Below are 54,519 nucleotides of genomic sequence, written 5' to 3' on the forward strand. Positions count from 1 at the left end.
CGCTCATCTCTCGTTGAAAACAGTCTACATTAAAAAATAGAGGTGGCCTATAATCTTGGTGCTATCTCGACACTATCTTGCTCACATAATGCGATTACCACTCTTGTGCTTTGTAGATGAGAGGGAGCGGCATAAAAAAAAGTTTTGAAAAACGGCTTCTGTCTCGTGTTTACACTGTTTACACGATTATATTTTTAGCTGAATTCCCTTTAGGAATGAGTATCTCTTTTTTACTTTCCCCTTATCCTATAGCGGGTCGGTAACTAAACCCGTGCGGGTCCGGATGGAATACCCTTGAAAAAAAAAAAATCTTCGTAGTCAGGAGTTTGGCTTGATCTCAAAGCCAGCCTATAGTTAGCTTTGGGGGGTTTTTTTTTTTTTTTTTTTAAAGATGAGTGTTCCACCGCCGTTTTTATTTCGTAGCAATGGAACAACTGCTACATTAGACGCTTGTGGGTGGCGCAACAGCGCAACTTCATCCTAAACAGATAAAATTTGATCTCGGAACGGCTAGCTTTCCCCTATCCTGCCCTCCATTCTTCGCTTCCGGGACGATAAGACCTCCGCTGTTACATTTCCCTTCTTCGAAGACTATAGAATATAGGTACTGCGTGTCATACACAAAAAGCCCACTCAGAGGCTTAGATGTAGGGGCAAACAACCCTAAAGGATGAGTTAAACTTCTACGAGAATAAAGGAAGTAAAGAAAACGAACCAGCGCAGCACAGCGTAGCACCAGAGCGTAGCGCAGCGGAGAAAAAAGTAGTACCTAGATGGAGCACAGTAGAGGAGGAGAACTATCGATAGTCGGCGCCATCGATAGTTATCGAAATTTTTCAAAAAAACTATCGATAGTTTTCGATAGTTTTTTTTATTACATATTTCCCTTGTTGCTAAAGGTCTTATCCCCAAAAAGACCTAACCTAACCTAATTTAAAGAAAATTATTAACTGTACACGTATTAATTTAGGTCACAGGGTTTTATTTCAACATTTTTATTATTATTATTATTAGATATTATTATTATTTTATTTTTTTTCATAGATTTGTATATATCTATGTTTTTTTTACAATTTTTTTTGACACTTTTCACTCCTAAAACGACCAAAACAAACGAAAAATGTGCAGAAAAAAAACTATCGAAAACTATCGATAGTCAAGCCTCAACTATCGTATTATTATTATTTTTTTTTTTTTTACAAAATATATTTTTTTTCATTGATTTGTATACATCTATGTTTTTTTTACATTTTTTTTTTTTTTTTACACTTTTCACTTCTAAAACGACCAAAACAAACGAAAAATGTGCAGAAAAAACTATCGAAAACCTCTAGAGCACAGAGGGTTGACGTCACGGACTCTGAATAGCACCAAACACATGTACTGCAGGTAACTAATTTAAAAAAGACAGCGAAAGCAATAAAGATAACGGGGACATCGACTGAGGGGTATATTAAAATATGGGTAAAGTTTTCAGACCATTTCTTTTGTTCCTTTGGAGGAAAAACGGGGTGTGTTTTAAGTATTCCGATGGTGTTTTTTGATAGAAGTTTAGTTAAACCAGATACCGTTACTTTACATGAGGAACTGGTGAAAAAAAAAAAAAAAAAAAGTTGGGAAAATCGCATCCCTCCCCTCTACGTTTACTCGCCGATTTTGAACTTTGTTTGCCTGGGGCTATCCGTCTGTTAATCTGTCTGTTCTACGAAAACTCTCCAACGGTTTATTTGTTCTTGGTGAAATTTGGGGATCAACAAAACAAAGACATTTTTTCGAACATCAGTTTTTGAGATTTCTCGAGGGCCGACTGGGTCCCTTTTCAGAGGTCTAGAGTTCACTGGACCCAGTCCCAGTACTAGTTCTTCAGTAAGTATTTTTACATTCCCTATTTCCCTTGGTATTCTCTTTCCTTGTCAGTAATTTATTCTTTCTCTTGTGCTGTTTAATTGTCTGTGAAGAGATTGCTTAGCGAGCTCCGGATTTGGGAAACCAAATTTGCCGAAATAAGATAACTACCTTCGTACATATACCTATTTACCTACCTAGCTATTAGAATATTCTATATAGATTTATAGAAGAATGTGTTTCATAAAAACAATAGAAGCAGGTATCTAACCTAGAATACCGCCTTAATGCTCCATTAAAAAATAATATACATTACTGCAGTAATAGGATACAACCAACTACACCTGGGTACTACCAGGTAGGTAATAGGTAATTAGGTACCTATATAGGTGTCTAAGTGCCTATATTTTCTTCCTTAATTGATCGAAAGAAGTAAGGTCCGACCCCTCTACGTTTACTCGCCGATTTTGAACTTTGTTTGCCTGGGGCTATCCGTCTGTCTGTCTGTTCTACGAAAACTCTCCAACGGTTTATTTGTTTTTGATGAAATTTGGGGATCAACAAAACAAAGACATTTTTTCGAACATGAGTTTTTGAGATTTCTCGAGGGCCGACTGGGTCCCTTTTCAGAGGTCTTCTAGAGTTCACTGGACCCAGTACTCAGTACTAGTTCTTCAGTAAGTATTTTTACATTCCCTATTTCCCTTGGTATTCTCTTTCCTTGTCAGTAATTTATTCTTTCTCTTGTGGATAACTAGGTAAGTACCCACATTTGCATTTTCATATTTTCTGTTTCCGTTTTCATTTTTTTCGTTCTTTAGAATATTTTCTCTTCTTTCCTTTCTTGTTGCTACCCACATTTGCATTTTCATATTTTCTGTTTCCGTTTTCATTTTTTTCGTTCTTTAGAATATTTTCTCTTCTTTCCTTTCTTGTTGCTCCATTTCCTCGTCTACCTTTTCTTATTGTAGATAATGAAGTTGTTCATCATCTCTATCTAATTCCTCATTTACATTGTCAAGTGGATAACAGAAGCCGGATTATACAATTAGACGGTAAGGATCTAGTGCTCCTTCCTCGTTTTCATATTTCTTTCTCTTATTTCATCTCTTATTATTCTTTCCCTACTTCATCTGTAATAACAGGATATGAAGTTTGAAAACAAATGGACATGTCGTAACAGAAGAATTCCCAAATATGCCAAAATTGCCGAATGATATCGATCGACGAAAATGCCCAATAAATGGAGACGTGGCTTAAGAGTATTTATGTTTCAGGTACTCGTACTACTGTACTTAAGACATTGAGAATATGAAGAAAACTCGCAGAGAAGATATGAAAGGAATGGCTAAAAGAAATGAGAGAAAGAACTAGGGAAGAAGAGAAGGAAATAGGAAGATAGGAGAGAGGGATAGGAAGAGAGAGTCTAGATTCTTGATACTTCATCTTTTTCGTTATCGTCTTTCTCATCCTCTTGTTCGCTGGTTTTTCCAGGCCCCACTCTGTCTAGGTGAAGTTGAATGGCTAAGAGGCAGAGCGGACTATGTCCAAAAACAGCGTTTTGAGATAAATGGAGTCAAAGTTTAGGACTAGCCAAGGTTTAAATAGAGATAGTCGCCAGCCTAGTTAGCTTAGTTGGTAGTGCGTCTGCCTTGTAAGCGCTAGGCCGCGGGTTCGATTCCCGCCCGGGGTGGATTCCTAAGAGGCAGAGCGGACTATGTAGAAAAACAGAGGGTTTGAGATAAATGGAGTCAAAGTTTAGGACTAGCCAAGGTTTAAATACTTTAAATAGAGATTTAGCCTAGTTAGCTTAGTAGGTAGTGCGTATGCCTTGTAAGCGCTAGGCCGCGGGTTCGATTCCCGCCCGGGGCGTACTCAGAAATATTTTTACGAGGTATTTTTCATTTTTTATACACACAATTTTTTTATTGCATTTTTGAGTTGAGTGGATGAGCGACAGGGCCTCGAACTAAGGAGTATTATTGGAGGTATAACGGAAAGGTAGTCCCACATTTATTCCAATTAGCTACCAAAAATACTCAAGAGACTTCACTCTTGGGACATAAATGGGACTCTGGCGTTACCGAAAAATATTCCGCAATTTGTGTGAAAATTCGTAGGTATGAGAAACGGGAAATTTCCTTTGTAAGTAATAGAATTAATTAATGATCTGCATAGTTTTGAGTTTGAATTATGAAGATTTCGGTATGCCTCATACTCAAGTAATCCTATTTTGTGGTTTGATTCTTGAGCCCTCGAGTCTCAAGCATACACTCAAATGACTTGAGTATTTTCCACACATGTGCCTATCCTGTCTTCCTTTTCTCTTCGATTTCGGGACGATAAGACCATAGCAGTTACAGTTCCCTCTGTCAAACCTAAAAAAAAAAGAAAAAAAAAACATATAGGTACATCAATAACAAGAGATTACTCTCTGTTTTTCTTCGAAATTTCCTGTCTTCGGATATCAAATTACGTTACCTTTATCTAACCTTACCCTAACCCCTAACCTTTCCTTACGTTATCCAACTGAACCTCATTTTGTGTTGTCGATGTCGGTTACAAATATTGAAATATTGTATTGCATTTTTCTCCCCCCTCGCTCTTTTTGTCCGGCGCGGGGGTGGGATGATGTTTTTCTTCTTGAAGTCAAAATGTGGCTTGTGTCGATTTTTTATGGGGCTTTCTTAAGTTGTGTCCACACATGGCCGTCGACCGATGTCGACTGAAACCGTACACTGCCTCGACATCTCGACAACAACATATGTAGATTCACCTCGTTGATCGATGGTCGACGAGGTGTGGACGGTTTCAGTCATCGATCGATGTATATCTTCATTGTCTTCTTATGAGCTGTTGTCTGTTGTCTTCAGAACATGTTCCTTTTTTCTCTTTGAGCCGTCCATATTCTCCTTGAGCCGTTTATATTCTCTTTGAGCCGTCCATAAAATTGCTTGTATCATTTTTTCGCCTCATTCTTCCTTCTGCTTATTCTGCATCTCCTCCTTCGTCTTCCACTTCTTCTTCTTCTCGTTCTTCTCCTTCCCTTCCTCCTCCTCCTTTGCCTGATTCTTCTTCTTCTCCTTTTCTTCTTCCTTCTGTTTCTTCTTCTCCTCCTCCTTCCCTTAATCCTCCTCCTTCTTGTTCTTCATCTCTTATATTTTCCATTTTTTCTCTCCAAGACTCCTACTTATATGTCACTCCGATTTTTCCTCTCTGATGGCGGAAAATTTATATGGAAAATGATTTTATATTTTTTTCTCCCCCGACGGGATGGTTATTTGACCTTTGAAATTCGACACCCTTTCACCCAGCCCCTACGTTTTTATCTTTCACATACGTAATTTTATTACGAAATAGTAATAAAGGTTTTATAACACCTCACACGATAAAAAATAATAATCATAATAAATAATTAATTTTTCCCTTTGTCCTTGTGAGATGGTGTAGGTAATGACAGGAAGGGATGAAGGAATTCAGGATACAAGACCTAATATTAAATTTCATCATTATCATTATTTAATCACTTTTTTTTTCATGTTAAGGTACGTAAGGATTATGGGGTTTTTTGATTGGATTTTTTTTTTATTATTATTTTTTTTTTAATTATTATTTTTTTATGTCGTATAGGTAGGTACTTATACATTTTAGAAAAAGTTGAGAAAGACCATAAAATTGGGACTCAAAACTCAAATGTGTAAAATAAAATTGCAAACCCTAAAAGAAGAAGAAGAAGACGACGACGACGACGACGAAAAAAAAAAGAAAAAAAGAAAAAGAAGGGGGAGGAAGAGGAGGAGGAAGTTGTCGAGTAAAGAATTTACCAGGACATGACATAAAAATCCTCCCCATCAAACTGTCATCTAAAAATATGCAATCAATTTCAAAAAAAGTTGAGAAAGACCATAAATTGGGACTCAAAACTCAAATATGTAAAATAAAATTGCAAACCCTAAAAGAAGAAGAAGAAGGGGGAGGAGGAGGAAAAAGAAGAAGATGGGGGGAGGAAGAGGAGGAGGAAGTTGTAGAGTAAAGAATTTACCAGGACATGACATAAAAATCCTCCCCATCAAACTGTCATATAAAATGGTGTCTTTCCGTACGTGAAATGTCCTTTATAGGTAGAATATTGTATTGAATGGGGACATCCTTTTTCCCCTCCTAGTCTGTTCTTTTTCCCTTCCCTTTTCTAGTCTCCCTTTCTCCTTCAATTTTCTAATCCTCCTTCCCTTTTTCTAGTTCCCCTTCCTCCTTCCCTTATCTAAGTTCCCCTTCCTTTTTCCCTTATCTAGTCTTCCTTCCTCCTTCCCTTTTCTAGTTCCCTTTCCTCCTTCCCTTTCCCCCTTCCCTTTTCTAGTCCCCCTTCCTCCTTCCCTTATCTAGTCCCTCTTCCTCCTTCCCTATTTCCCTTACCAGAGGAGACTGGTAAGGAGAAAAGGAAAGCGTCTTATTGTAAAAGGGAAAAAAGTTAGGAAAATTTGCGCTCGCATTTTCATGACATGAGGAATTTATTACTTTTTACATTCCCATTATTACTTTCTATTTCTCCCCAAGATATTAGGTATTCTTTACGTCCTGGAAATTCTGGAATCATATAGTTAGAATAGAATAGAATATACCTACCTTGTTTATCCTGCCAGAATGAGACTGAAAAGTCCCTTTACTCCCGCAGTCTAAACAAGGTCTTATACAATTTTCTAATCCTCCTTCCTCCTTCCCTTTTTCTAGTTCCCCTTCCTCCTTTCCTTCTCTAGTTCCCCTTCCTTCTTCCCTTATCTAAGTTCCCCTTCCTTTTTCCCTTATCTAGTCTTCCTTTCTCCTTCCCTTTTCTAGTCTTCCTTCCTCCTTCCCTTTTCTAGTTCCCCTTCCTTCTTCCCTTTTCTAGTCCCCCTTCCTCCTTCCCTTGTCTAGTCCCTCTTCCTCCTTCCCTTCTGCCCTTACCAGAGGAAACTGGTAAGGAGAAAAGGAAAGCGTCTTATTGTAAAAGGGAAAAAAGTAGGAAAATTTGCGCTCGAATTTTCATGACATGAGGAATTTATTACTTTTTACATTCCCATTATTACTTTCTATTTTTTTCCCAAGATATTAGGTATTCTTCACGTCCTGGAAATTCTGAAATCATATAGGTCATTTTTGACCGTGCCTTTAAAACAGAATGCAAAATCCCTCAATTTTCCGTCCAACTGGAATTTCTTCAATTTTCCGTCCAACTGGTTTGTGTCTGTGAGACAGCCTGGTTAGTTTGGAGGATAGTTCCCCTTCTTCCTTTACGCTCGTCACATTTCAGTTGTTGCTCTCTGTATTCATTATGTTTGTAATTCTGTATGTAATTTCCATGTAAAATAAGCAAACGTACATTTGTACAAAATAAATGCTTTATATTGAATTGAAAAATTGAATTGAATAGCGCGTCAGCCCTCTAAACGCTAGGCCGCAGCGTTAGGCCGGGCCGGATTTTATCCGGAAAAGATAAGGTTGGAACGGCGGCTCCTATCCTGTCTCCTTCTCTCTTCGATTTCGGGAATGGCACGGCATTTTCACACATTAATTTAAACTCTGAAGAAAAAAAAAATCGATCATTTGCATAATCTCGATGCCAAAGTGAAACCCGTTCAACCGTTTCATTGAACTCACCGGTTAATCGAATAGGATGTGTTGGTGGATGAGGGAGAGTTTCGGATGAGAAAAGTGTACCTAATTTGAATACATTTATTTTGTAATATTTTGATACATTTGTAATATTTTCGTAATACATTTGTAATATAGATCTGAATACATTTTGTGTATATAATCTGAACCGCACAGTCTGGGCACTCGGAATTAAACTGGTGTGCCTAATGTAGTGTTAATATAACGCGCATAAGACGAATAAGAAACGTAATACATTTGTAATATAGATCTGAATACATTTTTTGTATGTAATCTGAACCGCACAGTCTGGGCACTCGGAATTAAACTGGTGTGCCTAATGTAGTGTTAATATAACGCGAATAAGAAACGATACTCGTAAGGAAAACAAAGCTAGATATAAATTGATGTAGGTACCTACCATAAGGACGAATAATATGAGAAAACAAGGATTCATATAATGTATATGTATTGTATTCATAATATTGCTACTCGTATTTGTTTGTCTTTGGAGAAATCCTTTAGTGTTTAGTGGATTAGAACACATCACATGCCTCCAGACACACTCCATTTGTCAAGGGTCTAGATTTACCTTGCCCTTGGGATCATTTTAATGTGAAGAAACCATTTACCTACCAACTGATGAAAATTTCTGAATATCTGCTAAGTGGAAGGTAATAGGGGAGAAGATTACTCTACAAAAGTCTTGATTTCGGTATGTCTTCAGGATTTTCGTTCATTTTAATTAATAAAAAAAAATAATAATAATACCTAATAAAAAAAACAATAGAGAAAGTTATTTGAAAAATAGCAAGACCATTCTATGCCCAGTTGGTATTCGAACCCCGAACTCTCGATTAGAACTCCGCCAAGTTTATGAACTGAACTTTCATTTCCACATTAATTAAATTTCATTTTCATCACCACCAAAGTCAATATTTTTCCATTTTTTCTTCTCTCCTCTGATAAAAACCCAATGTGTAACCCTGTCATCTATGGGGTATGATTGATTGCTAAATTACGAGCAGTAATTACTTTTCGTGATTTCTCCCTCCCACCCCATTCATTATTTCTTTCTATTTCTCTCTCTCTCTCTCTCTCTCTCTCTCTCTCTCTCTCTCTCTCTCTCAGTCATGCAATGGAAAGTGTAATATTCACGCTGATTGTATTGTGGTTTTGCTATATCCCATTATAGAATATACGACTGTAGAATCATAGAGAGTGGCAAAGGCGCTAAAGGCTTGCTAGACCGAAAGCTCGATAAAATTCTACCCACGGTTTTTTTTTTCTCTGGAATATCTATACCAGTGATTCCCAAACAGAGTGCCACGAGTGTACCCCAAGGGGACGCTTAACTCCACACGCAAAAAGCTCACTTTGAGGCTTGGTATTGGCTTAGGTGCAAGGCTTGGTATTGGTATTGGCTTAGGTGTAGGGGCAAATGTCCCAAAGAATGGGTTGAGCTTGTACAAATCTACCCCAAGGGGACCGCAAAAAAGGAACCATTCTAGTTATCTTGGGTGATAGCGCGCCTGTTTTGCAAGCGCTGGGTCGCGGGTTCGATTCCAGCCCAGGGTGAACTTCAGAACTAAATTTCCCAGGGTGAACTTTAGAACTAACTTTATTCTAAATTGGTAAACAGATAAGGTTCGTTCTCGGAATCTCTTATCCTGTCTTCCTTCTTGAAAATTTCGCTTTTAATCAATAGTTTTGGCCACCCCTGATGTAGAGGGTCTTTAGAACAGTTTGGCCAAGGTGCCACCTGAAAATTTAGAAAAAGGGGACCACGAGACAAAAAAAGGTTTAGGAACCACTGGCTAGGATATATTCCGATCACATACTTTTCACTTAGCACCCGTAACATATTTCCCATTCCAGCGTTAGTGCTTTTGGCAAACTCTATTTTATCATTATCAGGTTGACCTTCAGGCGTTGGGAACTTTCAGACAAACACGCCTTAAGGACAAGCAGCCACTATAAATAATAAAGCCTAAAAAAAAGATCGAAAGAACCTAGGGGGCGCTTAACTCCACGCACAAAAAGCCCAATTTGAGGCTTGGTATTGGTATTGGCTTAGGTGTAAGGGCAAATGCCCCAAAGAATGGGTTAAGCTTGTACAAATCTACCCCAAGGGGACCGCAAAAAAGGAACCATTCTAGTTATCTTGGGTGATAGGGCACCTGTTTTGCAAGCGCTGGGTCGCGGGTTCGATTCCAGCCTAGGGTGAACTTCAGAACTAAATTTCCCAGGGTGAACTTTAGAACTAACTTTATTCTAAATTGGTAAATAGATAAGGCCCGTTCTCGAAATCTCTTATCCTGTCTTCCTTCTTGAAAATTTCGCTTTTAATCAAAAGTTTAATGTAGAGGGTCTTTAGAACAGTTTGGCCAAGGTGCCATCTGAAAATTTAGAAAAAGGGGACCACGAGACAAAAAAAGGTTTAGAAACCACTGGCTAGGATATATTCCGATCACATACTTTTCACTTAGCACCCGTAACATATTTCCCATTCCAGCGTTAGTGCTTTTGGCAAACTCTATTTTATCATTATCAGGTTGACCTTCAGGCGTTGGGAACTTTCAGACAAACACGCCTTAAGGACAAGCAGCCACTATAAATAATAAAGCCTAAAAAAAAAAGATCGAAAGATCAAAACGCAGAAGAAACAGAGCCCCTCTCCGACAGAGAGAAAGGGGGAAGAAGAGGAAGAGATGAAGGGGATCGAAAGATCAAAACGCAGAAGAAACAGAGCCCCTCTCCGACAGAGAGAAAGGGGGAAGAAGAGGAAGAGATGAAGGGGAAAAGAGAGAGAGTGAGAGAGAGAGAGGGAGGGCGGGAGAGAGAGAGGGAGAGAGAGAGAGTGAGGGAGAGTGAGAGAGAGAGAAAGAAAGGAGAAGAAGAGGAAAGAAGAGAGATAGAGAGGGAAAATAAACTTAGCGCCAAGGGGGGAGTGGAGGGGGGGAGAGAGAGAGTGAGAGAGAGAGGGAGAGTGAGAGAGTGAGAGAGAGAGAGAAGGGGAGAGAGAGAGAAAGAAAGGAGAAGAAGAGGAAAGAAGAGAGATAGAGAGGGAAAATAAACTTAGCGCCAAGGGGGGAGTGGAGGGGGTTTGTTTTCTTCGCCATTTTTTGCATTAAAAAAGAAAGCAGACACTCGGCAGAATGTACGTGCCGGGAAAATTTGATTTTCAAATTTCTATTAGATTTTCGTCTTATTTCTGCCCTTGCTGTTGGAAACAAGATTACGAAAGAAAAGCTGGGAGTATTATTTGCTGATGGAAAAACGAAATCAAATCGGTGTCGATGTTGCATTAAAAGAAGAAGAAGAAGAAGAAGAAGAAGAAGAAGAAGAAGAAGAAGAAGAAGAAGAAGAAGAACCTCTGTCACTGCTCTTTAAAAAATCCTTGGCATCACACATCGCATACTAGATCCCTTTTTCGTGCTCCCCAGTGTAGTTTTCCATAGATACCAAACCAAAGAAGTTTTTTCCCATGTAGTTTTACATGAAATATAAAACCATGGGTTTAAGTTACAGCAACGAGTATTATGATGCATGACGTATGGTTTTTATCTTTTCTCTTCTTTTCTTAATACTTTGTTTTGAATGTTTGCGAGTTTTCCGTTCGCTCTGGTTACAGGGTAATCTCGCCAGAGGACTTTGAACAGATATTCAGTCGTGTCGGAGTATGCCACAACAAGTCCGTTAGTCTTAGTGTAACTTGCATCTTCCCCTGAAATCCCAAGTTCCCATGGGTGTAATCCCATAGCACGCCATGAGAAAGGAAATTGACAATAAATCTTCGAGTGTATACAGGGTGGTCACATAAACGTGCCCATTTTACAGGGTGACTCGTCAGGACTATTTGAGAATTTTACCAGATGGAGATTTGGTGGTAGAGGATGCCTCCGGCGCGGCTCGGCGTCCGGGCTTAACCTAGCCTAGTGGCTAGCTTCCTAGAGGACTTTGAACAGATATTCAGTCGTGTCGGAGTATACCACAATAAGTCCGTTAGTCTTAGTGTAACTTGCATCTTCCCCTGAAATCCCAAGTTCCCATGGGTGTGATACCCCATAGCACGCCATAGCATGACCAAGAGAAAGGAAAGCCCCGGTAATGTCCTCTCATAGTATACCCACGGGGGTCGTTACCGTACAAAATCCCATAGCACGCCAAGAGAAAGGAAAGCCCCGGTAATGTCCTCTCATAGTATACCCACGGGGGTCGTTACCGTACAACCACAGTGGTGTAGAGATTTCTGTAAATAGTGCCACCCTAGGGTTGATTGAGGGCTGGCGAAAAACGCTGACGCACAGGAAAATGCGAAGAAAAAGTAAGAAGAGTACCAGCCTAGTTAGCTTAGGGGGTAGCGCGTCTGCCTTGTAAGCGCTAGGCCGCGGGTTCGATTCCCTCCCGAGGTGAACTTTATCCTAAACAGATAAGGTTCGTTCTGAGAACGGCTGGTTTTCTCCTACCCTCTCCTCCTTTCTTCGATTTCGGGACGATAAGACCTCAGTTGTTACAGTTCCCTCTATCAAACCTAGCTCTTGGAAAAAATGGCTTTAATAGGTACCTTACACAAGCATTAGTAATGTCATTATTTCCAAGTAATGATGATGAAAAATCAGAAAATCCGGAATTCCATCATTAGTAATGACATTACTAATGATCATGTAAGGTACCTATAAGGTGTGTCCACTAGTCGACCGACCGTCTGTCGATGTCGCCTGAACCATCCACACTGCCTCGACAACGAAGATTCACCTCGTCGATCGACAGCCGAGCCGGTCGACTATGTTTGAACACACCTTAAGCAACAGAAAGATATATGTACCTAGGTATCTATTTTTTTAGGATCCAGCACTGATTAGGTACTTATTGACCAATAGGAAGAGTTGCATTGAGAAGAGGATAAGGGTGGTTGGGAAAAGGCTTTAGAATTCCTTCAAATTATACTTCAGGGATTTTGGGGCATTTCCGGACCCAAAGATACCTACATTACGTACATATGTAGAATTTGTAGAACCCTTCGGTACTTGTGCAGAAGTCACGTCCGTGGAATATTGCTACCAAAGGAACTGGCACAAACGAGGTACATATGTAGAATTTGTAGAACCTTTCGGTAGGTACTTGTGCAGAAGTCACGTCTGTGGAATATTGCTACCAAAGGAACTGGCACAAACAAGCAGTGACCAGTGTTTATTATAGGGTTAGGTTAAACACAAGAAGGAGTTTTCACAATTAGAGCAGTGATTAGTGTTATTATAGGGTTAGGTTAAATACAAAATTAGGGTTAGGTTAAACGCAAGGAAGAGTTTTCACAATTAGAGCAGTGATTGGTGTTATTATAGGGTTAAATTAAATACAAAAAGGAGCTTTTCTTTTCCACGGACGTGACTTCTGCATAATTACCAATCTTTCTATTGTCTAATCTTTTCTACACATTTCCTCTAGGGCCTTTGGGTAAGTAGAGAGGTACACAATTTTCCCAAATTAATTCAAACAATATACAATTATTGTACATAGGTACCTATTCCTATTTAACCTTTTATATAGGTATACTTATATATATATTAACTTTAATAAAATGTCCTGTCTATTTTTGTTGAGATGTACCCCCATTCATAGAATACATACAAAAATAATGTATTTCGTGCTAAATGGGGGCATTTTCTTGTCTATATCGGTAATATCAATTTCCATATTTCAATGATCTTTTTACACGGGTAATGTAGTGCAATAGTCCTAAACTAAGATGGGCGCGGCACACAAGGGATCAGGAAGAGACCACCCACATAATAATACAATGCCGCCACTGGTCACTGCTCGATTAAAGTAGCTTCTCAATCGTCCTCCCAAGTTTGAGTGCACCCCGAACTCCAAACACAGAAACAAAAAACTTTGAACCCGCCGGAAATCGAACCCGGAACTTCCGGCGTGCAAACCTAGTGTGATACTCACTGGACCACGGAGGTTCTACTTAGTATTATTATTTCATTTTGATTAAAATGAGCAAATGAGGGATATTATATTGCTGAATAAAATAGAGGTGTAGGGCTTTGAACTGTGGTTCAGCCTTGCGCATCATAAAATGATGTGATTTCTCAGAACCTACATATAAGTACCTGCCAATACGGTACACAGACTAGCTAGTAGATAGTCCGTGCTTCGCTATGCAAAATATTCAAAGGTTTTTTCTCCTCTCTGCACTCATGTTAGTCTAATATGTTAGTCAGCTTTCCACGCTACAGATTCCGTTTTTTTGTTTATGTTCTAAATAACATACGAAATTACGAACAGAAATAAAAAGTATACATGATACCATCAGTAGGTAGAGATAGGTACCTACTAGGTATTATTAAAATTTTGATATCTCTCGCTTTTGCTAACTTTGTATGAAAAGTTAAATAGGTTGCATATCAGGGGCGACTTTAGCATTTCACTGATACACTTTAGGACAGCCACTCACTCTCAGGTAGACCTGATCAGGTCGACCTGATAGTGGCCTTACTCTTTATGTACCTATGTAGGAATCAACCTTCATCGGCATGGTTTTTTAATTTCTCGCTTTTGCTATAAACAAATTATTTACTTTGTATGAAAAGTTGAATAGGTTGCATGTCAGGGGCGACTTTAGCATTTCACTGATACACTTTAGGCCAGCCACTCACTATCAGGTAGACCTGATCAGGTCCGCCTGTCAGGTCGACCTGATAGTGGCCTTACTCTTTATGTACCTATGTAGGAATCAACCTTTATCAGCATGGTTTTTGAATGCTAAAACCCGTCCAATGAGCCCTAATCAGCTCAGCGCAAGTTTATGTGGACCTACAGCCTTCCTTTGTAGCCCAGAAGCCAATTTCTGAAAGGGATGGTGTTGTTTACAAGCTGCAAATGAATTACCTAGGTACCTATAGGGATTTTTATTTTTCATTATTACCATTTTTTTTTTTTTTTTTTTTTTTTAAGATTCCACTCTTTCTTTCTCTCTCTCTCTCTCTTTCTGGTAGAAAAGGAATTATGTTTTTAATAAAATTTAAAACTTATTTCTTTGGTAGCGAGCTACACAAATTTGAAATTTTCCGCTTACAACGTTACTCGAGCGGTATAACGTAACATGTTGAAACTGGAGATATGACGAGACAATGAAAAATTAAAACGAATATAACGAAGGATGTCATAAAAAAATATAATTTAAATTACGAAATCATTAGGTAGGAAAAATTCCCGTGTGTAGAAAGAGTGAGTTTCTTGTTTCTCATTAACTCTTCTCTCTGTCCCTGCAGTTTTGTGCGTCCGCCTTTTTGCTTCTTTAGGGACTAATTAAAGGACTTTTAACTGTCTTAAGCATATTTATACGCTTGTCACATATATGTCACCAATTATTACTTGAAACCAATTTGTGCAGTTCAGATCCCAGTTACCTACATACCTACATGGAAAATTGAGTGAGAGAAAGAGGCCTAGAAAGTAGAATAGGGACTAATTAAAGGACTTTTAACTGTCTTAAGCATATTTATACGCTTGTCACATATATGTCACCAATTATTACAGCTAGATAAATCTTATGACTTGACTTGGACTTTTAACAACTGCACCTTGAAACCAATTTGTGCAATTCAACTTCCAGTTACCTACATACCTACATGGAAAATTGAGTGAGAGAAAGAGGCCTAGAAAGTAGAAAGAGAGGGAGAAAGAAAGGAAGAGGAGGATGAAGGATTTGAAGAAAGAGATAAAGAGAAATAAGATTCAGAAAGAGAGAGAGAAAGAAGAGAGAGAGAGAAAGAAGAGAGAGAGAGAGATGAAATTGAAGCCCATTTTATTTCTTGAGGTTTTTTCACTCCCTTTCATTATAAATTCCTCTCACTCCTCCCCCCCTCCTCTCTCTCTCTCTCTTCCTCTCTCTCTCTCTCTCTTTCTTTAATTCTTTATTTCCTCCTCTTCCTTTTGTTCTTTTTCTCCTCCTCCTCTTCCATCTTTTCCTCCTCTTCCTTTTGTTCTTTTTCTCCTCCTCCTCCTCCCTTTCTTCCTCCCCCTCTTTCTTCTTTTTCTTATTCCTCCCCACTTAATCTCTCTTCCTACACTACACTTTCTTACCTCTATTTCTTTTCCATTGTTTCACATTTTGGAACAAAGGAAACGAAACAATTGTTAGCGCTACAAGATGCTCTTCAGCCAAAGGGCATAGGAAGTAGCTACTCATGGAAAGGGTGGCTTTATGACCTTGAACCCTTGAGTGAGAGAATGAGGTGTGAGTGCCTTTATTATTAATAGTCAAACTTTAGCACAAGTACCTACATAAGAATAGGACGTATACCTACCTAGGCACTTTCATAAAAGAAAAAAAAAATCTCGCAAAAATCCGATTAATATAGTGTCAGATTACGTATGAACTCCTCTTATGGAGACCTCCGGGTGGCTTTTTGACCTTGAACCCTTGAGTGAGAGAATGAGGTGTGAGTGCCTTTATTATTAATAGTCAAACTTTAGTACAACCTACATAGGAATAGGACGTATACCTACCTAGGCACTTTCATAAAAGAAAAAAAAAAATCTCGCAAAAATCCGATTATTATAGTGTCAGATTACGTATGAACTCCTTTTATGGAGACCCCCCCTCTGATATGACCTTAGTGGGTATGTTCAAAGAAAATTAGAAAAGAAATGCATACCCGCACTCGGATTATTAGTGGAGGTCCATATCCTACCTATAAATTTGTAAAAATGACTTTTACAACTTCAAACACAGTTCAAACTCTGTAAAGCTTTAAAACATGTGAGGTTATTTTTGCAAAGTTGTTCTCTTGGAGAATTAAATGCTTTTGTTTTGAACAAGAGCCGCATTCTTCCTCAAGGAAATAAATAACAATTAAAAGTAAAACGAAAAAGCAATGTTGAAAACTAAGGGAAGAAAGAAACACAGCTTACATTTTAACTATAAAACTTCTCTGGAAATTCTGGAAAAGCATCAGTTGGCAGGTTTAATGATGTAGGTACTTTTGTGTGAAACAACAAAAGAAGATCAACAATAAGTAGTAAGGGCCAAGGGCTTAGGCCTTAATCCCTGCCTAGGGCTTAGCGGCTTAGCCCTTATTCTCTGTCTAGGGCTTAGCCCTTAGTCCCTGCCTAAGGCTTTCCCCTTATCCCTGCCCTTAGCTCCAGCCTAGGGTTTAGCCCTTATTCCCTGCCTAGGGCTTATCCCTTAGTCCCTACCAAGGGCTTAGCCCATAGTCCCAGCCTAGAGCTTAGCCCTTAGTCCCTGCCTAGGGCTTAGCTCTTAGTCCTAGGACTCCAAAAAAAATTTTATTCAAATAGGTACCTAAATTGATAATGTAGGAAAGTTCTACGATTTATTTACAAATGAAATTACATTATTCTACGAAATAACATTATTACCTAGGTTGATATATTTTCGAATGCATTTTACCTCTCTAAATTCCAGCGCACATCAATTCTCATTATTTTATTAAAAGAGAAGAAAAGAAAGCGGGAGTAAAAAGAAACTCTGGCAAGCTCAATAGTAATTCAAGAGTTGTATTGAATATCATTAGATTTATATTTATACCTATACGATAGATTTATACTATAGGTATAATTAAATTTATACCTACATTAGATTTATACATATTTTGAACTTTTAGACGTGGGTTTCTTTTTTGCTGACTCAGACGTGTGCAGAATCAAAAAATGGAAAGTAACAAGAAAAGTGCCTGGTTGCGGGTTCGGTTCCCGCCCAGAACGGACTTTATCCCAAACAGAATAGGTTTGTTCTTGGAACGACTGGCTTTCCCCTATCCTGTCCTTCTCTTTTCGCTTTCCGGACGATAAGACAATATAATACATAAGCAGTTACAGTTCCCTTTTCTCTATCAAACTAAAAAAAAAAACTTAGGTCGTGTTTCCGGCCTAGACTTACCAGCTTTGGTGGCCGTATAGTAAAACGCCTTGTACACGGGATGAACCTTAATTTCCTCCTCCGTCATATTGTGTAGGAATCAAACTTTATCGGCATGGTTTTTGAATGCTAAAACCCGTCTAATTAATGAGCCCTAATCTCAGCGCAAGTTTATGTGGACCTACAGCCCTCCCTTGTAGCCCAGAAGCCAATTTCTGAAAGGGATGGTGTTGTTTACAAGCTGCAAATGAATTACCTAGGTATAGGGATTTTTATTTTTCATTATTATTACTTTTTTTTAAGATTCCGCAAAAGCTTTTAACCAACTTTCACACACACTATAGACCTGACAGGTACGGCTGAAAAGGTCCGATTGTCAGGTCTACCTGACAGTGAGTGGCTGGCCTTATAATCAAAATCAAAAGAAACTAATCAACTTACCCTGACAGTGCAACAATCCGTGACGGTTACCTCGGTAATTCTGAGCGGCCAAATCATGGAACGCCATCTGAATAGCCGACTCAGTGATGGCCTCAGTGATGTCCTTTGGCATGGTAGTCTCGTCGGATTTCTCCTCCACTATGGTGTAGGAGGAGGGAGGTGGAGGTGTGTTGGAGAGGATGGTGGAGGAGGAAGGTGGTGTGGTGGAGGGGAACAGGTCGTGCAGGTTTCCAAGATTACGAGACTCTGGGAAGATCACTCACACTGATCATAATGATCATAATCAGGTTCAATAACAAATATTCATTAACACGAGAATGTTAAAAAATAAAAAACACTAATTACTATTATTACAGAAAGTCAGAAAACAACTACGAACGAAAAACTGTACTGCAGGGCTGTTTACTTAGACCATTGTTTACCTTTATCACGAGAATGTTAAAGAATAAAAACACGAATTACTATTATTACAGAAAGTCAGAAAACAACTACGAACAAAAAACTGTACTGCAGGGCTGTTTACTTAGACCATTGTTTACTTTTAATTTTATGCACAGAAAAAAAATAACGCGTAAACCAGTGGAATTGCAGACTACAAATAATTAATGGGATACAAACAGTTAATATGGAGCTTACACAAAGTTAGGTTGATTCTAAAGTTTATATCTAGACATTTATTATGCTTTTGATATTATCAGTTCAAACCCACGTCTATAGGTACCTACAGAAACGTGGCAACATTGTTCAATGAAAAATTTACCTTTAATTTTATGCACAGAAAAAAATAACGCGTAAACCAGTGGAATTACAGACTACAAATAATTAATGGGATACAAAAAGTTGGAGCTTACACAAAGTTAGGTTGATTCTAAAGTTTATATTTAGACATTTATTATGCTTTTGATATTATCAGTTCAAACCCACGTCTATTTTGGAGCTTACACAAAGTTAGGTTGATTCTAAAGTTTATATTTAGACATTTATTATGCTTTTGATATTATCAGTTCAAACCCACGTCTATAGGTACCTACAGAAACGTGGCAACATTGTTCAATGAAAAATATTTTATTGATAGGTACCGTAAGTCTAACACTAGGCGAGCTACATAATATTTAAACTTTGTTGAGAGACAATGAAACGAGGAAACCTCACGGGGGGAAAAAAGCAAAAGGTTATGATTTATAAACCATACCTACCTACTTGATTTTTTAAATTTTAACAAACAATTCGACAATTTTTAACTAAGTCTAACACTAGGCGAGCTAAATAATATTTAAACTTTGTTGAGAGATAATGAAACGAGGAAACCTCACGGGGGAAAAAAGCAAAAGGTTATGATTTATAAACCATACCTACCTACTTGATTTTTTAAATTTTAACAAACAATTCGACAATTTTTAATGCAGAAGTATACGGTTTTATTGCTAGCAAATAACTTTACAATAGCCATTATAAGATTGTTAAAAGCCTAAAAAAAATCACACAAGAACATGACATTGAAACACTAAAAAAAAACAGGAAAAATTTACGAAATTTTACGTTAAATTATTTTGTACAAAAACGCGATCTATTTTTTCCACGAGGGTCCCCGAAGCATCAGATAGAAAAGCCCTAGAATCCCTAGATCAATGAGTGCATGGTGTCCCTAGCCCTAGATCAATGAGTGCATGGTGTCCCTAGCCCTAGATCAATGAGTGCATGGTGTACCTAGCCCTAGATCAATGAGTGCATGGTGTCCCTAGCCCTAGATCAATGAGTGCATGGTGTCCCTAGCCCTAGATCAATGAGTGCATGGTGTCCATAGCCCTAGATCAATGAGCGCATGGTGTACCTAGCCCTAGATCAATGGGTGCATGGTGCCGTGACATCAATCCCTCCTGCTGCCCCCGCAGCATAAACCATATCCTTCATGGTGGCATTCCATTGTTTCTCCACCTCTAAGGTGTGTCCACTAGTCGACCGGCCGTCTATCGATGTCGCCTGAACCATCCAGACTGCCTCGACAACGAAGATTCACCTCGTCGATCGACAGCCGAGCTGGTCGACTATGTTTGAACACACCTAAGCAACAGAAAGATATAGGTATCTATTTTTTTTAGGATCCAGCACTGATTGGGTACTTATTGACCAATAGGAACAGTTGCATTGAGAAGAGGATAAGGGTGGTTGGGAAAAGGCTTTAGAATTCCTTCCAATTATACTTCAGGGATTTTGGGGCATTTCCGGACCCAAAGATACCTACATTACATACATTAATTTTGTAGGGTAAGGCTAGTAAATATTTCTCTGTCCTTTTTCCTTTTGTCTATAGCAGTGGGTCTTTGTTTCTCCAGTTATTCTGACAGGTACACAACTGATCAGGTATACAGTGCAAAAGTCCTAAACTAAAATGGACGCGGCACGTAAGGCATCAAGAAGAGACCGCCTTAACATGATATCTGACACCTGATGAGCACACACACTATCAGGTGGACCTGATCAGGTATACCTGTCGTCAGGTCTACCTGATAGTGAGTGGCTGGCCAAAGATAGTTGAAAACTGAGAACTGATCAGGTGTACCTGATAGAACCGCCACAGTCTCATCAGGTGGCATCAAGAAGAAACCGCCTTAACATGATATCTGACACCTGATGAGCACACACACTATCAGGTGGACCTGATCAGGTATACCTGATAGTGAGTGGCTGGCCAAAGATAGTTGAAAACTGAGAACTGATCAGGTGTACCTGATAGAACCGCCACAGTCATCAGGTGTGCTACTCATTTTCCTCACGAGGTTGAGTGGGCCCCGCAACAGCCGGTCACGGAATCAATTATTTGCATGATACAAATTTTTTGACCTCGCCGGCAATCGAACTCGGCTCTCCCGCGCGCAAGACGAGCGCAGTAGCAATCGAACTCGGGTCTCCCGCGCGCAAGACGAGCGCAGTGACCACTACACCATGAGAGCTGACATTATTTTTAAATAAACACATCCATCTCACCTGCAAATCATTATCTTCCATGAGTAACTCCGGATTCTCCTTCTTGTACTGTCTGGCGATTTCCTCGTGTTCCTTCATGAGAGCTGACATTATTTTTAAATAAACCACATCCAATCTCACCTGCAAATCATTATCTTCCATGAGTAACTCCGGATTCTCCTTCTTGTACTGTCTGGCGATTTCCTCGTGTTCCTTATCCGAATCTTCCATGAGTAACTCCGGATTCTCCTTCTTGTACTGTCTGGCGATTTCCTCGTGTTCCTTATCCGACAGTTTCATGTTGTTCAGCTTCTCGAAGTCCTGGAACAGATTCTTCTGGTAGTTCTCCAGAAACACCTTGTCCTCGGCCTTCAGACCGCCCTTCTGGGCCACCTTCTCGAACGTGTTAACCAGTTTGAGGGCCTCCCGAATCTGCTCGGGGCTCATGCCCACGAGTATCCTGAGAAAGGACTTCCAGTTCCGACCTGGAGAGAAGGGTTAAAGTTACTTTGGGTTTCATCGTGACGAGTAGGTACTAGGTGTACTTTGGGTTCCATCGTGACGAGTAGGTACTAGGTGTCTAGCAAGGCCACAAGGCCATCCACTCACTATCAGGTAGACCTGACAGGTACGGCTGAAAAGGTCTGCCTGTCGGGTCTACCTTATAGTGAGTGGCTGGCCTAACCTTGCCAATCTTGCAGATAAAATAGAGTACCTACCTACATGAACCCGGCTTTACTAGGTGTCTAGCAAGGCCACAAGGCCATCCACTCACTATCAGGTAGACCTGACAGGTACGGCTGAAAAGAACTAGGTGTCTAGCAAGGCCACAAGGCCAGCCACTATCAGGTAGACCTGACAGGTACGGCTGAAAAGGTCTGCCTGTCGGATCTACCTAATAGTGAGTGGCCGGCCTAACCTTGCCAATCTTGCTGATAAAATAGAGTACCTACCTTCATGTACCCTGCTTACTGCTTATACTTCGAAAATGAGGTAAAAAAAGTGCCTTTGCTTCCGCAGTCTGTCTAAACAAGGTCCCATGTATTTCTATCAACTGATTAATAGTGCATCAAGCATTCAAGCAAAAAGACAAAGTATGCAAAAAACTGTACAGTGCACCTCCTTGTGCTCCAGGTAATGCTATGCAAATACTGCAAAATAGTAATCAAGTAATCAAACGAAATATAAAAAAATAAGGTAAAAAAAGTGCCTTTGCTTCCGCAGTCTGTCTAAACAAGGTCCCAACAGTGCACCTCGTTGTGCTCCAGGTAATGCTATGCAAATACTGCAAAATAGTAATCAAACGAAATATAAAATAAAAATACACGTGCCTTTTAGACCGAGCCATGAAGAATGAAAATAAACAAATAATTCAAAACTGAAAGACGAAAGCCAAAACAAAAGAAAGTATTTTCTTTTTTCAATATATAAAAAAAGAAAAGTTAATTCCAAAAGAAGCGAAATCCTGAATGGGATGAAAAAAAAGCGGAAAGAAAAATGGCAAACGAAGAAAAAACAAATTGAAATAGAGAGCAAGATTAATGTTCATTTCAAATAGCGAATGACGGAGATTGGGGGAAAAGAGAAGAAAAGAAAGCGGGAGTAAAAAGAAACTCTGGCAAGCTCAATAGTAATTCAAGAGTTGTGTTGAATATCATTAGATTTTTATATTTATACTTACGTTAGATTTATACTATAGGTAGGTATAATTAAATTTATTCCTACATTAGATTTATACATATTTTGAACTTTTAGACGTGGGTTTCTTTTTTGCTGACTCAGACGTGTGCAGAATCTAAAAATGGAAAGTAACAAGAAAAGTGCCTGCGTATAAAAAAAAGAAAAGTTAATTCCAAAAGAAGCGAAATCCTGAATGGGATGAAAAAAAAAAAGAAAAAAAAAAAAAAGCGGAAAGAAAAATGGCAAACGAAGAAAAAACAAATTGAAATAGAGAGCAAGATTAATGTTCATTTCAAATAGCGAATGACGGAGATTGGGGGAAAGAGAAGAAAAGAAAGCGGGAGTAAAAAGAAACTCTGGCAAGCTCAATAGTAATTCAAGAGTTGTGTTGAATATCATTAGATTTATATTTAAACCCACGTTAGATTTATACTATAGGTATAATTAAATTTATTCCTACATTAGATTTATTTTGAACTTTTAGACGTGGGTTTCTTTTTTGCTGACTCAGACGTGTGCAGAATCTAAAAATGGAAAGTAACAAGAAAAGTGCCTGGTCGCGGGTTCGGTTCCCGCCCAGAACGTACTTTATCCCAAACAGAATAGGTTTGTTCTTGGAACGACTGGCTTTCCCCTATCCTGTCCTTCTCTTTTCGATTTCGGGACGATAAGACCTTAGCAGTTACAGTTTCCTCTATTAAACCTCTTTAAAAAAGTCCATCAAACCTCTTGGGGGGGTGAACCCCCGCCCTAGGTCAGCCACTTGGAACAACTGGCTTTCCCCTATCCTGTCCTTCTCTTTTCGATTTCGGGACGATAAGACCTTAGCAGTTACAGTTTCCTCGATTAAACCTCTTTAAAAAAGTCCATCAAACCTCTTGGGGGGGGGGACCCCCTCAGATGGTGGTCCCGCCCTAGGTCAGCCACTCACTATCAGGTAGACCTGACAGGCGGATCTCTTTAGGCGTACCTGTTAGGTCTATCTGATGGTAAGTGACCGGCCCTAGACTTGGGCGTAACTAAACCTCAATAATAATAAACAAATAAATATATCCTAAATTTGGTCCCGGCCTAGACTTACTACTTCTGGGGCGAAACACAACAGCTGGCTTTCTCCTATCTTATCCCCCTCTCTTCGCTTTCCGGACGATAAGACAATATTATATAAGACATAAGCAGTTACAGTTCTCTTTTCTCTATCAAACTAAAAAAAAAACTTAGGTCGTGGTTCCGGCCTAGACTTACCAGCTTTGGTGGCCGTATAGTAAAACGCCTTGTACACGGGATGAACCTTAATTTCCTCCTCCGTCATATTGGCCATTGCTTTCACCATACGCGGATAATTCTGAGCGGCCAAATCATGGAACGCCATCTGAATAGCCGACTCAGTGATGGCCTCAGTGATGTCTTTTGGCATGGTAGTCTCGTCGGATTTCTCCTCTACGATAGTGTAGGAGGAGGGAGGGGGAGGTGTGTTGGAGAGGATGGTGGAGGAGGAAGGTGGTGTGGTGGAGGGGAACAGGTCGTGCAGGTTTCCAAGATTACGAGACTCTGTGGGGGAGATAGAAAGATGATATAGCCATTAGAAATGTGAAAATAATTGAAGACTTATGGCCATTAGAGAGTTCCCTGTCCAAATCTGTCCTTATCTTATCGTACTTATCCCCTGTCCAAATGAATTGAGCTTGTGAACGAACAAAATTCTACAGGTGTGTCCAAACATAGCCCATCCGCGTTGTCGATAGACGAGGTGAATCTATGTTGTCGAGGCAGTGTGGACGGTTCAGTCAATGTCGATCGACTCATTGTGGACTCATAACGGTGAGTCCGACTCACCTTACGACTCGGACTCGACTGCTACAGCCGCATGAGTAGAGATCACTTCGAGTGCAGACGAGTATGTTGAGAACTCATTGCTGAAACACACCACATAGGTACCCTCTACAAGAGTCACAAACTGATGTGTGTCAAACTGAGATTTGACTTGCCGATAGATGATCTCTTTGGTCGGAGCTTCTATGGAAACATCTACATCATACTTTCCACCTGTTACCACCTGTAAACATCATAAAAAGATAAATTATCCTGTTTATCAAAAGTGTCCATTCAAGTAGCTTTACTTAATGTTGCACAAAAGAATTGCTGTTTGTTTAAATTTCCTATTGATTTTAGGAAAGTCATGAAATTTTATCAATTCTTTTTATGATGTTTACAGGTGGTAACAGGTGGAAAGTATGATGTAGATGTTTCCATAGAAGCTCCGACCAAAGAGATCATCTATCGGCAAGTCAAAAAATCTATGTTGTCGAGGCAGTGTGGACGGTTCAGTCGATGTCGATCGACTCATTGTGGACTCATAACGGTGAGTCCGACTCACCTTACGACTCGGACTCGACTGCTACAGCTGCATGAGTAGAGATCACTTTGAGTGCAGATGATGCCAATATGGTTAAGACAAGTGGGTCTAATCTTTTTTTCTTTAAAAAAAGAGGTTTGACAGAGGGAACTGTAACTGCTATGGTCTTATCGTCCCGAAATCGAAGAGAGAAGGAAGACAGGATAGGAATTGCTACTTGAATGGACACTTTTGAAGAAACATTTGAAAAGGTCATTGGGAGTCACTGAACTCAATCTCTTATTGTGATTCCCTTCAGTTTACTACAGGCAAAGCCATATTTTATTATGTTACTTTTTTTTGAGTCATCATATGAAATTTCTCTTTGGACTGGTTTGGACTGGTAGCGGGTGTGGTGGAGCCGTTACATTGAAACTAGTCCAAAGAGATATTTTGTATGATGACTAGTCACATAATAAAATACGACTGAACATGACAAGAATCAATACCTAGATATTTAAGTTGTACACGCATTTTTGTCTCATATGTACGGGACAGATTTCTTTTAAGTTTCATGATAGGCAACTGTTATGTTGGTCTACAGATAGAAAAAGGTAGGTATCTTCTTCATAACTCAACTGATTTCTACTGTTTATTGATCAAGTTACAAGTTTATCAGGCAGTAGTTACCTTACTTTACCTCTTATCACAGTCTAAAGCAGTCTTCTTGCCTGGATAACTGAGCTGTATTTGGAGAAACCCTAGCCCTTGTCAGTTGTACTCTGGTAGTTTTTCAGCACTCTAGCTGTACCCAATAACTTATTAAGCCCTTGGAACATGTCTACTCACCTGAAATTCCAGGATGACTGATGTATTTCTCTTGATATCTTCAAAGAAACACTCTCTGGCATTATCAGCTAGTTCAAACGTCAACTCGACCGCTTGCACTATTTGGTGAAGGATGAGAAGGAAAAAGAACCCAATCCATTGTTTTTTCAGCAACATACTTATCCTGAGGTTCATTTTGATTGTTTAATTCAATTTAACATTCGCTTAAGGTTTAGACTTACTAGACATTGACTTTAGAGTTCTGTAGACTTGCTAGACAGACCGGAGCTCGTGAGGCCATGGTGCAATTAAATTTTAATTAATGACCGGGCTATGCCGGTGTAGAGGTAGAACACATGGACTAAGGATATCTAGTAGAATTTATCATGAGACTAAACTATCCAACGCAGGAGAGAGATTAAGTTGTGAGTCTGTTACATAGGCGGCGATAGGGGGGGGCTTGGGGGGCTTAAGCCCCCCCAAAGTTATCAGGGCCTCTTACACTAGATAAAATTGGATTTCAGAATAATAATCCAAAACACCATTTTTTACTTTTATCCTATAGGAAGGAAAGTAATGTAATCGGGTCAAATTTTCGATGGTCAGTTTTTAGTGCCAAAACACGTTTTGAGGTCCCTAGAGCCTAAATCCAAAGTTTCAGCCATTGGTCCGTGTGTGTATCTGTGTGTCTGTCTGTAAACAAAATATCTCGAGAACGGTAAGAGCTAGCGACTTGAAATTTGGTATGTAGCTGTCAAATGTGATAAGGATGCGACACGAAACTTTTGGTTAAGATCGGTGCATTGGTTGGCGGCATTTTACCGCTTTTTGGCGGTTTTCGGTCTAGTTTAACAATATCTCGGGAACGGTATGAGCTAGAGACTTGAAATTTGGTATGTAGTTCACAAATGTGACAAGGATGAAACAGAAAACGTTTAGTTAAGATAGGTACTGCGCTTGGCGGTATTTTGACCGCTTTTGGACGGATTTCGACCGTTTTTTGGCGGTTTTCAGCTATACCGACTAAACGGTTAGAGATATGGTAAAAGTTAGGGTAAAATAATATATACTCAAATAAGCATCATTCAATAAGATAAGGAAAGTTGTGAGATGTTCACACCAGATTTTTTACATAAAGCTAAATCAAAATTTTGAAGGTGTACCTTCAAAATCAAGCCCCCCCAAAACTAAACAAAATATCTCGAGAACGGTAAGAGCTAGCGACTTGAAATTTGGTATGTATAGCTGTCAAATGTGACAAGGATGCGACACGAAACTTTTGGTTAAGATCGGTGCATTGGTTGGCGGCATTTTACCGCTTTTGGCGGTTTTCGGTGTAATTTAACAATATCTCGGGAACGGTATAAGCTAAAGACTTCAAATTTGGTATGTAGTTCACAAAGCGGTTTTTGGTGTATTTTAACAATATCTCGGGAACGGTATGAGCTAGAGACTTGAAATTTGGTATGTAGTTCACAAATGTGACAAGGATGAAACAGAAAACGTTTAGTTAAGATAGGTACTGCGCTTGGCGGTATTTTGACCGCTTTTGGACGGATTTCGACCGTTTTTTGGCGGTTTTGGAGTGAACTGTAACTGCTAAGGCCTCATTGTCCCGAAGGCGAAGAGAGAAAGAAGACAGGATATTAAAAAGCCAGCCTTTCTGAAAACGAACATTATCCGTTCAGGATTCAGGCGGAAATGGAACCCGTGGCCTAGCGCATACAAGGCAGAGACGCTACCTTCCAAGCTAACTAGGCTTTCTTAATCTATATATACTTCTTAATCCATCATACCTTAATCCATACTTACGTCTTAATCCATACATACTTCTTAATCCATACATACGTCTTAATCCATACGTACGTCTTAATCCATACATACTTCTTAATCCATACTTACGTCTTAATCCATACATACTTCTTAATCCATGAATTTTTTTCTCCTTCTTCACCTTTTCCAGTTTATACGGGTTCAGTGTTTTTCGTCAATGTGAAATACTGTTGTTTACAAATGCAAAGGAATTAGCTAGTAGGCCATTTTCCTAGGCGTGTCCCAATATTTCCGTACAATACCAATGCAATATACGTCTCAAAGTGAACTTCTCCGGACGTAAAATGATCCCCCATTCGGATCTCCGGGGCCTTGAGTCCCATCATCTTAAATGCCCTAAAATGGAATTAATAGAATGTAAAAAAAAGGCTATAATAAAATTCTAGATTTTAAATGGTAGCAATGAAACACCTGCTGATATTTATTTCATGGATTCGAACCCGGGAGCTTCTGCTTGGCAAGCAAGCGCGTTACCACTGGGCTAAAGAGGCTACAATTACCTGTCTAAATGGAAGGTAGCAATTTCGGAGTTGTGTCGTTCATAGTCAGTGAAATAGAAGTGATTGGGTAATGTTTGCTGGTCACGGGGGAACCTGAAATCAAATGATATACGAGTACCTACATATGTAGAGGTTTTACGTTTTACCAATTTCTCTTCACCATAAAATAGCTGTTATTAGTAGCTCTGAACTAGTGCTGCAGGAAGAAAAAGCCATTAATTCAAAATCAACGTCTGCCTTGTAAGCGCTAGGCAGCAGGTTCGATTCCCGACCGGGCGGATTTTATCCTCAACAGATAAGCTTCGTTCTCGGAAAGGCTGGCTAGCGCTTACATGGCAAACGCGCTACCCTCCAAGCTACCTATCCAGCTCATTTGCACTGAATTATTAAAAAGTTTAATGGAAGAAAAAAAATAATAATAATAAAAAGGGAGGTTTCATTCTAATTAATTTAAAAACAACACAAGAACATTTCAACATAATTTTCGTTCCAGAGCTGAGCAGCTCCTTGAAGAACTTTTAGACAGCTTGACTGAAAGAGTGGAATACAGTGTGACTCATAAGTATTTTTTACCTTTATTTATTATTATTATTATTTTCAAAAGTATTGTATCTTTTGATTGTAATTGTATGTAAGGATTGAATAAAGGACAAGGGAAGGGTTTGTATAATAAGGAGAAGGTTTATTGAAAGCAGAGAAATGTGAACAGAGAAATTTGTACAGAATGAAAAGATGTATCAGCACTGGGAGAGTTTTTCCAGTTGTTGATTTCGTTGCTAGGAGACAATATTACTGGGTGGTTGTTGTTTTTGTAATACTGTGTGTATCAAAATATACCACAAAAAGTTTGATAGAGGGTACTAAACTGTAACAACGGGGGTCTGGTCCCGGAGCTTAAAAGACAGGCGCGCTATCCTTCAAGCTGACCACTGTATCCCCCCAAAAAAACACTTCGTGTTAAAAAATTAACGTCAAGAGTTACCCTCCACAAAAAAGTACTGATATAAAAAAAGACGTCAATGTGGGACCTCCCTTCTACATTAGCTCTTCTAAAGAAAATAATAATTTTCCATCACTCCACATCAATTTACCTTATAACTGTTGAACCATTGATCCCGGATTACAAAACCTAGATCTTGACCGCAGTGCACTGATGAAAATTACAAAACAATTAACATTGTTATCTTCATTAGTGTACTGCGGTCCGGGATCACTCTATGGTCCAGCCTCAATTCGATTCTCGCCCGGGGCGAGCTTTATTCTAACCAGACAAGGTTCGTTCTCGGAACGGCTGGCTTTCTAGTATCCTGTCCATCTCTTCTCGATTTCGGGAGGATAAGACCTATGTTGTTACAGTTCTTTCTATCAAAATTTTTTTCCAAGAGTTCCAGGACTAAAGTAGTGATTCATTCCTTTTTCGAGCAATAGTTCGACAGCAGAAAAGAACCATCCATAAGGCAATTCCCCTTATCCTTCGTTTCTGCTCAATACTGTCCATTTGTGTTCAATTTTACGGCATCCTCACTCAAGCAGTCTATACTCGATTCAGGATACCATGCGGGGGACTTCATTCCCTACAAATTCAGGCACATATTGAGGAACAGAGATTACAATATGGGAAGAGATAGGGAGATAGACGTGAGGAATCATGAGTAAGGAAAGGGGAGAGAGGGAGAAATCTGGCCAAAGAAGCTGAATTATTCATGCCAAGTTAAACACAGAGGTGAAAACTCAGGAGAAAAATAATGGTTATGGGGAGAAAAAAAATCGTCACTATTTTACTTCGTTTTTTGTTTATATTTTCCATGAATAAAATTTCACATTTTTTTTTTTTTTTTTTAAGTCCATTTTTTATTTTGTAGGGACCTTGGTAATTTCCCCTTTTTTTTTTGGGCCGTTAGGAAAGCTGGATGCCTGAGTGTCTAGGAGTATGGGGGGGTAGTTGAATTCCTAGCTTCCTCGGACCGTTAGGAAAGCTGGATTCCCGAATGTCTAGGAGTCTAGGAGGGTGGGGGTAGTTGAATTCCTAGCGCCCTCGGACCGTTAGGAAAGCTGGATTCCAGAATCTCCTAGGACCACTGATGAAGCTGGATAAGGATTCCTACCCTCGGACCACTGTGGTAGCTGCTAAATTCCTACCCTACGAGCATTGGGGGTGGTTGAATTCCTAGCTTGCTTGGACCGTTAGAGAAGTTGGATTCCGAGATCTCTTAGGACCATTACTGAATTCCTTCCCTAGAAGCGCGGAAGTCAACCACTTCGGGCCGTTAGGAAAGCTGGATTCCCGTTTAGGACCATTGCGGTAGCTGGATTCCTGACGTCCAAGGACCCATAAGGTGGCTAGATTCCTACTTCCTCCCCTAGGAGCGTGGTGGAAGCTTGATTCGCGCCGTGGGTAGAATGGTGAGTGGCGGATTCTCGGTGGGTTTGTCAAGGCGTACCTCAATACAGTGCCGAATGGCTTGCAGAATGATTTTGACTCTCCTATCCAGAGCGTCTAGGTGGGGTTGCCATAGGATAGGTGCGATGGGGTCACGTGACATGGACTCTACCATGGCTTCGGACAACTTCTTGGGACCGTTGTGGAATCTGAGGGGCAGAGAAGAGTAGAATAGAATAGAATATACCTTGTTTGTCCTGCTGGGATAGGACTAAAAAGTCCCTTTACCTCCGCTGAAAGGAAAGGAAGAAGAAGAGTGGACACATGAAGACTCGGACAACTTCTTGGGACCGTTGTGGAATCTGAGGGGCAGAGAAGAGTAGAATAGAATAGAATAGAATTGTCCTGCTGGGATAGGACTAAAAAGTCCCTTTACCTCCGCTGAAAGGAAAGGAAGAAGAAGAGTGGACACATGAAGAATCAGTTTTTTTTTTTTTTACTTTCCTTATCCTATAGGAAGGAAAGTAATATAATCGGGTGAAATTTTCGACGGTCAGTTCTGAGGGCCAAAACACGTATTGAAGTCCCTAGAGCCTAAATCTAAAGTTTGAGCCATTGGTCCGTGTGTGTGTCTGTCTGTGAACAAAGTATCTCGAGAACGGTAAGCGCTAGAGACTTATACAGTCTTGAGCCACCTACTCAATGTTTCGCGGGAAAAAATGTCTCTTTTTTTGTGTGTTGAAATATTAACGACAAAAAGCTCAAGGGGGACTTTGATGAAAACGTAAGGAATTCCTGTGTACATTGTATGTACTACAGGGTGGGGAGTGTCTAAATAAGATCTTGAAAGGGGGAGTGTTCCTAAGTTTATGAACGCACTGTAGAGCAGAATTGTGGAAGAGATGGTGAAATAGGAAGGTAGATATTTTCTTAATTGAAAGTCAACATGGTTTTTCTCAACATGGTTGTCTTCAAGTGGAAATTTTCAAGTCATTAGGATAGAGGTGTAAATTCCCCAAATGCTCTCTTTTTGGGGACAGATCCCCATTTTGTCGAATATTTGGATAACCAACCATTTTTTTTTTAAAGAGGTTTGACAGAGGGAACTGTAACTGCTAAAAGGTCTTATCGTACCGAAATCGAAGAGAGAAGGAAGATGGGATAGGGGAAAGCCAGCCGTTTTAAGAACGAAGGTTATCTGTTTAGGATAAAACTCACACCTGGCGGGAATCGAACCTACGACTTAACGCTTACAAAACAGACGCATTACCCGCCAAGCTAACTGGGCTGGCAAAGACCCCCATTTCAATGAAAGGTACACGAAATATTTTGGCGTTTCTTTACCCCGGTCATAATTCTTTTACTTTCCCATTTAAAATCATGCAATTTGATCCCCAATATCCCCATGCTTCGACTTACTTGAGCAGTGTATTCAGCGTTCTCTCTCGTATCAGGCAGCATTGTAGTATGGGCGCCAATATACTCAGCTCATCATGATATGCTCTACCAAAGCCACGACCATGATCCAAATGAATCGGGAACGTTTCGTTGTCAAACGGAAAAATAGAAACAAAACCAATGGATTTTGGAATTGAAATAATCGAGGTTCTACTGTAATAGGCACGTAATTGTTGCACTTGTGATTTTGCACACACGAAAAGTAAAGTGAGTGTCGATTTTATTATAAACAATAGAATAGAAAACTACGAAATTTTAGACGTCTGATTCACGGAATTGTCAACTATAACTGAAACCGTGACAGGACTAATAACAACGTGGTTCAATATTTGAATGCTAGAATAACTGGAATACAATGGAGATGCTGGCATTTGATAACCACTGAATAACAAAAGGAGGGAGAGAGATTTAAATAATAACAATAAATAAAATTAAAAAAAAAAAAAAAATCGATTGAAAATTTTCTGTACCACCGGGATGTGAACCCAGTATCTCTGGATCGACAGACGAGAGTCTTTACCTCACCGTCTCTTTGGGACATTGACGCTACGATTGATACGTGAAGGAAAGACAAAAACACCGGATGTCCACAACAATCACCTTAGGTCTATTAGATTTATTTATTTTTAAAAAAAATTTTAAATAAACAGTCTTTACAAAACACGAGACTAAACTTAAGAGCTACTAGCCATATTTTGTTTTTTAATGGAGGTCAAAATTTTTGGGGTCATTAATTCATTATACTTACTTAGTTTGTGTCAAAAAGATCAGAGGTTCAACTTTTTAACCGTTATAATCCAACTAGCTAGAAAAACGATTTAAGGTGTCAATAATCGATTTAGGGCGTTACTTTATCCAGAAAAAATTCAATTTTTCTTGTCTTTTGATAAGGGAAGGACCCTAAAGGAGGGGTGGGGGGAATTAAAAGGGACATTTTTAATTATGCTGGGCGTGGGACCTTGTCACACAGTTTATTGGATCAACACACTGATCAATTTTTGTGGCCTGACTTGAACTTGAATCACCAACCTCCGAATCCAAAGTCCACTATGACGAACCACCTCACTTTGACTGTTTGTACTTTTATTTAGTACTTGTTGAATAGGACCCCATTTTAAATTATCTATGTTGTTTTAAAGACAAAAATGAAATATAAATATCAGGTGTATCTCTAATAATACATATTAGGCATTGGAGAAGTTGTTAACTTGAATCACCAACCTCCGAATTCAAAGTCCACTATGACGAACCACCTCACTTTGACTGTTTGTACTTTTATTTAGTACTTGTTGAATAGGACCCCATTTAAAATTATCTACGTTGTTTTAAAGACAAAAATGAAATATAAATATCAGGTGTATCTCTAATAATACATATTAGGCATTGGAGAAGTTGTATCATCAAAATGCTTACAATGCTACAGGCTACAGGGAACAAAATAATATTTTTCCAAGTTCAAGTTTACTCTTTACACCCAGAAGCAATAAAAACTAGTCAGAAAATTTCCGCCCTAAGCAAAAATAAAATTGCACCCAAAAAACGGAGTCTTACTCTATCTATACCTTTTCATAATTCTCCAACTCTTTACGAGCTTAGAGCAAGATCCTACCCCAAGCAGAAATTCGATCTGCTAAAAATAAATACACCACGTGCTAGCTTAATATTATGACAAAATAAATATGGCTGCATTCGAAACAAGTAGATCCGATTATATCTACAATAAATAATATTTTTGCAGCTGTACAATTCACAGACAACTAGGGAGAGGAGAGAGTTGATTTTTTATTTGCTACTAGCCGAAATCCGGAGCGAAGCGATCTGCTAGTAAATCCTTAAGGCATGGCCGTTCATGTCAATCATCCGTTAAGTGGTCTTGCTCGGTGTAGCTTAACAAAAACGAATAGGAAAATAGCCTATAACCTTCAGGGGAGTGCAAGCAATAAGTTCACAATGTTTCATAGCAATCGGATGAGCGGTTTGGCCAGGCATAAAGTTTGAACAAACACACACACAAACAAATATTCATTTTTATACACTTGACAGCAGAAAAAGCGAACCAGCCCTATTTTTCGGTTTTTCTCAAACTGCTGCTCAGTGTTCAATTTTTTTCGGTAAAACCTTGTTTGTACTTTTATTTAGTACTTGTTAAATAGGACCCCATTTAAAATTATCTATGTTGTTTTAAAGACAAAAATGAAATATAAATATCAGGTGTATCTCTAATAATACATATTAGGCATTGGAGAAGTTGTATCATCAAAATGCTTACAATGCTACAGGGCACAAAATAATATTTTTCCAAGTTCAAGTTTACTCTTTACACCCAGAAGCAATAAAAACTAGAGTCAGAAAATTTCCGCCACAAAATAATATTTTTCCAAGTTCAAGTTTACTCTTTACACCCAGAAGCAATAAAAACCAGAGTCAGAAAATTTCCGCCCTAAGCAAAAATAAAATTGCACCCAAAAAACAGAGTCTTACTCTATCTATACCTTTTCATAATTCTCCAACTCTTTACGAGCTTAGAGCAAGATCCTACCCCAAGCAGAATTTCGATCTGCTAAAAATAAATACACCACGTGCTAGCTTAATATTATGACAAAATAAATATGGCTGCATTTGAAACAAGTAGATCCGATTATATCTACAATAAATAATATTTGCAGATGTACAATTCACAGACAACTAGGGAGAGGAGAGAGTTGATTTTTTATTTGCTACTAGCCGAAATCCGGAGCAAAGCATTCTGCTAGTAAATCCTTAAGGCATGGCCGTTCATGTCAATCATCCATTAAGTGGTCTTGCTCGGCGTAGCTTAACAAAAACGAGCCGGTTTTTGCTACTAGCCGAAATCCGGAGCGAAGCGATCTGCTAGTAAATCCTTAAGGCATGGCCGTTCATGTCAATCATCCATTAAGTGGTCTTGCTCGGCGTAGCTTAACAAAAACGAGCCGGAAAATAGCCTATAACCTTCACGGGAGTGCAAGCAATAAGTTCACAATGTTTCATAGCAATTGGATGAGCAGTTTGGCCAGGCATAAAGTTTGAACAAACAAACACTCACACAAACAAATATTCATTTTTATATATTAGATAAGTAGGTAGTTGATCAAAAAATTGAACATGTTGAGAAAGGATAGCTTGAAGAAGAGGAGATACTTTTTACTACAGGTTGTCCTATGTTTAATACTAGTACTTGTACTTTTTAAATATAGTTAACTTAGAATATAGCACTATGTTTCGGCTAGTATAGAATATGTTTTGTAAGTGATAGGTTGCTGGTTTGACTCCCACCCAATGCAAACTTTATCCTAAACAGGTAAGGCTCATTCTCGGAAAAGCTGACTTTCTCCTAACCTATATTCTTTCTCTCTTCGATTTCGGTACGAAACGAGCTTTGCTGTTTCCCTAAGTGGCATGTTAGGCAAGTCTGAAAATACAACTTTTTTGATTGGACACTCAAATAATTAAGCTGCTAAGATACACAAGATTTTGTTCTCCTTCTTTAGTAGACTAAATTTCACCTCAAGTTACCTTGAAGCGAAGTTCAACTCTCCCCTCTTCCCCAGCACATTACCACCTCAACGCAGTGGCTTATACTGCCTCTCGTTTCTCGATGCAAAGAAATTCTTGACTATGTACACTTGGAGTGTGGATGCAAGTAGGACCACAACAAATTCTATGCTTGACCACCACATGACCCTCTCGTTGAGATCTTCAGCTCGCTTCCTGCCTTGAGCTTCCCGCAGTCTGTGATGTGTCTGATAGTCGATGATTGTGTTCAGGGACTTGTGAATCTCCTGTGTGGACGACTCCATCTGAGAAAGAGAGAGGGTAATCAGTATTAGTGACTTAATAAAAAGAATTTTTTCTTCATAAATGTTCCTTTTGTTGTTGTTGTTGTTTCTTTTTTCCAATTATGAAGACCACAGCACACACTATGGGATCCAGAATGTAGAAAAAAAAGATGTTTCATCACTTCAAAACAAAAGAGGGTTCATCACTACAACACACAAATTTTACAAATTCATTTTGGTCTTTTATTTATCCTTCTTTCTTTTGACCTCCCTACTTCTTTTCTCCGATTTATTCTCACCTGTGTCATCACAGTGACATGTTCCCCGACTCCCGGCAGCTGAGGTTCATCTCCAACTTGGAAGTCCATGTACACAACCTTGTGCGAGTATGTTGAGAACTCATTGCTGAAACACACCACATAGGTACCCTCTACAAGAGTCACAAACTGATGTGTGTCAAACTGAGCAAGGTTTGACAGAGGGATTGTAACAACAGAGGTCTTATGGTCACGAAATCGAAGAGAGAAGGAAGACAGGATAGGAGAAAGTTAGAAGTTCCGAGAACGAAACTAATCTCTGTCTCGGAAAATATTCGACTCTTTCGATATTATTAATCACGGGGCTATACATAATTCTATAGGTATTTCCTCTAAATCTGAGTAAGAGTCTACATTGAACATTTGCCATTGGACTAAAGAGCAAGGCTAAAACTGAGGATGGTAGGATTGGACTAAATAGTCCCTAGTCCCTATATCGCTCTACCTCTATTCCATACCTCTGTTGTATGTCAGGGGGATTTTCCCCTTCAAATCAGTGAAAGACAGGGGATAAAAATGTGATGGGAAGCGTATGGGATTCATAAAATATGGAGGGAAAAAATGGGAGAAAAAAAAAAAAAAAAAATCAGGATGAAAGGGTGTTTTTTCCACATAGGTGAAAAAAAAATCTCCGTACTATGAATTATTAAGTACATTTTAAGTGCACGTTTACCTGAGAGTCTCAATATGCAAGCTGTCTTTCTATCCTGCAACTAATCTAACAGCCCGTCATAGATTTTTTCTCTCTCTGGAGACACCTCTACACGCCTGCCTTCTAAGCGCTAGTTCACAGGTTCGATTCCCGCCCTGGGCGGATTTTATTCTAAATAATGATAATGTTCGGCTGGCTTTCACCTATTCCGTCTGTCTTCTCAAGAGAGAAGAAAAGTGAAAAAAAAAAAAGACTTACAACCAAAAATATTAAGTCAGAAAGACAGAAAAAGACATGGGATGCTTAGGTAGATAAAAAAGTGTGAGTAAAGAGAAGAAAGTAAACAAATAAATGCATAGTAAAAAAAGGGCGTTATCTGTGATTATTCCACGCAAATCTGCAACCTTTGGCAAAGAACATTGTAAAATATAAACCAACAAGGGGAAAACAAATAAAGCACCTCGGATAAGGAAAGGGTAAGATAAAGTACGCCAAAGGAAAATGTACATAGGAAGATTTGTGCCTTTTAAACACACGTAAATGACCAATAAAATAGAAAGAGGCAAAGATAACGGAGTTAAAGAAGTAGGTAAGTAAAAAAAAAAAAAAAAAGAGGAAAATTTCCCAATAATGGGGAAGAAGTTTGATATCGCACTATGCTTCCGCCTTCCTTTTTGCTAGCTCCATAGGCGGCGATAGGGGGGGGCTTAGGGGGCTTAAGCCCCCCCAAAGTTATCAGGGCCTCTTACACTAGAATAATCCAAAACACCATTTTTTACTTTCCTTATCCTATAGGAAGGAAAGTAATGTAATCGGGTCAAATTGTTGTCCAATAGAAGATTAGGCGCTCCATCATTTGGTTGTTATACTATGTTGCGGTATTTATTTAACCATAACCATATTTATTTAACCACATTATTATTTATTTCACCATAGTAAACTTAGGGTACCAACGGTACCTACATTTAGATATAAGTACAGTAGAACCTCGATTATTTCAACTAATTGGGACTGGGGGTAGTTGAAATGATCGAGGTTGAAATAATCACTTTCTATGATCTTTTCCTCTGATAAGATAGGATATCCTTTGAAAAATAGAAAACATATAAGTACAGTAGAACCTCGATTATTTCAACTAATTGGGACCGGGGGTAGTTGAAATGATCGAGGTTGAAATGATCACTTTCTATGATCTTTTCCTCTGATAAGATAGGATATCCTTTGAAAAATAGAAAAAAAAACCAATGGATTTTGGAATTGAAATAATCGAGATTCTACTGTAATAGGCACGTAATTGTTGAACTTGTGATTTTGCGGACACGAAAAGTAAAGTGAGTGTCGATTTTATTATAAACAATAGAATATAAAACTACGAAATTTTAGACGTCTGATTCACGGAATTGTCAACTATAACAGAAACCGTGACAGGACTAATAACAACGTGGTTCAATATTTGAATGCTAGAATAACTGGAATACAATGGAGATGCTGGCATTTGATAACGGTGGTAACGCGCTTGCTTGCCATGCAAAAGGTCCCGGGTTCGATTCCCACTCTCGACAAAAAATTGTACTTTCTGGTGTTCTCGTACAGACCCAGCACCTAAATGGGAAGTTTTGTGTTTCTTCTCGCCCATCAGATGAGAGGCATACTACGAGATGGGCATGCTACGACAAAGACCACTAGAGTCTTTATGTTGCTAGACTACACGAGTCTAATGTAGCAGATTGCTACGAAATAAAAACGACAGTGAAAAAAAGAGAACTTCGATTTTTTTTTGTAACAATTTTTCGTTTTCATAAAAATTTACAAAACATTTTTTTTTTATTTTTATTATTTACAACATAAAGAGTTTCAACAAAGACTATTATAGTTACAAATCACAAAAAATACAACTTACAGAATAAATTAAATCATTAGGTAATCTGAGACGGTTTTCTTATGCCCAGAACCAAATTTAAACTTGTTTTAGGTTCAACTCTTTTTGGCTGAAATCTGATTGGCTGGAAATTTTGAAATCAACCAATGAGATTGCTTCAAGAGTTTAACTGAATTTAAACTGTGTGGATCCGACCATTAGTCACCTATCTGTCTTGGTGACTTTGAATAAACAGTGCGGTTAGTACCACCAATACTATCTTTGGTTCAATAACTTGATTTTTACAAACACTGACGTTCAAATAGAGGACTCTATACCACTTTAAAATTAGGACTCTATGCCACTTTCTGGTTTAAAATTTTTCATTCATTTTCATTTCACCGACTTCGCCTGGTAAAGAGGAGGGCGTGGGTTCAATACCAGCCAAGTTTAGGAAGTGGACATAGCAGATTGCTACGAAATAAAAACTGCGAAAAAAAGAGAACTTCGATTTTTTTTTGTAACAATTTTTCGTTTTCATAAAAATTTACAAAACATTTTTATTTTTATTATTTACAACATAAAGAATTTCAACAAAGACTATTATAGTTACAAATCACAAAAAATACAACTTACAGAATAAATCAAATCATTGGGTAATCTGAGACGGTTTTCTTATGTCCAGAGCCGAATTCAAACTTGTTTTAGGTTCAACTCTTTTTGGCTGAAATCTGATTGGCTGGAAATTTTGAAATCAACCAATGAGATTGCTTCAAGAGTTTAACTGAATTTAAACTGTGTGGATCCGACCATTAGTCACCTATCTGTCTTGGTGACTTTGAATAAACAGTGCGGTTAGTACCACCAATACTATCTTTGGTTCAATAACTTGATTTTTACAAACACTGACGTTCAAATAGAGGACTCTTTACCACTTTAAATTAGGACTCTATGCCACTTTCTGGTTGAAATTTTTTCATTCATTTTCATTTCACCGACTTCGCCTGGTAAAGAAGAGGGCGTGGGTTCAATACCAGCCAAGTTTAGGAAGTGGACAGTAGTAAGCAGATAACCATCCATAAGACAATTCCCCTTATGGATGGTTATTTTCTGTTTCATGCTGTTCCATTTTGTACTCAATTATTAATTATATGAGAATTTGACCACATTTATAGTAAACAGTATGTAGGTAGTAGGTATTCTTGAATCTTCAAGGAGCGCTAAAGCAGCTGGCTTCCTGGTCACCTGGAAGGTCCAACATAGCTGGATTCCCGAACATCTGGGAGTGCGGGGGGTATTTGAATTCCTAGCTTCCTCGGGCCGTTAGGAAAGCTGGATTCCTGAATGTCTAGGAGCATGGGGGGGTAGTTGATAAAACCACATCCCATGCTATACCTATTCATATGTATTTACACTTATTTACTTAGCTTGAGGAGGGAATATGTATACTGCTGAGGTAAAGAAGGGAAATGACGAGGGAAAGATTGAGGGGGCTGATATAAAGGTAAGAGGGGGGAATGTCAGACAAGGGAAAGATGGGTGGAGGTTGCTATAAAGTACACATTATTAACCCAGAGAAAATTAAAAATAATACTTGAATGATCTTGATATTCTTACATATTGCAGACTGCGGCTCTGGATAGATTTAACCCCAAGGTCCATTTCTGGACAAAAGGAACTTTTAAGGGTCACTGACGTATCATACCCAAATGCCCATCCCGTAGTATGCCTCCCATCAGATGGGCGAGGAGAGACACAATACTTTCCATTTAGGTGCTGGGTCAACACGAGAAAGCAACCCGTTGAAATATTTGAGATCGAAGAACGAGAACCTATTGTTCTTCTTCTTTAATTCTTTTAATGGTGTGCTTTCAACCCGGGACCTTTTCGGGGTAAAAACTCATGTATTCCCCTTAATAATATGTCAAAATATATGAGACCTTGATTAGACTGCTAGGGTAAAGGGACTTTTCAGTCCTATCCCAGCAGGATAAAAAAGATATACATATTCTATTCTAAAGAAAATTAACCTCTTCAAAAAGGGTAGCTACTAGCTAAATACTAGGCACATACAGTCTTGAGCCACCTACTCAATGTTTCGCGGGAAAAAATGTCTCTTTTTTTGTGTGTTGAAATATTGTTCCCCTTAATTTGTCAAAATATATGAGACCTTGATTAGACTGCTAGGGTAAAGGGACTTTTCAGTCCTATCCCAGCAGGATAAACAAGGTATATTCTATTCTAAAGAAAGTTAACCTCTTCGAAAAGGGTAGCTAAATACTAGGAACAGTCCTGACTTCCTGAGCCACCTATTCAATGTTTCGCGGGGAAAAAAGTCTCTTTTTTGTGTGTTAAAATATAAACGGCAAAAAGCTCTAGGGGGGACTTTGATGAAAACGTAAGAATTCCTGTGTACATTGTATGTAGTAGGGTGGGAAGCAACCTCAGTGGTGCAGTTGTTAACGCGTTGGACTTTGAATGTGGAGGTTGGTGGTTCGAGTCCAAATCAAGTCATAAAATTTATCTAGGTGAAATAATTGGGGAACGATGTTTGTGACAAGCATTTAAATAATTTATCCTTCCTTACTAGGGTGGGATTTCGCGAGTGTCTAAATAAGATCTTGAGAGAGGGAGAGTGCTCCTAAGTTTATGAACACTCTGTAGAGGAGAATTGTGGTAGAGAGACATGGTGACACAGGAAGGAAGGTGGGTATTTTCTTAATGGAAAGTCAACATGGTTGGTTGTCTTGGGATGGAATGGTCGTTAATGGTGTAAAACCGCCAGATATTCATAAATTGCTTCACATAATTAAAAAATTATCCTTCCTTACTAGGGATGGGATTTCGCGAGTGTCTAAATAAGATCTTGAGAGAGGGAGAGTGCTCCTAAGTTTATGAACGCACTGTAGAGGAGAATTGTGGTAGAGAGACATGGTGACACAGGAAGCAAGGTAGGTGGGTATTTTCTTAATGGAAAGTCAACATGGTTGGTTGTCTTGGGATGGAATGGTCGTTAATGGTGTAAAACCGCCAGATATTCAAGGTGGGTATTTTCTTAATGGAAAGTCAACATGGTTGGTTGTCTTGGGGTGGAATTGTCGTTAATGGTGTAAAACCGCCAGATATTCATTTTTGGAGTAAGAAAATAGGTTCTTTAACGCTTGTCAGAAATATCGTTCCTCAATTATTACACCTAGATAAATTTTATGACTTGACTTGGACTCGAACCACCAACCTCCAGATCCAGATATTCATTTTTGGAGTAAGAAAATAGGTACTTAAACGCTTGTCAGAAATATCGTTCCTCAATTATTACACCTAGATAAATTTTATGACTTGACTTGGACTCGAACCACCAACCTCCAGATCCAAAGTTCAACGCGTTAACCACTGCACCACTGAGGTTGATCAAAGAGAGAAATCATTGCCTTAAGCAATCAGATATTTTGTCGTTTTTACCCCTGTGATAACTCTCTTATTTTGAAGCCCCATGTTTCGACTTACTTGAGCAGTGTATTCAGCGTTCTCTCTCTTATCAGGCAGCATTGTAAGATAGGCGCCAATATACTCAGCTCATCATGATATGCTCTACCAAAGCCACGACCATGATCCAAATGAATCGGGAACGTTTCGTTGTCAAACGCCTTGAAAAGAAATATAAGTGAAAATTAAAACCTGCTACACGACTCGTGTCGCATTTTCAGATGCGTTGATTAGTTCTTCATGTGTACATGTGGTTGCGAGATTTGAGTAGACGCGGAGGTGATACTGGCAGGACTCAATATGACATTTTTTTGGGGACTCTAGAGACGTAAGTAAAGTAAGTAAAACCTGCTTGCCCCCGCCAGCCTAGTTATCTTGGAGGGTAGCACGTCTGACTTGTAAGCGCTAGGCCGCGGGTTCGATTCCCGCCCGCGGCGGGTTTTATCCTGAATGGATAAGGTCAGTTCCCTTTAAGGAGCCCTTGCGTGGCTGAGAGCATCTCGAAAGAAACTTCTACTCGTTTTGGAAATTGGACGTAGATTTCCTGCATGATTAGTCAGATGGTCAGTGTGATGACTGAAGACTAATACTAGTAAGGAGAAAACACACTAGTATCACATCACGTCACGTGAGCTCATGGGGAGTCAGAAAGGTGTAGTTCAAAGTTTTCCCATAATATGGTATATTTTCTCGTTCAGGTCAGCCACACTACTATCACGTCACGTGTGCTCACGTGACGCGATAGTAGTGTGTTTCTGCCTGTACTTACCTTGAATGTTTCGTAGTGATGTCGGTCCATGTTACCGATGAGAAAGTCTAGGACTGCCATATCCATGAGATCTAGCAGACGGCGACCCTGATTGTAAGGGGGAATCTCACGAACAATGTCACAGTAGTCCGCGTCTAGGAGAGAGAAGCAATTGAAGGTTCGATTCCCGCCCGCGGCGGGTTTTATCCTGAATGGATAAGGTCCGTTCCTTTTAAGGAGCCCTTACGTGGCTGAGAGCATCTCGAAAGAAACTTCTACTCGTTTTGGAAATTGGACGTAGATTTCCTGCATGATTGGTCAGATGGTCAGTGTGATGACTGAAGACCAATACTATTAAGGAGAAAACACACTGCCATCACATCACGTCATGTGAGCTCATGGGGAGTCAGAAAGGTGTAGTTCAAAGTTTTCCCATAATATGATATATTTTCTCGTTCAGGTCAGCCACACTACTATCACGTCACGTGTGCTCACGTGACGTGATAGTAGTGTGTTTCTACCTGTACTTACCTTGAATGTTTCGTAGTGATGTCGGTCCATGTTACCGATGAGAAAGTCTAGGACTGCCATATCCATGAGATCTAGCAGACGGCGACCCTGATTGTAAGGGGGAATCTCACGAACAATGTCACAGTAGTCCGCGTCTAGGAGAGAGAAGCAATTGAACAGTGAGGTATTTTAAAATAAAATGAGCATAAGCCAGTCTGGTCAGCTTGGAAGGTAGCTCTTTTGTTTCTACCCGTGTCATCCTAAACAGATAAAGTTAGTTATCTGTTGTAAACTGTGAATTTGTTAAAATTGCAAATAAATAAATAAAAAGTACCTACTCGAAACGGCAGGCTTCCTCCCGTCTTTCTTCGATTTCGGGACGATTAGACCTCAGTAATTGTTCAAGTCGAAACACACAACCTTGTACATCATATTCTTCACCTTTTCCCGTGTACAGACGGGGGTCGGCGTTTTTCGTAAGCATCTTAATCAGCCCTAATTAAGGTGATGGCTTTGGTCTGACATTTGGTTTTGGCTACAAATTTTACGAGTGGATGCCCTTCACACTCAACACTCAACCTTTGCTATTTCTTTCGCAAGGGAGATTTTAATTACATCAATCAAGGAAAACAAGCCTGCGCTTACCGTGTTGCCACTGCGCTTATGATAGATAGCCTGCGCTTACCGTGTTCCCACTGCGCTTTCCTGCGTTTATGATAGGATCTCCGCCACGGGTGGCGCCACACCTTGCGCTCCGCAACGCTCTTGTCCGGCAGGAACGCCGCATACGATCCCTCCAGCATGTCCGGGTTACCGCAGACCGCATGCGACGTGTCGCAGTAGTACGAACACTTGCCGTGGAAGCAGATGTTGTTGCCCGGGGACACGAAGAAAGTCTTGAGGAGCTCTCCGTCGACCAGAGGGTAGATCTCGGAGGTGATGTTGCAGAGGCGGCCCGTCACGGGCATGGCGCGTCGGAACCCGAGCAGTCTGGAAGGAGGGAATTAATACAATGTTGTTGTTTACAAATGCAAAGTGCAAAGGAATTAGCTACATATTAGGCCATTTTCCTAGGCGTGTCCCAATATTTCCGTAAAATACCAATGCAAGATGCGTCTCAAAGTGAAATTCTCCGGACGTAAAATGATCCCTCATTCGGATCTCCGGGTGCCTTGGGTCCTAACATCTTAAATGCCCTAAATTGGAATTAATAGAATGTAAAAAAAGGCTATAATAAAATTCTAGATTTTAAATCGTAGCAATGAAACACCTGCTGATATTTATTTCATGGATTCGAACCCGGGAGCTTCTGCTTGGCAAGCAAGCGCGTTACCACTGGGCTAAAAAGGCTACATTTACCTGTCCAAATGGAAGGTAGCAATTTCGGAATTGTGTCGTTCATAGTCAGTGAAATAGAAATGGTTGGGTAATGTTTGCTGGTCTCGGGGGAACCTGAAATCAAATAATATACAAGAAGGGAATATTAGACAAAGGTAAGGAGGTTGGGGTGGATATAAAAGGTAAGAGGGGAATGTTAGACAAGGGTAAGATTGAGGGTGTAGATACAAAGGTAAGAGAGGGTGATGTTTAGACAAGGCTAAGACGGGTTGGGGTTGCTATAAAGTACACATTATTAACCCAGAGAAAATTAAAAATAATACTTGAATGATCTTGATATTCTTACACATTGTAGACTGCGGCTCTCGGAAGATTTACCCCCAAACTTAACTTCTGGTTTACCGGTCTGTGTCGTAGCATACCTCTCATCAGATGGGCAATACTAGACACAATACTTCCTATTTAGTTGCTGTGTCGACACGAGAAAAACAACGCGTAAAGGGACCTTTTGGGGGTAAAAACCTATGTGTTCCCCTTAATATGTCAAAATATATGAGACCTTGATTAGACTGCTAGGGTAAAGCATGGAAACCTAAATGAAATATTCATCCTCATATTATAAGAAGTTGAGGAAGACGGATGAAGGAAGGAGGAGAGAGAAAAAGAGAAGGAACGGAGGAAGAAAGGGAGAGGGGAGAAAGGAAGGAGGGAGGAAGGAAGAGAAATAAAGAGAAGGGACAGAGGTAGGGAAGGAAGGAAGGGAGAGAGGAAGAAGGGAAAAGGTTCTAAAAGGTTGGGTGGATCCAAAACCTTGAGACTAGAACCAGGCTCAGCCCTCTCAAAAGAGAACTTTTTAGTCCGTCCTTCCTTTATTATTACAATAGTAATAAAAAGGTATAAGGGACGGACTATTGTATTCGCTTCGTTCTGTGATATTTTAGAGGATGCATCCTGCGGATGCGGCAGTCAGCAGACGCATGAACACCTCCTGGTATGCGGCCAAATGGAGACGACATGCACTCACGCAGATCTCCTTGCGGCAAATGAGAAGGCAATCTACGTCTCAAACTTCTTGGGAAGAAAGATTTGATGAGAAAGAAGAGGACATGGAAAGTAAGTAAGTAAGTAAGTAAGTGTGATATTTCCGCCCATTCCTCTTCTAATTTTGATGACACTTCTGATAATGATGATGACATTGATGACGATGGTGATTGAAAGTGATGATAGTGATAATGATGAAATTGGCTTCAAACTCTGGAAGTCCTCTTTAGACACGTCATGTTAAGCGCACTCGAGGGACCACTATAATTCGTGCGGTGACGGCACTTCTGGGGAAGAAAGATTTGATGAGAAAGAAGAGGACATGGAAAGTAAGTAAGTAAGTGTGATATTTCCGCCCATTCCTCTTCTAATTTTGATGACACTTCTGATAATGATAATGATGATGATGACATTGATGACGATGGTGATTGAAAGTGATAATGATGAAATTGGCTTCTAACTCTGGAAGTCCTCTTTAGACACGTCATGTTAAGCGCACTCGAGGGACCACTATAATTCGTGCGGTGACGGCAAATGGATTTATTGTTTTCCTTACAATTTTATAGTTCTTCACCTCCTCCCTTTCTTCTTATTTTTGTTTTCCTTTTCCTCCTACTCCTAGAATTTCTTTTCTTTCTCTTTTTAGCCCGTCCTTCCTTTATTACGATAGTAATAAAAAGGTATAGGGACGGGCTATTGTATTCGCTTCGGTGTCTGTCTGTTAGTCTGACCCCATAGAAGGACTTATCAAAACCTAGTCGACCTATATACCGTCACCTGTGTTAAGCTACGCCGAGAAAGGCCAATAAATGGATGGGTGACTTAAACATTATATTGGGAATAAAGGGAGAACGGGCTCTAGTCTTGATTTTACATGAAAGTCAAATCAAAAAAATCAAATCAAGAATAATAATAAACTGAATATTAAACAAATTAGGTAGGTATGTACATAGGTACTGATTTTCTCTAATCACGATCGAATAAACTACGGGTTAAAAAATTCCCGGAGGGACGGGCCCAGCTTGTTTTTTCTTCTTCTTTCTCTATCTATCCCTCTACTTTGTATTGCCTTCTTCTTCTTCTTCTTCTTCTTTCTCTCCTCTTCTCCTCCATCTTCCCTTTCATGTTCTCTCTTCTCCTTCTTCATTATCTTTCTATTTGTTTCTTTCAAGCTTTCATATTGAAGTTTTTATTATTTTTCATCATCACTCATGTTTGTTTCATATTGTTTTATTGTTTTAAGTGTTATTGTTTTCTTATTGGTGATGGGTTTTTTTATGGTTTCATTTAATTGAAATTATTGCTGGTGTTCGTCAACCTTTTCCAGCCAGCTCTATTTTGAAATTCGGTCCCTGTTAGTCCCTTTTACCGCAAATTCCGTAAAATAAATAATAACTAACCTACTCCAATATTTCTCTATTTTTATTGCAGTTAACTAACGACTAACCCACACTTTATTTCTATTACAGTTATTAATATCAACGGCAACATCATGCAACTCTCTGCCCCCACCGCTCAGAACTCAAACGCCAACCAGTCACAACCTCAACAGATTATTATTATTTTTTTTTTACTGCTTGAATGAGACCAATAACAGTAGAAGGCTTTACGAGTATCTTTCTTGTGTTCAATCTGAAATAATTAATTGAGGATGAAATTTCATGACTCCCAGTTAGGATTCGTATCTGCGATCTCCTTAATTCAAAACGGCTGTAATCAAAATAATTGAATAAACTGATTTTAAGTTTCATTTCGATAATTTTGCATTTATGACAGGGTCCACAATTTTTTTTGAAGATGTTTGATAGAGGGATGGCCGGCCTAGGGTGAGACCATCATCTGAGGTTCTTTGAGGTTTGATGGATTTTTTTAAAGAGTTTTGATAGTGGGAACTGTAACTAACAACTACTGAGACAGGATAGGAGAAAGCCAGCCGTTCCGAGAACGAACCTCATCTGTTTCGGATAAAATCCGCCTCGGGTGGGAATCGAACCAGCGAGCTAGCGCTTACAAGGAGACGCGCTACCCTCCAAGGTTACTAGGCTGGCTGAATAGATGTAAATTCTATCCTGCTACTCATTTGTTGATCCAGGTGACATAATCCAGGGCAATAACATATATTGGTACCTAGCACACCAACACTAGGCATGATACAATATGATAATATTGACATCACATGTGATCTATTAAAAGAACACATCTCATATCCCAGATGCAACGTACAATGTGGTCTGTTCATATTGTGATTGTGAACCATATCTCTCAGTGATAATTTATGAAGGGACACTATCTATGCGTGCCAGGATTTTACTGAGGGATTTTTCTTCCTTTTTTTCCAAGAGGTTTGATAGAGGGAACTATAACGACAGAGGTCTTATCGTCCCGAAGTCGAAGAGAGGAAGACAGGACAGGAGAAAGCCAGCCGTTCCGAGAACAAACCTTATTTGTTTAGGGAAAAGTTCACCCCCGCGATAAATCGACCCCGCGACCTAGCGCTTACATGGCCATATTGTGATTGTGAACCATATCTATATCTCTCAGTGATAATTTATGAAGGGACACTATCTATGCGTGCCAGGATTTTACTTGGGGATTTTCTTCCCTTTTTTTCAAGAGGTTTGATGGAGGGAACTGTGACGACAGAGGTCTTATCGTCCGGAAATCGAAGAAAGGAGGACAGGATAGGAGAAAGCCAGCCGTTCCGAGAACAAACCTTATTTGTTTAGGGCAAAGTTCACCCCAACGATAATCGACCCCGCGACCAAGCTAATTCTTGTGTTCAATCTGAAATAATTAATTGAGGATGAAATTTCATGACTTAACTGGGATTCGTATCTGCGATCTCCTTAATTCAAAACGGCTGTAATCAAAATAATTGAATAAACTGATTTTAAGTTTCATTTCGACAATTTTGCATTTATGACCGGGTCCACAAAGTAAGTTTTTTTTTTTAAGATGTTTGATAGAGGGATGGCCGGCCTAGGGTGAGACCATCATCTGAGGTTCTTTGAGGTTTGATAGATTTTTTCAAGAGTTTTGATAGTAGGAACTGTAACTAACAACTACTGAGACAGGATAGGAGAAAGCCAGCCGTTCCGAGAACGAACCTCATCTGTTTCGGATAAAATCCGCCTCGGGTGGGAATCGAACCAGCGAGCTAGCGCTTACAAGGAGACGCGCTACCCTCCAAGGTTACTAGGCTGGCTGAATAGATGTAAATTCTATCCTGCTACTCATTTGTTGATCCAGGTGACATAATCCAGGGCAATAACATATATTGGTACCTAGCACACTAACACTAGGCGTGATACAATGATACACTATGATAATATTGACATCAAATGTGATCTATTAAAAGAACACATCTCATATCCCAGATGCAACGTACAATGTGGTCTGTACTAGGTAAAAAGGTAATATTACCAACTACATATTTATACATACGTGTAAAAAAAGCAAATATTTGATTTGCTTTTTTTTACACAAAAAATAGCTATTAAAATAATAATAATAATAATAATAAAATTAGGTAATAGGTACAAGGTACCTATTAATGATTATTATTTGTCGTTTGTTTGATAGAGTTCTCCCGCGCTTTAAACGTATTTGCGTCGCGTAGATAGTGTGTTCGACTACGTATGTAAATACATCAATGGTAGGATGGTAGGTATTCTACAATTACGTAAATACCTACATCAATGGTTTTCTCCATTCATAAAGTCAGAACAAACAATTTTGTAACGCACATGTAATGATGTACTTTATGAATGTTGCTTACTTTATGAATGTTGATCAAACACGATGTTACGATGTATTTTTACGGTATTTTCATCATCAGCTATGAACAAATCCTATGAACATTTTGAATATCTTTGAACAAATCTATGAACATTTTAATCGTGTATTAAAAAATCTATGAACATGAACATTGGATAGTGTGTGTGTACTTGTGTAGGGAAACTCACCTCATTGGTTTCATAAGTGCTTGCAAGTGATTGTCGAACGTAATGATTAGCTTGATTTGGGTTCCTCCTTCTTTTTGTACTGAAATATCTATGAACATGAACATTGGATAGTGTGTGTGTACTTGTGTAGGGAAACTTACCTCATTGGTTTCATAAGTGCTTGCAAGTGATTGTCGAACGTAATGATTAGCTTGATTTGGGTTCCTCCTTCTTTTTGTACTGAAATCAGATAAAACACAAAATACAAATTATTAGCAGTTGGTAGGAAGGGGTCTTTTAAGGGAAATCTTTATACAAGGCTGCGCACTGTCAAGTGTCTACATTTCAGTAGTTCCTAGTTCCACAGTGGCCCAAGGAACACAAAACCTGAAGGCAAATCATGCCAAAAAAAGCCAAATATGTAGAAGAAGAAAAAGAGATAAATTAACACAGAGTGGACCCACCACCATCACCGAAAGAAACTGTGGGGAATACAAAAAAAAAAGCCAAATATGTAGAAGAAGAAAAAGAGATAAATTAACACAGAGTGGACCCACCACCATCACCGAAAGAAACTGTGGGGAATGTAAAGATTTGTCAAGTCGCTATCTTGAATGCTCCAGGGTTTAATTATTCTTTAACGAATCCCTCCCTTTCTCGCTATTTTTTGTCCCTCCCCCTTCCCGTCATTTTTTCCCTTTTCCTTATTCTTTCCCCACTTATCGTCCCCTTCTCGCTATATTTAGTTCCTCTCCCTCCCCGTCATTTTTCCCCTCTTACTTCTTATTCTCCCACTCATCGTCTCTTTTTCCCTAATCTTGGTCCCTTCCCATCTTTTCTTTCCTACTTCTTCTTCCTTTCCCTTTCTCACTATTTTTAGTCCCTCTCCATTCCGTCATTTTTCCCCTTCTCTTCATTCTTTTCCCACTAATCGTCCCCTTCTCGCTATATTTAGTTCCTCTCCCTCCCCGTCATTTTTCCCCTTTACTTCTTATTCTCCCACTCATCGTCCCTTTTTCCCTAATCTTGGTCCCTTCCCATCTTTTCTTTCCTACTTCTTCTTCCTTTCCCTTTCTCACTATTTTTAGTCCCTCTCCATTGCATCTTCCTCTCCCACTCCTCTCTCCTTTTCCTTATTCTTAGTCCCTCCCATCCCTTCTACTGACTTCTCTTCTGTTCTCCTTTTCCTCTGTGATTCTTCTCCTTTCCCTCCTCCTCTTCCTCCTCCCTTTTTACGCCATTCCGTCTTTTGGTTTTTGCTGAATCTTTCATTCGCAGAGTGTCATTTAGTCCCTCCCATTCCTTCTACTGACTTCTCTTCTGTTCTACTTTTCCTCTGTGATTCTTCTCCTTTCCCTCCTCCTCTTCTTCCTCCCTTTTTACGCCATTCCGTCTTTTGGTTTTTGCTGAATCTTTCATTCGTAGAGTGTCATATTGTGATTGTGAACCATATCTCTCAGTGATAATTTATGAAGGGACACTGTTTATGAGTGCCAGGATTTTACTTGGGGATTTTCTTCCCTTTTTAGTCCGTCCTTCCTTTATTATTACTAATAATAAAAGGTATAGTGGACGGACTATTGTATTCGCTTCGGTGTCTTCTGTCCGTGCGTCAGTCAGTCAGTCAGTCTGTCTGTCAGTCTGTCCCCATAGAAGGACTTATCCAAACCTGGTCGACCTATATATCAAATTAAAGGTCTTTTTACCCTAGCAACAGAGTTCTCAATTTTAGCAACAGAAGTTCTATGTTGGACCAGGAAAATGTAAATAACATCTGATGAGAGTAATACTACGGGATGGGCATGCTCCAACACAGACAACATGCGTCTAATGTAGCAGTTGTTTCATTGCTACGAAATAGAAACAGCGGTGAAACACTCATAAAATTCCTGAATGTCTAGGAGCATGGGGGGTAGTTGAATTCCTAGCTTCCTCGGACCGTTAGGAAAGCTGGATTCCCGAATGTCTAGGAGTCTAGGAGGGTGGGGGTAGTTGAATTCCTAGCTTCCTCGGGCCGTTAGGAAAGCTAGATTCCTGAATGCCCGAATGTCTAGGAGTCTAGGAGGGTGGGGGTAGTTGAATTCCTAGCGCCCTCGGACCGTTAGGAAAGCTGGATTCCCGAATGTCTAGGAGACTAGGAGGGTGGGGGTAGTTGAATTCCTAGCGCCCTCGGACCGTTAGGAAAGCTGGATTGAAAGCTAGATTCCTGAATGTCTAGGAGCATGGGGGGTAGTTGAATTCCTAGCTTCCTCGGACCGTTAGGAAAGCTGGATTCCCGAATCTCCTAAGACCGTAGCTGGATCCCTACCCTAGGAGCGCGGGGGTAGTTGAATTCCTAGCGCCCTCGGACCGTTAGGAAAGCTGGATTCCAGAATCTCCTAAGACCACTGATGAAGCTGGATAAGGATTCCTACCCTAGGACCACTGTGGTAGCTGCTAAATTCCTATCCTACGAGCATTGGGGGTGGTTGAATTCCTAGCTTGCTCGGTCCGTTAGAGAAGTTGGATTCTGAGATCTCTTAGGACCATTACTGAATTCCTTCCCTAGAAGCGCGGAAGTCAACCCCCTCGGGCCGTTAGGAAAGCTGGATTCCCGTTTAGGACCATTGCGGTAGGTGGATTCCTAACGTCCAAGGACCCATAAGGTGGCTGGCTTCCTACTTCCTCCCCTAGGAGCGTGGGTTGGAAATTGGACGTAGATTTCCTGCATGATTGGTCAGATGGTCAGTGTGATGACTGAAGACCAATACTATTAAGGAGAAAACACACTATTATCACATCACGTCACGTGAGCTCATGGGGAGTCAGAAAGGTGTACTTCAAAGTTTTCCCATAATATGGTATATTTTCTCGTTCAGGACAGCCACACTACTATCACGTCACGTGTGCTCACGTGACGTGATGGTAGTGTGTTTCTACCTGTACTTACCTTGAATGTTTCACCAAATGAATCGGGAACGTTTCGTTGTCAAACGCCTTGAAAAGAAAAAAATAGATTAACAATCGAAATGAAATGGTAAGGAACCATCGATTCAAATTGAAATGTGCCAGCCCAGTTAGCTTGGAGGGTAGCCCGCCTGACTTGTAAGCGCTAGGTCGCGGGTTCGATTCCCGCCCGGGGCGGGTTTTATCCTGAATGGATAAGGTCCGTTCCCTTTAAGGAGCCCTTACGTGGCTGAAAGCACCTCGAAGGAAACTTCTACTCGTTTTGGAAATTGGACGTAGATTTCCTGCATGATTGGTCAGATGGTCAGTGTGATGACTGAAGACCAATACTATTAAGGAGAAAACACACTATTATCACATCACGTCACGTGAGCTCATGGGGAGTCAGAAAGGTGTACTTCAAAGTTTTCCCATAATATGGTATATTTTCTCGTTCAGGACAGCCACACTACTATCACGTCACGTGTGCTCACGTGACGTGATGGTAGTGTGTTTCTACCTGTACTTACCTTGAATGTTTCGTAGTGATGTCGGTCCATGTTACCGATGAGAAAGTCTAGGACTGCCATATCCATGAGATCTAGCAGACGACGACCCTGATTATAAGGGGGAATCTCACGAACAATGTCACAGTAGTCCGCGTCTAGAGAAAGAATGAAATAGAATAAACAATAATTATGCTGTTTTTACAAATGTCAGAATTTTTGACCATCAGGCCATTTTTCCCCACATAAACACTAAATAAAGTTATTTGGTACACTGCCTGGAAGGGATTGACAAGAAACGACGACCCCATTAAATTTAATTAGGGTGGGTTTTTGATAGTGGGAACTGTAACTAACAACTACTGAGACAGGATAGGAGAAAGCCAGCCGTTCCGAGAACGAACCTCATCTGTTTCGGATGAAATCCGCCTCGGATGGGAATCGAACCAGCGAGGTAGCGCTTACAAGGAGACGCGCTACCCTCCAAGCTCACTAGGCTGGCTGAATAGATGTAAATTCTAACCTGCTACTCATTTGTTGATCCAGGTGACATAATCCAGGGCAATAACATATACTTATTGGTACCTAGCACACCAACACTAGGCGTGATACAATGATACATCATATATTATGATAATATTGACATCACATGTGATCTATTAAAAGAACACATCTCATATCCCAGATGCAATGTACAATGTGGTCTGTACTAGGTAAAAAGGTAATATTACCAACTACATATTTATACATACGTGTAAAAAAAGCAAATATTTGATTTGCTTCTCATTTGTTGATCCAGGTGACATAATCCAGGGCAATAACATATATTGGTACCTAGCACACTAACACTAGGCGTGATACAATGATACAATATGATAATATTGACATCACAGTGATCTATTAAAAGAACACATCTCATATCCCAGATGCAACGTACAATGTGGTCTGTAGGTACTAGGTAAAAAGGTAATATTACCAACTACGCACTCGAGGGACCACTATAATTCGTGCGGTGACGGCAAATGGATTTATTGTTTTCCTTACAATTTTATAGTTCTTCACCTCCTCCCTCTCTTCTTATTTTTGTTTTCCTTTTCCTCCTACTCCTCGAATTTTTCTTTCTCTTTTTAGCCCGTCCTTCCTTTATTATTACGATAGTAATAAAAAGGTATAGGGACGGGCTATTGTATTCGCTTCGGTGTGTCTCTCTGTCTGACCCCATAGAAGGACTTATCGAAACCTAGTCGACCTATACATATATCGTCACCTGTGTTAAGCTACGCCGAGAAAGGCCAATAAATGGATGGGTGACTTAAACATTATATTGGGAATAAAGGGAGAACGGGCTCTAGTCTTGATTTTACATGAAAGTCAAATCAAGAATAATAATAAACTGAATATTAAACAAATTAGGTAGGTACATAGGTACTGATTTAATTTTCTCTAATCACGATCGAATAAATTATGGGCTAAAAAATTCCCGGAGGGACGGGCCCAGCTTGTTTTTTCTTCTTCTTTCTCTATCTGTCCCTCTACATTGTATTGCCTTCTTCTTTCTCTCCTCTTCTCCTCCATCTTCCCTTTCTTGTCCTCTCTTCTCCTTCATAGGCGCCAAT

General features: G+C 39.6%; 4 protein-coding genes and 1 long non-coding RNA gene across 5 annotated transcripts; all 5 read right to left on the minus strand.

The window, feature by feature from the left end:
* Positions 1-19,648: 19,648 nt before the first annotated feature.
* LOC103511340 lies at positions 19,649-24,123 on the minus strand. The gene is made up of 3 exons (XM_026825126.1): positions 23,696-24,123; positions 20,792-21,255; positions 19,649-19,786 (listed from the first exon to the last, which is right to left on the minus strand). Exons 1-3 carry the CDS (start codon positions 23,865-23,867, stop codon positions 19,649-19,651), a joined length of 774 nt encoding a protein of 257 aa, XP_026680927.1. The 5' UTR covers positions 23,868-24,123.
* On the minus strand, positions 23,992-25,828 carry LOC103511342 (transmembrane emp24 domain-containing protein 7-like). Its single transcript, XM_008476061.2, has 3 exons — positions 25,635-25,828; positions 24,292-24,506; positions 23,992-24,001 (listed from the first exon to the last, which is right to left on the minus strand). The coding sequence occupies exons 1-3, from the start codon at positions 25,806-25,808 to the stop codon at positions 23,992-23,994; spliced, it is 399 nt and encodes a 132-aa protein (XP_008474283.2). The 5' UTR covers positions 25,809-25,828.
* A 4,121-nt stretch (positions 25,829-29,949) lies between these two features.
* On the minus strand, positions 29,950-49,572 carry LOC103511332 (extracellular serine/threonine protein CG31145; the record flags this gene model as incomplete). The annotated part of the gene is given in 6 exon segments (XM_008476051.3): positions 29,950-30,535; positions 41,913-42,052; positions 43,171-43,304; positions 43,835-44,139; positions 44,509-44,601; positions 49,494-49,572. Coding segments are annotated over 6 exon segments (980 nt in total), but the record flags the coding sequence as incomplete, so codon positions are not given.
* On the minus strand, positions 32,371-33,670 carry LOC113468314. Its single transcript, XR_003392113.1, has 2 exons — positions 33,006-33,670; positions 32,371-32,813 (listed from the first exon to the last, which is right to left on the minus strand). It is a non-coding gene; the product is annotated as an uncharacterized LOC113468314 (long non-coding RNA).
* LOC108252648 (transmembrane emp24 domain-containing protein 3-like) lies at positions 34,765-36,055 on the minus strand. The gene is made up of 2 exons (XM_026825127.1): positions 35,881-36,055; positions 34,765-35,602 (listed from the first exon to the last, which is right to left on the minus strand). Exons 1-2 carry the CDS (start codon positions 35,947-35,949, stop codon positions 35,366-35,368), a joined length of 306 nt encoding a protein of 101 aa, XP_026680928.1. The 5' UTR covers positions 35,950-36,055; the 3' UTR covers positions 34,765-35,365.
* Positions 49,573-54,519: the final 4,947 nt, after the last annotated feature.

Source organism: Diaphorina citri, unplaced genomic scaffold (genome assembly GCF_000475195.1).
Source record: "Diaphorina citri unplaced genomic scaffold, Diaci psyllid genome assembly version 1.1 scaffold703, whole genome shotgun sequence".
In the NCBI taxonomy this organism is placed as follows: domain Eukaryota; kingdom Metazoa; phylum Arthropoda; class Insecta; order Hemiptera; family Psyllidae; genus Diaphorina; species Diaphorina citri.

Excerpts from the sequence above, each read along its gene's own strand:
- LOC103511340 (XM_026825126.1), bottom strand. The coding sequence starts at position 23,867 with ATGCCAAAAGACATCACTGAGGCCATCACTGAGTCGGCTATTCAGATG. Across the intron at positions 21,256-23,695 it reads CTATACGGCCACCAAAGCTG|GTCGGAACTGGAAGTCCTTT; the intron begins GTAAGTCTAGGC and ends CCTTCTCTCCAG. Across the intron at positions 19,787-20,791 it reads TGGAAGATAATGATTTGCAG|GCGACATCGATAGACGGCCG; the intron begins GTGAGATGGATG and ends TGGATGGTTCAG.
- LOC103511342 (XM_008476061.2), bottom strand. The coding sequence starts at position 25,808 with ATGAACCTCAGGATAAGTATGTTGCTGAAAAAACAATGGATTGGGTTC. Across the intron at positions 24,507-25,634 it reads CAGTCATCCTGGAATTTCAG|GTGGTAACAGGTGGAAAGTA; the intron begins GTGAGTAGACAT and ends TGATGTTTACAG.
- LOC108252648 (XM_026825127.1), bottom strand. The coding sequence starts at position 35,949 with ATGGACTTCCAAGTTGGAGATGAACCTCAGCTGCCGGGAGTCGGGGAA. Across the intron at positions 35,603-35,880 it reads ATGTCACTGTGATGACACAG|ATGGAGTCGTCCACACAGGA; the intron begins GTGAGAATAAAT and ends TCTCTTTCTCAG.